Source organism: Triticum aestivum, chromosome 3A, assembly GCF_018294505.1.
Source record: "Triticum aestivum cultivar Chinese Spring chromosome 3A, IWGSC CS RefSeq v2.1, whole genome shotgun sequence".
NCBI lineage: Eukaryota > Viridiplantae > Streptophyta > Magnoliopsida > Poales > Poaceae > Triticum > Triticum aestivum.
In genome coordinates this window covers 354088177-354160265 of record NC_057800.1, presented here as the reverse complement: position 1 = coordinate 354160265, position 72089 = coordinate 354088177, and positions in this window count along the sequence as shown.

The window sequence follows — 72089 nt, the reverse complement described above, 5'->3', positions numbered from 1 at the left end:
TGTTCTTGCTCCAATGTTCATCCTTCTCCAAGCTAGGCCCTTTATTTGTAAGCAAAACAAATGTATCCAATTTAGGCGGCATCATATTCTCATGAACATTAGAATCATTACCAAGAAACGAAAGTACCTGGTAATTTAGTTGGCGTGCGCGAGCTCTAGTAATTGGTCCAGTATGTATAGCAGCAGGGCCTGTGGGTGTAACAATTGTATTAATGTCCTCATCAGCCCGGCTCCGATCCGTGGACGTAGGCGGTGAAGGTGACGATGGTGTTGCTCCTGGACTTGGTGGTGCGATGGCGGATGGCCGGTGGCCACGGGATCGACGGCGAGCTTGGCAACGGTGATTCGGCCATGGATGCAGGAGACGAAAGCGGCGCGAGGGAGAAAGGGAGGAGATGTTAGGGTTCGCCCGCGGGGTCGGGGGCTCGGCCTTGTAGGTCGTCGGGGAGCGTAGGATGCACGATGCGTGCACAACGGCGATCGTGGCGCCGCGGATGGATGGCACGCAGGCTCCCTGTCTCCTCTCTGTACTTACTATACATAGGTAGGAGAAAATCCAGTAGATGGGCTGGGCCGCACTGTTCATACGGGCCAAAGTGCACAACAACGACACTTAATTATCTTTTTCTGTCCAACCATTGGTCTCAGTTTTCTATTTATTTTAGGCACTTAAATGATATTAGTTCTACAAGATACTTCACCTATAATTCAAATACAACATTTCGGGTGCTACACACAAGGTTTCATTTTATTTGGGAAAGTTTATACATTTGTTTATTTTGAAAAATGCCATTTTATTTTTCCATTAGATCACTTATTAAATTCCGAAGAATTTATTTGAGAGTCCAATGAAGTTGGTTGCAATATGAAAAAGATCAGTGGAATTTATAGAATATTGTGAACATTTTAGTTTTTCCATTCAAAGAAATAATTATTTCACCTGCAATTCAAATTTGAATTTGACTTGGATTATGGACAAGTGGGCAATTTGCATAGTAACCATGATGACATGGCCACCATTAGGGGGAGATTACTATAGCATGATTCTCAGGGTGTTACACCCGATTCCCGACCACCTCCATGGTATACAGGTGCCTCTCCCAATGCTCCACTATGTAGAGGCTGGCTCTTGCATGAGAGCCCACTCCTCCACTTTTTCCTTGCCTCTTTCCTCCACATATGCAAAAATGCCATGTAAGCGGGCTTATAGCCCACTACTGTACTTGCTCGTACAGGTGGTAAGCCTGTCACATAGGCATAAAGTCTGATGTGGCAAGTTAATTAAGAAGAGATACTAGTTTGGTGACCCCAGGAAGAAACGGTTCTAAGCGCGTGTACCTAGGTGAAAAGACAATTTTAAGTCTATAGCTAATTAAAGGAAGCAAACTTAGCAGCAAAAAACTAAGCACCTATGCATTGGGGACTTGAGTTCCTAAGCCATTTAATGTCCTTAGCACCTTATTTAAGCACCATTTCATTGGAAAAGGTCACTCCTTGGCAAATGCAATAAATACTATGAAGAAAGAGATAAAGAGAAGTAAAAAAAATACTCTTATAGCCAACCTTATAGCTAACCTTGTTGTATGAGTGACTAAGTGATGACTGTTGGGGAACATAGTAATTTCAGAAAAATTCCTACGAACACGCAAGATCATGGTGATGCATAGCAACGAGAGGGGAGAGTGTCGTCCACGTACCCTCATAGACCATAAGCGGAAGCGTTGTGAGAACGCGGTCGATGTAGTCGTACGTCTTCACGATCCGACCGATCCAAGTACTGAACGCACGACACCTCTGAGTTTAGCACACGTTCAGCTCAGTGACATCCCACGAACTCCGATCCAGCAGAGCTTCGAGAGAGAGTTCCGTCAGCACGACGGCGTGATGACGGTGATGATGATGCTACCAACACAGGGTTTCGCCTAAGCACCACTACGATATGACCGAGGTGGATTATGGTGGAGGGGGGCACCGCACATGGATAAAAGATTAATTAATCAACTTGTGTGTCCATGGGGTGCCCCCTCCCCCGTATATAAAGGAGTGGAGGAGGGGGAGGGCCGGCCCTCTACTTTGGCGCGCCCTGGGGAGTCCTACTCTCACCGGGAGTAGGATTCCCCCCCCCCCTTCCATGTAGTAGGAGTAGGAGAGAACGAAAGGGAAAAGAGAAGAGAAGGAAGGAGGGGGCGCCGCCCCTCCCCCTAGTCCAATTAGGACTAGGCCTTGGAGGGGGGGAAGCCTCTCCTCTCTCTTTCTCCTAAAGCCCAATAAGGCTCATATACTCCCCGGCGAATTCCCATAACTCTCCAGTACTCCGATAAATACCCGAACCACTCAGAACCTTTCCGATGTCCGAATATAGCCTTCCAATATATCGATCTTTACGGCTCGATCATTTCGAGACTCCTCGTCATGTTCGTGATCTCATCCGGGACTCCGAACAACCTTCGGTACATCAAATAACATAAACTCATAATACCAATCGTCACCGAACGTTAAGCGTGCGGACCCTATGGGTTTGAGAACTATGTAGACATGACCGAGACATGTCTCTGATCAATAACCGATAGCGGAACCTGGATGCTCATATTGGCTCCTTCATATTCTACAAAGATCTTTATCGGTCAAACCGCATAACGGTATACGTTGTTCCCTTTATCATCGGTATGTTACTTGCCCGAGATTCGATCGTCGGTATCTCAATACCTAGTTCAATCTCGTTACTAGCAAGTGTCTTTACTCGTTCCGTAATGCATCATCCCGCAACTAACTCATTAGTCACATTGCTTGCAAGGCTTATAGTGATGTGCATTACCGAGAGGGCCCAAAGATACCTCTCCGACAATCGGAGTGACAAATCCTAATCTCGATCTATTCCAACTCAACAAGTACCATCGGAGACACCTGTAGAGCACCTTTATAATCACCTAGTTACGGTTGTGACGTTTGGTAGAACACAAAGTGTTCCTCCAGTATTCGGGAGTTGCATAATCTCATAGTCAAAGGAACATGTATAAGTCATGAAGAAAGCAGTAGCAGGAAACTAAACAATCATCGTGCTAAGCTAACGGAATGGGTCAAGTCAATCACTTCATTCTCTAATGATGTGATCCCGTTAATCAAATGACAACTCATGTCTATGGCTAGGAAACTTAACCATCTTTGATTCAACGAGCTAGTCAAGTAGAGGCATACTAGTGACACTCTGTTTGTCTATGTATTCACACATGTACTAAGTTTCCGGTTAATACAATTCTAGCATGAATAATAAACATTTATCATGATATAAGGAAATAAATAATAACTTTATTATTGCCTCTAGGGCATATTTCCGTCAATGACTATGTATGGCATGCCAACATCAGATAGCCTAACGCACCGTGTTAAATCTCCAAGGGCCGACCGCGCGAGCGAGGCGACGGTCGTGGTAGGCGCGACCATGATACGGGCTGCTGGCAGCCCTTGGATGTGAGATCAAACGGTCGCATGCTAAGTTGCTGAAATTTTATAGAATAACCCTCCAGGATAGGATATTCACCCATAGGTCTAGAATCACGCCATGCAACCGTGCGATCTCAGATCCAACGGCTTTCGGAAGCTCATATCATGGGAGAATGGAAAGCTTCATATCACCTGTAATTTTCTGGACGCTTGACATGACATCGAAAGCCATTTAATAGGGCGTCAAGTGGACATGACATCTAATTGGCCCCCATAGTACTATGCATGAATCCATTTGTCCACCAGGCAAGCCACTACCCTGCCGTTCGCATGCCCCACTCAGCATTTTTTTAATCGAAAAACCGCTAGCAGTTCGCTCCTACTCATCCCCGGACGTCCTTGAACATTACGGCAGTTCGCTCCTAGTTGTCCCGACCTTTCACATTACGGCAGTTCCACTAATCCTAACCCTCCTCCCAAATCCATGGCGTCCCAAAGCTCCATGATCGGCGTGAGTACAAGGTTAGAACCATCACCGGCGATGAGTTCGACGTCATCTACACCCGTTCTTCCGCGATGGTGAAAGGATGCCTTGCTCGCTTCAGACGCATGTTCGTAATCTCAAATGATGAGTGGGTCGCTGGGCTAGATGTTGAGTACACCACAACCCTGGGCAAAGAGAAGAATCTAAACGAGGAAGAGAAGATGAAGCCCGCCGTCATCCAGGTTTGTGTGCATAACTTGTGCTTGGTCTACCACATATGCCATGCCAACGTTGAGTGCGAGGAATTTAAGAAGTTCCTCGCGGGTGACCTAGTCAAATTCGTTATTGTAGACTTTACGACCGACATAAGATTCCTGGGTCGGATAGGCCTCGTTGTAGGAAGCCCTTCGACTTCCAGAAGAATGGGCTGGTGCCCTCCCGTGATCAGCCTTGAATGCTGACCCTTGCAGGAGCCATGGTTCATCCTTCGTATGGTAAACTGAAGAAACCTCCGCCCAAGTTTCATCGTGCATGGCAGCGGAATGTACTAGATATAGACCACATCCACTATGCTGCAATGGATGCTACCTTTGTTTCAACATCTATAATGGTTGGATGAAGAGCAAGAGCCAAGTGTGTGGTTCAAGCAAAGAAGTATCGGCCAAGAGGAAGAGGGACAAGGACAAAGTCGAGCACGTTGACAAGGAGTTGGAGTAAGGTGGCAGTGTCGTTTCTCATGGTGGTTCTAATGAAGTGTCTATCAGATTAGTTGCTTAGTTTAATTTCAGGCGTGCATAGTTTTATTTCAGGGGTGTGTTGTGCTGAGCCCCTAGCGGAACTATGTTATGTTCCTTCTCGTCACTTTAACTCTTCAATACGTACATACTAGTATTTCTTACACTTCATCTTTTAGTTGCTATAGTACTACCACTCGTTTCTTCACATTATATATGTACAATATATATGGCCAACATCATATAGCCAGCAATTTAGTTGTCAAAGAATTTCAAAGTGCTTAGTTTTGTCAAAGAATTTCAGGGTGCTTAGTTTTATTTGAGGAGTGTGTTGTGCTGGACACCATTATTGTGACTCAAATATCTTTTGCCATATTATAATGACATAAATACCGATGGACCAACATGCCAACTCTCCCTCTATCTCACTACAGTAAAATAAAGTGTGGGGCCTACTTGATCCCAACAGCATTCTTATTTTCCTGTAAAATCATTCGCTTAGTTACTCCTGAAAAGCGGGGCCACACTTATCATTGTGAGAATCAACTTATTTTTGTCATATAACATGGTCAACGGGTTTGACGTAAAAATAACAATGTCTAATGGCATTTTTGAGCAAACATCTAACTTAACGATGGCATTTTTGAGATATCTAATTGCATTTTTGAGCAGGCATCTCGCGGATCGATGGCATTTTTGAGTAGTTGTAACTTCTAATTGCAAAACTGAGTAGTGATACACAACTAGTGACATAAATAATAAGAACCCAAGAATTAAATAGGTATGCTAATTTCTTTAATAGAATTTAGCATCCCATTTAAGCATGTACTAGCTTTTTTAATAGTACTATATGCATAATTTGGCGACGAGCACTCTCTATATGTACCACCTTTTTTCTTTAATTTCATCTTGTTAGTTTTACTCCATGGCGCAAACCATCGATGATACTACTGTACAAAAGTATACATTTTTTAAAAGGCTAGAGGGTGGAGCAGTCTAGCTTGGTCGGTTTCACGAGGGGCGAGGGCCTTTGTGATTTGATGGCTCATTACTGCTGGAAGGCGGGCCCTTGTGATTTGACTGCTCGTATAAATGTGCCGACAACCTGCGGAGGAGCAAAGAACCGTGTGGTATACTCAAGTTTTCCACTGGAGTACGACAAAGGAGCACGAAACACGGCAACCCAGTGCCATATGGCGATAAAAATGATCTAATTTGCTAGTCATCTCATTGTTAGCATTGTTATATTCATGCCTCGCAGAGAACGTGACACATGCGACGAAACACCCAAAGTGAAAGAAGAAACACATGAGCGAAAGAAGAAGGAAGATTATCACCCCCCCAAAAAGAAGGAAGACACACACACAAGTCTGGGGTGCTGCTCTCTACTATATGAAGTGTTGCTGGCCATAGAGTCGTAACTGCTTCTTCATTGCCTCCATGACCTCCATCTCCTTGTGCGTCTCCTCCGCCATCTTCTTCATTCTATCCATGACGTGGGATTTATCGACGCGAGCCTCCATCATCTGTTCCATGGCTGCATTACGTACCTTGACAGCAACCGGGTGCTCGATGCGGACCTTCGCCAACTCCTCCTTCTGTTCCATGACGAGGGCATGCATCATCTTCATCGAGGAACTACTCTTCTCATGCATCTTCTTCCAGCCATCTTTCTCCTCCTTCAGCAGGTCAAGCTCGTGGCAGAGCTTCGCCTTGTCCTCCTAAAGTTGCAGGATTTTGCCGGTCGCTTTCTTCTCTGAGGCAATGCTCTTCTTCAACAGCATCACCTAGCCGGCGGTCAACTCCGCCTGCTAATTGAGCTCAACGGGCATGTCGTCAAGGTTCTCCTTCAGCAGCTCCACCAAGCCATGGATGAACTCCTTCTACTTATTGAGCTGATCGGGCATGCTATCGAGGGATAACGACTCCAGCGCCGCCAACTCGGCATGTTCGCCTCCGCGGCTAGGGCGCTCCTGGGAGCCATCACCTGCCCGTGAGAGATCTTTCGAGGTCTCTGTGAGGCAGCGAGCCCTCTCTTCTCTTTCCGCGGCCTTGGTTGCCGCTCCCTTGTTACGAGTAGTTCTCGACCTAGAGCTCTGCACACCGGCCATGGCAAGGACGGACGAATAAGAAGGACTTATGAGGAGTAGGGTAGAGTAATTTTTGGTTAGGTAGTTCCCCTTTTTATAACCTAAGTACTAGTACTAAAACCTGCATAGTGGGAACACGTTCAGGTTTGGTACATACTAGTAGGTGTGAGCAGGCTTGCACTTAATTGTAGAACTAGTACTTTGGAATGTGATGATAACAAGGAAAAGATTAATTGATGGTTTTGGTTTCGAGGCCCGAAACGGCTCCCAATGAGTTTAGTGGAACATAAATTTCAAGTACTCCCTCCATTTCAGTTTACAAGGCTTGCATGTGTATCTAGGTCATCAATTTAACTTATATAAAATAAATTGTTTAACATATAAGATATATCAAATTAATGACCTATGTACACGTGCAAGACTAGTAAACTGAGATAGAGGGAGTACTACACTGCTCAAATGCAGTCGCACAAGTCAGTGATGTAACTGGTTGTACATGTCAGACCAAGCCGATGCGTGTTCCTTTGATGAGACGCGGGTCTGACCGACCGTCTGTTGGTGCGACCGACCGTAAACTATTACGCGATGGAGACTTCTGGTTGTGGCTTCGGTTGATTGTCACGACCAAGCATTCAAAAACTAGTGATAAATCAATTACCATCTTTTTCCAAACGACCAAGTACTTTCACAGGAATACAATACATATAGGTGGAGTGATTGTCAAGGTTGCAAACCAACATGCCGTTGCAAGTTCACTGCAGCAGCAACCGACTAGGTCACTGCATTGATGGCGGGGAAGGAGGGCAGCTCACCTCTCCTACGATGCATGCCCAGTGGCGCCGCCGCAACTGGTCCCGGGATTTGGCTTCTCCTACTGCCCATTTGAACAGTTGCACCAGCTGGTCATGCCATTGCGCAGGCATGCGCATTTTTCCTCCGCAGTTGACTCCATGAATATGATCTCTGCCATTAGCCCTAGCTTGAAATCAACGCGACGTTGCTGGATGCTGACATCCCTCAGCATCTTTCCCCTGAGATCGACTTGCTTCCGCCTTGTGTTGTGCCAGGCGCAACTCCTTGGAACTTCTCTCCAATCGATGTGATTCTTCCTCGATCCGATTTGCCCTTGCTGCCCACCAACTGAAACACAGCCCTGGCATGTCCTTCGGCGCCACCGATCTATGATTCCAGAGCAATGGATCCCCTCTAAAACACATGTGGGTTTCACTCAAAGGTTGTAGTGCTACGGGCCGCAGAGAGAGGGCAGCCTGCGGGATCCTGGGATCTAAGGGATTATCCATGGTGGGATCCTCCATGGCGGGATCCAGTGGTCGAGGCGGGGAGGCAAGCTGATACGTCTCCAACGTATCTATAATTTTTTATTGTTCCATGCTATTATATTATCTTTCTTGGATGTTAATGGGCTTATTTATACACTTCTATATTATTTTTGGGACTAACCTACTAACCCAAGGCCCAGTGCAAATTGCTTTTTTTTACCTATTTTACTGTTTCGCAGAAAAGGAATATCAAATGGAATCCAAACGGAATGAAACCATCGGGAGAGTTATTTTTGGAGCAAACGTGATCCAGAGGACTTGGAGTGGACGTGAAGAAATCAACAAGGAGGCCACGAGGTAGGGAGGCGCGCCCCCACCCTCGTGGGCCCCTCGTGGCTCCGCCGACCTACTTCTTCCTCCTATATATGTCCATATACCCTGAAAACATCCAGGAGCACCACAAACCTCTATTTCCACTGCCGCAACCTTCTGTACCCAAGAGATCCCATCTTGGGGCCTTTTCCGAGCTCAGTCGGAGGGGGAATCGATCACGGAGGGCTTCTACATCAGCACCATAGCCTCTCCGATGATGTGTGAGTAGTTTACCACAGACCTTCGGGTCCATAGTTTTTAGCTAGATGGCTTCTTCTCTCTCTTTGGATCTCAATACAATGTTCTCCTTGATCTTCTTGGAGATCTATTTGATGTAACTCTTTTTGCGGTGTGTTTGTCGAGATCCAATAAATTGTGGGTTTAAGATCAAGTTTATCTATGAACAATATTTGATTCTTCTCTGAAATCTTTTATGTATGATTGGTTATCTTGGCAAGTCTCTTCGAATTATCAGTTTGGTTTGGCCTACTAGATTGATCTTTCTTGCAATGGGAGAAGTGCTTAGCTTTGGGTTCAATCTTGCGGTATCCTTTCCTAGTGACAGCAGGGGCAACAAGGCACGTATTGGATTGTTGCCATCGAGGATAAAAAGATGGGGTTTATATCATATTGCTTGAGTTTATCCCTCTACATCATGTCATCTTGCCTAATGCGTTACTCTGTTCTTCTGAACTTAATACTCTAGATGCATGCTGGATAGCGGTCGATGCATGGAGTAATATATAGTAGTAGATGCAGAATCGCTTTGGTCTACTTGTCGCGGACGTGATGCCTATATGCATGATCATGCCTAGATATTCTCATAATTATGCACTTTTCTATCAATTGCTCGACAGTAATTTGTTCACCCACCATAATACTTATGCTATCTTGAGAGAAGCCGAAACCTATGGCCCCCGGGTCTATCTTTTATCATATAAGTTTCCAATCTATTTTATTTTGCAATCTTTACTTTCAATCTATATCATAAAAATACCAAAAATATTTATCTTATTATTATTATTATTATCTCTATCAGATCTCACTCTCGTAAAGTGACCGTGAAGGGATTGATAACCCCTTTATCGTGTTGGTTGCGAGGTTCTTATTTGTTTGTGCAGGTATGAGGGACTTGCGTGTAGTCTCCTACTGGATTGATACCCTAGTTTCTCAAAAACTGAGGGAAATACTTACGCTACTTTGCTGCATCACCCTTTCCTCTTGAAGGGAAAACCAATGCAGTGCTCAAGAGGTAGCAAGAAGGATTTCTGGCACCATTGCCGGGGAGATATATGCACAAGTCAAGACATACCAAGTACCCATCACAAATTCTTATCCCTCGCATTTCATTATTTTCTATTTGCCTCTCGTTTTCCTCTCCCCAACTTCACCCTTGCTGTTTTATTCGCCCGTCTTCTTTTCGTCTTTTCGTTTGCCTTGATGTCTTACTTGGCTTGTTTGCTCGTTTGGTTGGAATAATTGTTTATTTATTGCTAAACAGAGAACCTAAGATCGATGTATCCTCATCCGCTTGCTAATCTTTTTAAGAGATCCAATTATGATGAACCAATTGCTAGTGAGCATTGTGCACTAGATTATCTTTATGAAGTTTTGCTTGAAATTCGTGAATCTGAAAATTGTGATGAAGTACTTTATGAAGTGATTCAAGATAGATATTTGAATAAAAAGCATGATTGCAATGATGATATTATAAATTCTATTAAGGTCAATTTGTGCTAACAATATGCAAAACCCTAAGCTTCAGGATGCTAGTTTTGCTATGTCCACTACTTGTTGCAATGATCATGATTGGGGTGATTCTTCTTATGATCTTGAAAATTTATTTAAGCCCGATGATGAATATGAGATTGATAATAGTGTTTTGCAATATTATTGAAAGTGGGTTTGGAAGAGTGTCAACTTTAGATCCCACATATTTGGAGAATGTTCAATCTTATATTTTTTTGATAAAAGTGGGTTTGGAGAGGTCATGACTTTAGTTAATGTTAATCCCACTATTTTGGAAGAGCGTCTACTTTGCATGCATGTGGATCATGTTGAAAATATTTTATGTGATATCTATTTTGTTGAATTTGCTTATGATCCCACATGTAATTATTATGAGAGAGGAAAATATGGTTGTAGAAATTTTCATCTTACTAAATTACCTCTCGTCATGTTGAGATTGCTATCGTCTCTTTCTTCTTCCTTGCATATGCTAATTTTTGCTTGCTATGATAATTTGACTGCTTATAAAATGCCTATGCATAGGAAGTATGTTAGACTTATATGTGTTTGTCACATACTTTATGATGCTCCTTTTGTGCTTCAATTCTTGTCTTTCATGTGAGCATCATTGAAATTATCAATGCCTAGCTAAAAGGCTTTAAAGAAAAAGCGCTTGTTGGGAGACAACCCAATATATTTCCTTTATGTTTTTGAATAAATAATTCATCTAGCCTCTGTTTAGATGTGGTTTTATGCTTTTAATTAGTGTTTGTGCCAAGTAGAACCTTTGGGATGACTTGGGGAAAGTCTTTGCAATCTTGCTGTAAAAAACAGAAACTTTAGCGCTCACAAGATTTGCTGCCATTTTTTTACTGGAGAGTGCGATTAGGTTGATTATTTTTGTAGATGATTAATAGATAAATTCCTCACGTCCAGAAATTTATTTCAGAATTTTTGGTGTTACAGAAGTATTTGAAACCTACAGATTACTACAGACTGCTCTGTTTTTGACAGATTCTGTTTTTGACATATTTTGCTTATTTTGATGCATCTATGGCTAGTATCGGAGGTTATGAACCATAGAGAAGTTGGAATAAAGTAGGTTTAACACCAATATAAATAAAGAATGAGTTCATTATAGTACATTAAGTGGTGGTTTGTTTTCTTATACTAACGGAGCTCATGAGATTTTCTGTTGAGTTTTGTGGTGTGAAGTTCTCAAGTTTTGGGTAAAGATTTGATGGATTATGGAATAAGGAGTGGCAAGAGCCTAAGCTTGGGGATGCCAAAGGCACCCCAAGGTAAAATTCAAGGACAACCAAAATCCTAAGCTTGGGGATGCCCCAGAAGGCATCCCCTCTTTCGTCTTCTTCCATCGGTAACTTTACTTGAGGCTATATTTTTATTCAGCACATGATATGTGTTTTGCTTGGAGCGTATTGTATGATTTGAGTCTTTGATTTTTAGTTTACCACAATCATCCTTGCTGTACACACCTTTTGGGAGACACACACATGAATTGGAATTTATTAGAATACTCTATGTGATGCACTTATATCTTTTGAGCTAGATAATTTTGTTCTAGTGATTCACTTATATCTTTTAGAGCACGGTGGTGGTTTTATTTTATAGAAATTATTGATCTCTCATGCTTCACTTATATTATTTTGAGAGTCCTTTAGAAAAGCATGGTAATTTGCTTTGTTTATAAAATTAGTCCTAATATGATAGGCATCCAAGATGGGCATAATAAAAACTATCATAAAAAGTGCATTGAATACTATGAGAAGTTTGATACTTGATGATATGAAGATGGTGATATTAGAGTCATGCTAGTTGAGTAGTTGTGAATTTGAGAAATACTTGTTCTAAAGTTTGTGATTCCCGTAGCATGCACGTATGGTGAACCGTTATGTGATGAAGTCGGAGCATGATTTATTTATTGATTGTCTTCCTTATGAGTGGTGGTTGGGGACGAGCGATGGTCTTTTCCTACCAATCTATCCCCCTAGGAGCATGCGCGTAGTACTTTGTTTCAATGACTAATAGATTTTTGCAATAAGTATGTGAGTTTTTTATGACTAATGTCGAGTCCATGGATTATACGCACTCTCACCCTTCCACCATTGCTAGCCTCTCTAGTACCGCGCAACTTTCGCCGTAACCCACCATAAAACTTCCTCAAAACAGCCACCATACCTACCTATTATGGCATTTCCATAGCCATTCTGAGATATATTGCCATGCAGCTTTCCACCGTTCCGTTATTATGACACGCTTCATCATAGTCATATTGCTTTGCATGATCATGTAGTTGACATCGCATTTGCGGCAAAGCCACCGTTCATAAATCTTTCATACATGTCACTCATGAATCATTGCACATCTCGGTACACCGCCGGAGGCATTCACATAGAGTCATATTTTGTTTTAAGAATTGACTTGTAATTTTTGAGTTGTAAGTAAATAAAGTGTGATGATCATCATTATTAGAGCATTGTCCCATGTGAGGAAAGGATAATAGAGACTATGATTCCCCCACAAGTCGGGATGAGACTCCGAACGAAAAAAAGAGAAAAAAAAGAGGCCATAAAAAAGACAAAAGTCCCAAATAAAAAAATAAAAAAATGAGAGAAAAAGAGAGAAGGGACAATGTTAATATCCTTTACCACACTTGTGCTTCAAAGTAGCACCATGATATTCATGATAGAGAGTATCCTATGTTATCATTTTCATATACTAGTGGGAATTTTACATTATAGAACTTGGCTTGTATATTCCAATGATGGGCTTCCTCAAAATGCCCTAGGTCTTCGTGAGCAAGCAAGTTGGATGCACACCCACTTAGTTTCTTTTGTTGAGCTTTCATACACTTATAGCTCTAGTGCATCCGTTGCATGGCAATCCCTACTCACTCACATTGATATCTATTGATGGTAATCTTCATATCCCGTTGATACGCCTAGTTGATGTGAGACTATCTTCTCCTTTTTGTCTTCTCCACAACCACCATTCTTTTCCACCTATAGTGTTATGTCCATGGCTCACGCTCATGTATTGCATGAAGATTGAAAAGGTTTGAGAACATAAAAAATATGAAACAATTGCTTGGCTTGTAATAGGGGTTGTGCATGATTTAAATACTTTGTGTGGTGAAGATAGAGCATAGCCAGACTATATGATTTTGTAGGGATAACTTTCTTTGGCCATGTTATTTTGAGAAGACATAATTGCTTTGTTAGTATGCTTGAAGTATTATTATTTTTATGTCAATATTAAACTTTTGTCTTGAATTTTTCACATCTGAACATTCATGCCGCAATAGAGAAAAATACATTGAGAATTATGCTAGGTAGCATTCCACATCAAAAATTCTGTTTTTGTCATTTACCTACTCGAGGACGAGCAGGAATTAAGCTTGGGGATGCTTGAATACGTCTCCAACGTATCTATAAATTTTGATTGTTCCATGCTATTATATTATCTATTTTGGATGTTAATGGGCTTATTTATACACTTTTATATTATTTTTGGGACTAACCTACTAACCCAAGGCCTAGTGCAAATTGTTGTTTTTTTGCCTATTTCAGTGTTTCGCAGAAAAATGGAATCCAAATGGAATGAAACCTTCGGGAGAGTTATTTTTGGAACAAACGTGATCCAGAGGACTTGGAGTGGATGCCAAGAAATCAATGAGGAGGCCACAAGGCAGGGAGGCGCGCCTGCCCCCCTGGGCGCGCCCCCACCCTCGTGGGCCCCTCGTGGCTCCACCGACCTACTTCTTCCTCCTATATATGTCCCTATACCTCGAAAACATCCAGGAGCACCATGAAACCCTATTTCCACCGCCGCAACCTTCTGTACCCAAGAGATCCCATCTTGGGGCCTTTTTCGGAGCTCCGCCGCAGGGGAAATCGATTACGGAGGGCTTCTACATCAAAACCATAGCCTCTCCGATGACGTGTGAGTAGTTTACCACAGACCTTCGGGTCCATAGTTATTAGCTAGATGGCTTCTTATCTCTCTTTGGATCTCAATACACTATTCTCCTCGATCTTCTTGGAGATCTATTTGATGTAACTCTTTTTGTGGTGTGTTTGTCAAGATCCGATGAATTGTGGGTTTATGATCAAGTTTATCTATGAACAATATTTGATACTTCTCTGAAATCTTTTATGTATGATTGGTTATGTTTGCAATCTCTTTGAATTATCAGTTTGGTTTGGCCTACTAGATTGATCTTTCGTGCAATGGGAGAATTACTTAGCTTTGGGTTCAATCTTGCGGTGTCCTTTCCTAGTGACAACAGGGGCAGCAAGGCACGTATTGTACTGTTGCCATCATATTGCTTGAGTTTATCTCTCTACATCATGTCATCTTGCCTAATGTGTTACTCTGTTCTTATGAACTTAATACTCTAGATGCATGCTGGATAGCGGTCGATGTGTGGAGTAATATATAGTAGTAGATGCAGAATCATTTCGGTCTACTTGTCGCGGACGTGATGCCTATATACATGATCATGCCTAGATATTCTCATAATTATGCACTTTTCTATCAATTGCTCGACAGTAATTTGTTCACCCACCGTAATACTTATGCTATCTTGAAAGAAGCCACTAGTCAAACCTATGGCCCCCGGGTCTATCTTTTATCATATAAGTTTCCCATCTATTTTATTTTGCAATCTTTACTTTCAATCTATATCATAAAAATACCAAAAATATTTATCTTATTATTATTATCTCTATCAGATCTCACTCTCGTAAGTGACCGTGAAGGGATTGTCAACCCCTTTATCGCGTTGGTTGCGAGGTTCTTATTTATTTGTGCAGGTACGAGGGACTTGTGTGTAGTCTCCTACTGGATTGATACCTTGGTTCTCAAAAACTAAGGGAAATACTTACACTACTTTGCTACATCACCCTTTCCTCTTGAGGTAGATGAGCCTAGGCGCTGGGAGAGCCCTACGAGGCTAAGATAAATATATTACTACTCCACTCCGTCCATATTTAAATACACAGGCCACCAACAGTAGCCCTGGCAAAACTTGATCATGATGCATGCGTCCTGGTTTATTGAACCCCTTTTTTTGTCCCACTTTTTATGACATGCATAAATATTATGTTACTTAAAAATATGGTCAAAAATTGGCACAAAATACGAAGGATACCAATGGAAGTAGCAACCCATGATTTAACTACTCGAATGCACGCAGTGGAGTAGTAATGTCTTTCTTCCTCCCTCATGTCCACTCGATTTGCATGCGCTGTATTAAGTGACCATCAATGAAGTGAAGGACTTTACACGCATCAAATTATCACATGGGGTGGATCTTCGTACAAAAATGCGTCCCTCATGTACCCGTGTGTGCTTGCGAGGGAATGAGTGCATGCGTGGCATGCGTGCACATCTTTGCTTCGTGCATGTACTGCCAGTGTGCCTCAGAGAGGACGAGTATGTTCTTCTGGAACCAGCAGCACGTCACTATGATCAATCCACACAAGGAGGTCGCGACAATGCCTCCACATGCGCCACATGGCTTCATGAACTGAAAGAGAGACACCATGTAGTGTGCCATTAGAATTCTAATTTACATGTTTTGCACATACTCGAAGTACTAGTAAGGTACACATGCATTGCACACATCAGATTTGGCAACCAAATTATGAATAAATACCACACTATAGCATGTAAGCTTTGAGTCATATATGCATGATGTAGACGTTTGTTTAATTCTTATAGTCCATCTCATTCAAAATCAATTAGTTTTTATAAAAAATCTAGGGCCTCTTTGATTCATAGGATTTCCAAAATGCGGAAATAGGAAAAACATGGGATTAAAGTGGAATGTCGTCTTGAATCCTACAGGATTGTGCGAGTGTTTGATTGTGCATAGAAAAAACGTAGCATTCTTTCAAAGAGGTTTGAGTGGATGGAATGTTTCCTATGAAATCTAGTGCAAATGAATCCTCTGGAAAAATTCCTATGATTTACAATCCTACGAATCAACCAACCAAGATAGGAAAATTTCCTAAGGATTAGAATCCTCCAAAATTCCTTTGAGAATCCTTTGAATCAAAGAAGCCCTTAATCTATTTTATGATTCATGGAATTGTACATTGTAAAGCATAAAGTAAAAACAAATAATGGCAATTCAACTAGAAAAAAAGTTTGGGCAGTTATGATACGGAAGATTCTAGAACAAAGGAGAAGCACTTGTGTTTTGAGGTTTGTGCATTATGCTTAAGTTCAACCATGGAGTCTGCTAGATTGTACATGCGACAAAATCTGGTGGGGGCTAGAAGGTGGTGCGAGTGGTAGTGTGTGTGCATGCATGCATGAGAGAAAGTTAGTGGTACAATTATAAAGAGAAGACGACTGTGTGGGTGTAAAAGACTAGGTGAGGTCATAATAAATGTAAAGTTGATTTTAAATATTTGAATAAGAGATCATGATGTTTGAAACCCATGCATGCGTGAATATAACTGAGATATGCACGGTGTGATTTGGAAACAAGCATGTTGTACTGTATACACATTGAACAAGGTCAGAATGATTTGAATTTGAGATACCGATGGCAGACATCATTTGGCCACATTGCATCCATGCATGGACACACTATTCTAATTGGAGATGATGGGTGGCCTTCGCATCACATATCTATGTCTATACCCCTATATATTATATTTTATATTTTTATATAGTGTGCGGATAACTTTAGCTTTGAAAGATGGTCGTTGGATCACTAGTAGAAAAAGGGTCAAATGTGAAGCACATTAGTGCCGGTTTGAATTTGAGCCGGCACTAATGTGTCCATTAGTGCCGGTTCCAACGACTAGGAGGGCGGACATCATGAGTACCGGTTCGTGATGAACCTTTAGCACCGATTCGTGCCATGAACCGGTACTAAAGTGAGTGGTGGGAGGATGTTGTCAGTCCAGGGCCCCTCCAGCACCTTTAGTACCGGGTCGTATCACGAACCGGTACTAAAGGTAGTCCTACATAGACCCTTCATCCACCCGAGCTCGCTCTGTTCTTCCCCTTTCCCCTCTCCTCTCTGTTCTTTTCCCTCTTCCTCTCAAGCTCATCACACATTTTGCCCAAAATTTGTCAAGATTTGAAGGCCCCCATCCATTCAAATGATCACAAAGGTTAGCAACTTTGTCCTTTCATCTCTCATCGCTAGATTAGCTCGTGCAATGCTTTATATAGTGATTGATTTTTGAGTTTAGTAATTTGGGAGGAATTATATATATGTGCTAGTATTTGATTTATATGCAATTTGAGGTCAAAAATAACACTTAGTTTGCATATGCAGGTGTGGTTTACTTAGTCCCTTCTAAATCTCCGTCGTAACCACCATCGATCGCCCACAACGTCCCGTCGCCGGCACCACCTTGTGGTGAGCCTCTTGTTCATGAATTTTTATATATAAAAAATTAATGTTTGTGTGATTTGGATATATAGTTACTCGTATAATTATCTTACCCATACGTTGTTTGTTATGCATAGTGCCATGGTTTTGATATCCGTCCCCGTCGGCCCTCGTCCGGGTTATGATTCGTATGTGGTATATTCTCTTTTAAAACTATTCATTGCATTTTGTGTTTATGACAAATTATGCCCATCAAGTTGACATAGATATTTGTATGTAGGAGGTAGTTGAACCGGAAATTCCAACCGACCCTATTGTCGAGAGGTTAAATTTAGTTGAAAGAGAAAACAAGGATTTGAAGGAAAAATTGAAAAGAATTGAGGGGGAGAAGATGGAATTGGAGTTGCATGTTACCGATGTCGTCGATGATCACAAGATTAAGATGGAGAAAATGCGCTTGAAGATTAGAAATATTAGAAAATATGTCACTCATAGTGACGCTTGGTATCATTATGCTGTTGGATCAATTGTTACCTTAGTTGCGATCTTGATCACATTTGTTGTTGCATTTAAATTATTTATCTAGAGAGTTATTTGTTTGTTGCATTTAAGTGTTGTATGAACTTTATGTATTGTATTAATTTGGTGTTTTCGGTGCTGTGTATTGAAGATGAGCCGGCAATGGATGTACGATGACCGATGCTCTCCCGAGTTCATTAATGGCGTGCGTACTTTTCTGCTTGCGGCTGAGGCAAACAAGCGGGCGGATGATTTTATGCCTTGTCCATGTGCTGGCTGTAAGAATGGTCACAATTACTCTACGTCAAGAACCATTCACGTCCACCTGTTTGAGTCCGGTTTCATGCCCCACTATAATGTTTGGACCAAGCATGGAGAAAGAGGGGTTATGATGGAAGACAATGAAGAAGAAGAGGACGACGACAGCTATCCTGACCATGGGTTCCCTGAATACGATGATACAACGATGAGGGAAGAAGCTGAGCCGGTAATGCGGGAAGAAGCTGAGCCGGCAATGCGGGAAGAAGCTGAAGAAGAGGCATCGGATGAGCCCGTTGATGATCTAGGTCAGGCCATTGCCGATGCAAAGAGAAACTGCGCAAGTGATTTGGAGAAGAAGTTGCAGCACATGTTAGAGGATCACAAAAAACTGTTGTACCCGAATTGCGTAGGTGACAAGAAAAAGCTGGGCACCACACTGGAATTGCTACAATGGAAGGCAGAGAATGGTGTATCTGACAAGGGATTTGGAAAGTTGTTGGTAATTATAAATAATATGCTTCCAAAGGACAATGAATTTCCCGAGAGTATGTACGAACCAAAGAAGGTTGTCTGCCCTCTAGGGTTAGAGGTGCAGAAGCTACATGCATGCCCTAATGATTGCATCCTCTACCGCGGTGAGTACGAGGATTTGAACGCTTGCCCGGTATGCGGTGCAATGCGCTATAAGATCAGCCACGATGACCCTGGTGATGTCGAGGGCGAGCGCCCTAGGAAGAAGATTCCTGCCAAGGTGATTTGGTATGCTCCTATAATACCACGGTTGAAACGTTTGTTCCAAAACAAAGAGGATGCCAAGGCGATGCGATGGCACAGAGAAGACCGTAAGAAAGACGGAAAGTTGAGAGTACCCGCTGATGGGTCGCAGTGGAGAAAAATCGAAAGAAAGTACGGGAAGGAGTTTGTAGATGACGCAAGGAACGTATGGTTTGGTCTAAGCGCAGATGGCATTAATCCTTTTGGGGAGCAGAGCAGCAACCATAGCACCTGGCCTGTGACTATGTTTGTATAACCTTCCTCCTTGGTTGTGCATGAAGCGGAAGTTCATTATGATGCCAGTGCTCATCCAAGGCCCTAAGCAACCCGGCAACAACATTGATGTGTACCTAAGGCCATTAGTTGAAGAACTCTTACAACTGTGGAATGGAACAGGTGTACGTGCGTGGGATGAGCACATGGGGGAAGAATTTGACCTAAAGGTGTTGCTGTTCGTGACCATCAATGATTGGCCTGCTCTCAGTAACCTTTCAGGATAGACAAACAAGGGATACCGCGCATGCACGCACTATTTGGACGATACCGACAGTATATATTTGGCTAATTGTAAGAAGAATGTGTACCTGGGACATCGTCGATTTCTTCCGAGCAGGCATCGTCGATTTCAATCGATGTGATGCACGTGACAAAGAATCTTTGTGTGACCCTGCTTGGCTTCTTGGGCGTGTATGGGAAGACAAAAGATACACCTGAGGCACGGGAGGACCAGCAACGTATGCACGGAAAAGACGGCATACATCAGGGTCATGCAAGCTACGCTCTTACCAAAGAAGAGAAGGAAATCTTCTTTGAATGCATGCTCAGTATTAAGGTACCGTCTGGCTTCTCGTCGAATATAAAGGGAATAATAAACATGGCAGAGAAAAAGTTCCAGAACCTAAAGTCTCATGACTGCCATGTGATTATGACGCAACTGCTTCTGGTTGCATTGAGGGGGATTCTACCGGAAAATGTTCGATTAGCCATTGTGAAGCTATGTGCATTCCTCAATGAAATCTCTCAGAAGGTAATCGATCCAGAAATCATACCAAGGTTAGAGAATGATTTTGTGCAATGTCTTGTCAGTTTCGAGTTGGTGTTCCCGCCATCCTTCTTAAACATCACGACACACGTTCTAGTTCACCTATGCGAAGAGATTAACGTTTTGGGTCCTGTATTTCTACACAATATGTTCCCCTTTGAGAGGTTCATGGGAGTCTTAAAGAAATATGTTCATAACCGTGATAGGCCAGAAGGAAGCATCTCCAAGGGCCATGAAAAAGAGGAGGTCATTGAGTTTTGTATTGACTTTATTCCTGACCTTAAGCTGATTGGTGTTCCTGAATCGCGGCATAAGGGCAGACTGGATGTAAAAGGCACCCTAGGAGGGGAACAAATAATATGTATGGACGGACATTCTCGCACTGAAGCACACTACACAGTTCTACAGAATTCCGCCTTGGTGGCTCCGTATATGGATGAACACAAGAATTTGCTACACTCCAAACACCCGGAGCGGTCTGATGACTGGATTATACGTGAACAAACCAGGAGTTTCACCAGCTGGTCGCAGACACATACCATGCATGAAGCCTCTATTGAAGATGACCTGTACTTGCTGTCCCAGTTACCATCTTCGAATATAATGACTTTCAAAGGGTACAAGATAAATGGTAATACATTTTACACGATCGCCCAAGATAAGATGAGCACCAACCAAAACAGTGGTGTCCGCTTTGATGCAGAAACCAAGACGGGAAAGGAAACATATTATGGTTATATACAGGACATATGGGAACTTGACTATCGACATGGTTTGAAGGTCCCTTTGTTTCGGTGCAAATGGGTCAATATGAAACGAGGCGGGGTAACGGAAGACCTGCAGTACGAAATGACAACAGTCAATCTCAACAATCTTGTGTATGTAGACGAACCATTCGTCCTAGCCAATGATGTGGAACAGGTTTTCTATGTGAAGGACATGTCTACCAAGCCGAGAAAAAGAAAAGATAAGGAAGCGAATGCATCGTACGATGAGCCAAAGCAGCACATAGTTCTTTCTGGGAAGAGAAACATCGTGGAAGTAGATGACAAGACAGACATGTCAGGAAATTATGAAAAGTTTGATGAAATTGCTCCATTCACAGTGAATATTGACCCGAGCATCCAGTTAAATGATGAAGATTTTCCATGGCTACGGCGCAAAGGGACACACGCGAAGAAAAGGTTTCACACCTAAAGATCTGGGATGTGATCGGCTTCACTATCATCACTTTCTTCTGTGTTTCACACCAAGGAGGGAATCTCTGTAATAGTTAGGGTAGCTAGTTATGTGTGTTTGGCATTTGAAACGCGAAGAAATTTTATGTGCAAGCAAATTCTTTCATGCATTTACTGATTTTTTAAGCTAAATGACCCTGAAATTGAAAAGCATTTCAAATGAACCCAGAAAAGGTTGAAAGTTGGCATGGTATCATAATTTCACCCACATAGCATGTGCAAAAAAGTAGAGATGGTTACCGCAAAAACTGGATGCACTTCGTGTACAAAATGGACAATCTCTTTCGAAGTATCAGGGTTTCGGACAAAAACTCATCCGTTACTAAGGCATTTCATTTTTAAATAACCTAAGCATTACCAAATTGAATATAATGATAAACACACTAATATTAAACATAAGAAAAAATAATCACTGAAAAATCTATTTTCAAAGTTAAGTTATTCACAAACTAGTGATTCACACAAATTTCAAATAATTCAAAATTTAAACTATTCAAATTTATAAACTACCGGTACTAACAGAAAGTTTGTAATTTTTTGTACCTCAAGCGAAAATATTCACAAAGAAACTCTAAATACAGCAAAAAACAACTCAAAAATAAATAAAACAAAAATAAATAAAGCAAAAAAAAGAAAAAAAGCCCACCTACTGCGCCACAGCGGCCTGCATATGACTAGAAACCCAACCTATTGTTGGGCTAGGATGCAGGCCGCAAAGGCCCAGTAGGCCCACAGGGCAGCACAGAACATTTAGGCCCAGTAGGCCTGCTTTGGAGAGGAGCTCGAGGGAGCTACCGCACTGGGGCTTATAAACCAGTGCGGACGCCCCTCGGCTAGCGAGGTGGGACTAAACATGACGCACCGCACCTGCGCCAGTGCACCCCCTTTAGTACCGGGTGGTGGCTCAAACCGGTACTAAAGGGGGGTCTTTAGTACCGGTTGGAGCCACCACCCGGTACTAAAGGGGTGCCGTTCCCGCCGCTTGGCCTGGCCAAAACAGACCTTTAGTACCGGTTGGTGGCTCCAACCGGTACTAAAGGTTGTTCTATATAAGAAAACAGTTCAAAAAATTTGTCAGTTTCTCATCTCTCCCTCTGCTTCTTTCTCCTCTGCCCCGTCGCCGCCGCCCCTCGTTGCCGCCCCGTCGCCGTCCCCATCCCCGTCCCCGTCGTCCCCGTCCCCGTCGCCGCGCCCCGCCCCGTCCTCCCGTCGTCCCCGTCCCCGTTGTCGTCGCCCTGTCCCCGTCATTGCCGCCCCGTCCCCGTCGCCGTCTCCATCTCCCTCCCCGTCCCTGTCGCCACCCCCGTCGTCGCGCCTCGCTGGTGAGCTCCTGCCCTGGCCGCCATGTACCACACACACACACATTGTTATAGAAATGTTAGCAAGTTTTCTGTTTTTTAGTTATAGAATTATTAGAAATGTTAGTTATATAGAAATGTTTTTTAGTTATAGAAATATTAGAAATGTTAGTTATATAGAAATATTAGAAATGTTAGTTATATAGAAATGTTAGTTATATTAGAAATGTTAGTTATATAGAAATGTTAGTTATATAGAAATGTTTTTTAGTTATAGAAATATTAGAAATGTTAGTTTTAGTTATAGAAATATTAGAAATGTTAGTTTTAGTTATAAAATTTAGAATTTGCATATATGAAATCACAATCCATCATTTAAAAAATTGTTACTTTACTTTTGCGGCATATAGTATTTGTTGTCGATGATGCCCGGCCCGCATCCTCGCCGTCGACCCGTTCGCGACGACGTCCTGCTTCAGAGGAGCCATGTCCGGGACTGGGCTCCGCCGGGCTGGCACTGGGAGGTGCTACCTTCAGGGGCATGACACTTGGTGAGGAACCCGGCCCCGGGTCCCGTCGTCGACCCTCATCTCCTTTGGTGGCGTTTGCATGGGCCACTTTCGGTGCGGAGGGAGCCGGCCCTGCCGGAGGTGGTACATCGCCGTGTCAGGGAGGAGGACGAGCATGTCCATCGCTACATGGCTGCTATGGACGTCAGGTTCTCCAATACCTGGCAGGTTCTTTGGGGAGATCACCCAAGCTATGATCCAGTGATGGTTCCTTCACTTTGGTTGTCCACCTCCTAGATTACTCTCTAGTATTCGATCTTTATTAGCTAGCTAGCTAGCTAGTGATGTATTCAATATATAATATTCGAGATGATTTATTCGAGATTATATATATTATTCGAGACGATGTATTCGAGATTATATCTATTATTTGAGACGACGTATTTGAGATTATATTTGATGATGCTTATTATGTACTATGATTGATTCAGTTTTTCCTTATTAATTGGTTGCATCCATGCATTTTAATTTGAATATATTTCTTTTGGAGTAGTTAAATAAAACCTATAGCGGACAATACCGGTATAGAGGGAGAAGAGGCCCTGTTCAATATCATACGCAATCCTCGCGGGCCAGATGATGATCAGAATGAAGAAGATTATGATGGCTCCGAATATCTAAACAACACCGGGGGGGTGATATGATATTCGATCGCGATGACCGAATTGATGAAGTCATGAACTATGAACATGACGAAGAAAATGTTGATCTTGAAACAACAAAGACCGGCGAGGTATATATATTTATATAAGCAGGCATCTGGTGATCATCACATGTTTTATATGACTTGAAGATATATTAATGAATCGATCTTTCTTATTTCAGCCATCCGAATTGAGCAAATCTTCAGGCAACAGGAAATGAGGCCTGAACAAAAAGTTGAAGGAGGGCGTAAAGTACAATATCAAGGCCATCAAACCTAATGGCGAACCATTAGCGCCTAAGAAGATTGCGGACAAGTTCATTCGTCAGTGCGGAGTTCTAGTGAAGGACCAACTCCCGATCTCCCTTCAAGAATGGAGAGAGCCAGCAAAGCCACATCCAGGAGTTACTTTTGTCGATGACAGACAGAAACTTCTGCTTTGGGAAACGCTCATGGAACATTTCACCCTACCAGATCATTTCACAGATGCAGATGTGGAGAAAGTCAAGGACGCTGCTCTTAGGAAGATGGTGGTTGCATTCAACAACCACAAGAATCATGAATGGGACAAGTACGTCAAGGGAGGAAGGAAGACTCCAATATTCGAGGGAACACTAGAGAAGCAAAGTGCTCATTGGGACAATTTCGTGAAATTCAAGGATTCAGAATTATCTAAGGAACGGTCGAGAATAAACAAGGCCAATGCTGCAAAAAGGATAAGTTCCATAAGCTGGGGCCAGGTGGCTATGCGGTGGGAATGCCTAAGTGGGATAAGTCTGAGAAAGAGATGGAGGATGCAGGTGTCACTGCAGAAACATTGAGCTGCCCCCCCCCCCCCGAGGTGCAAGACTTGGTTCTATGCGCATGGGGGGAGTTGGACCCGAAGACAGGCAAAGTTTCGAAGAAGGCATGTCTGGACGGAGCCGAAGATAAGCTACTTGTTGCAATAGAAGAGGCTCGATCAGGGGTGTTACAGCCCAACAGAGAGAACGATGAGCTTACGTGTGCCCTGGGAAATCCTGAACACCCGGGAAGAACATGAGGCAAGGGCTCTATTCCGTGGTATGAGGGGTTTTCGGACTGGAACACCGACTACTGAACCCGTGCGAGAAAGAAGATTGCGGAGGATAAGAAGAGGAAGATGGAGGAGGAGCAGAGGAAGCTGGACTATGAACGCCTTCAAGGCCTAGAATCAGCGCACGCGGACTTGGCAGTGAATTTCCAGCGGCAGCAGGAGCAGATCGACTCACTTAGCCAGCAAAGGGGGTCTCAGCAACTGCAGCAGCTAGCGGATGATCCAGCATTGGATAGCACCGTCTCATCCATGCTGAGAAGCAGCGTGGGTTCCGCCCCGGGCGACGCATTGCTGGATAGCTACCAAGTGGACGACATCTTGGAGAACACTAATTGCGAGCTACACTTCAAAATGAAGAACATATCCATGAAGGTGGCGGACGCCGTTGCTTTTACAAATCCCCCTGAGGCAACCTTCCATTGCAACCCGATTCCAGCGGGCTATGCTCGTGTCTTGGTTGATGAGGTGGTGGACCAATATTCGGGGCTAGAGCTTGACATTCCAGGAGGTGACGAGGAGCACACACTGGGAGAGGCCAACCATCGTATCATCCTATGGAGAAAGGATTGCATCATCTTTCGAAGGCCACCAACACCGCGTCATCCGACTCCTCGTCGAAGTCCGCCATCGAGTCAGCAGACTCCCACTCCTCCAAGTCCACCAACGCGTCAGGCCACTCCTCCTCCAAGTCCGGCACAGCTTCAGGCCACTCCTCCTCCTCCAAGTCCGGCAAAGCGTCAGGGCACTCCTCCTCCAAGCCCGGCACAGCTTCAGGCCACTCCTCCTCCTCCAACTCAGCCACATCAGCCGTCTTCGCCGCCTCAGCAATCACGGAAGAGAGCCACCTCAGCTATGGTGCGTAGCGGTACAAGTCAAGGTAGTACTGGAGGTACAGGCGGAGGCAAGAGATTTCAATATGGTCCAAGCAGCCTCGCGCCTCTTCTGTAGAGGCCTTACGACAAGTCCGAGGAGGAAAATGCAGCCATATCGAAGACCGAGGTGGAAGCCCATTTTGCACCAAAACCGCCACCGCCGCCAAGGGAGTAAGTGTCTGAGGAAAAGATTGACCACTTCATTCGTATGGCTAGAGCACCAGCTCCCAAGCCTGTTGACACAAATTATCAGCGCCACATCAGGAAGTTAAATCGAGCACGTCTATAGAAAGAGGCGAGCTCGAGCTCGAGCAAATCAGCTGGCAAAACATGCGGTAAAACCGTTCCCCAGCTGGGAGAACAGGTGGCGCAATCAATCCCCCCGCTTGTTGTGCCAACAACACATGAGAGTAGGCGCGCCCAATATTGTTGTGGGCAAACCGTTTACGTTCCCGAGCTGGGCGATGAGGTAATAACCGAGGAGCATATTGAGCAGGCTGAAATGCTCAAGATCACTGTTGGACAACTCCTCGATATCGAGCCCATGTCTCCGACTAGAGAGGAGGAAATAAAACGGAAATATGTCTGGGGCCAACCTTTGGCCGAGCCAGACGAGGTCAAGAAGCTCCCAACCAGAATGTTTGAATTGCATCAATGGTACATGAACATTACCAAGATTTCCAATCGAGAGTCCCTCATGGTGAATGTCATGAAGGATCATTACTACCATGAGAAAGCCGTGTCCGTTGAGTATTTAGAACTATTTTAGTTATACAGTCAAGACACACTCGACAAATCTATCGTCGGTTGCTATTGTCTGTAAGTGATTTCTTTCTGTAATTTAAGTCTCAATCTAGCTGTAGTGATCATTTTGATCAATCATTACCTATAATTATCCTCACTATATTCTTTTCTGTGGTATTATGCAGGATGAAGATTTATGAAATGAAAAAAGGTGGACGCTATGGCATTGGGTTCGTTGACCCAAATACCATTAGTGAATACACATGCAAATTAGATCCATATTACGAAAAAAGTGTAGAGGAAAGCATGCTAGAGTTCTTCAAGCGCCTCAAATACAATGAAGATATACTACTTCCTTACAACTTCGAGTGAGTCACACTGTCTTGTACTACAAATTCTGTTTTTGCCTAGTAGCTAGCTACATATTTTTGCTTACATGTGCCCGCTTAATTAAGACATGCAAACGTGTGTGCATGCAGATTTCACTGGATCTTGTTAATCATTAAAGTTGATGAAGGAACAGTTGAAGTACCAGACTCACTACTTAAGAAACCAACTGACTACACCATCGTGAAGGGGATAGTCAACAGGTAATTTCAATCATTATTAACTATATCTCGGCCTATTTAATTAGTTCGTCATTTCCTGATAACAACTATTTAATAACCCATTTATTCATTTTCTTTGTCGGCGGGCAGGGCTTGGGCAAAGTTCATTAGCATCACTCCAGGCCAATGGAAACGAAATCTGAAATGGTATCGACCCATGGTAAGTAATTAAGTAGTACTAGCTAGCTGCGATCTCTTTAATTATCATGCTTGATTAATTATTATCTGATCAAATTCCATTCTCGTAAAGGCCCTGAAGCAGGCGCCGAGGAATAATTTGTGTGCATACTACGTTTGCGAGAACATTCGCATGATGGCGTCCGAAAGGAGCGGATCTCAAAGACAGGAGTGGGTACGTTTGTCAGAACACTATTCACAATTTTTACACCATTATTGATATCTAGTCACACAACTAATACACATGCATATTGATCTCCTTCTTAACAGTTCAAAGAGGTGCGGGAGAAGCTCCTACCAGAGGACCGCATAGAAGCAATTCAGGAGGAAATAGCGGGATTTTTGCTCGACCAGGTCATAGATCCCAAAGGAGAATACTTTTACCCGCTACTGCCCCCATGAACCACTTCCAATTGTTATCACCAATTAGGCTAATCCACTGGCTCCGAAGGCACCAATTAGGAGAAATTGTATATAGCTAGCTAATTGTATATATATATACACGTGTGTATATATGTGTGAATTAATTAATGGTGGTTGTGAGACATTCGATGATATATATATATATATATATATAAATATATATATATCGGTTCTACTAGAAATTCTATTTATATATATGCATAATGTGTACAATATGTAGTATCGTAAAATACCAGCAAACGAAAAAGAATTAAATGGAAAACACAAAGTTAAATGAAAAAGAAACCATAAACCCAAAACCCCCCAACCTTTTAATACCAGTTGGTGTCACCAACCGGTACTAAAGGGCTCCCTACCCCCGGAGCTGGCTCGTGCCACGTGGTTGCCCTTTAGCACCGGTTCATGCTGAACCGGTACTAAATGGGGGGACCTTTAGTGCCCACATTTTAGTGCCGGTTACCTAACCGACACTAAAGGGCCTTACGAACCGGTGCTATTGCTCGGTTCTGCACTAGTGGATGAGGCCAATCCGATGGTGCAGAGATGGCAAATTCGAGCACTATTGGCCGTTGGATATCATCTAGATTCCACCAGATTTTGGCACATGTACAATCTAGAGGACTCCATGGTTGAACTTAAGCATAATGCACAAACCTCAAAACACAAGCACTTCTGCTTTGTTCTAGAATCTTCCGTATCAGAATTTCCCAAATGTTTTTCTACATGATTTACCATTATTTGTTTTTACTTTATGCTTTACAACACACAATTACATGAATCTTAAAATAGATTAGCTTTCTTATAAAAACTAGATGATTTTGAATGAAATGAACTATAAGAATTAAACGAACATCTACATCATGCATATAATACTCAAAGCTTACATGCTATAATGTGGTATTTATTCATAATTTGGTTGCCAAATCTCATGCGTGCAATGCACGTGTACCTTACTAGTCTAAATGGTGTTTGTGTGTGTGTGTGTGTTGTGCGTGTTAAACACATTGTACATAGTATCATACATGGTTTAGATTCCGAACATCTAGCTAGAGCATACATGTACTATGATTTGAATTCAACATAAAATGGATACATATATTTGACTTTGAGATCGTATGTACATATAGGAATTTACTTCTCCTATATTCATGTCATGTGTTGTGAAGATAATATTTAGATGGTGGTATAACTAACTCGAGTACAATCTCATTCAAACAGGGAAAATGTACTCAAATTTAGTCTATATGCTAGACAACACACATTGTTTTTTTATTGTTGAGGGAAGTGCAAATTGTTTTGGTACTGTACATGTTATGTTTGTTGTCCCAATTTTTTAGTTTTGTTGTTGTTGTATTTGAATGCATTTCTAGTAATATAGTAAAACGGGACATGGCTCTCTCTAGTAATGAGGTGCGAATTGTATTTTTTGGTACATGTTAAGCTTGTTCTCCCGAAATTTCAAGTCGCGCCTTGTTATGCAGAAATTTCAAGCTAGCATCTCTATCTATCGTGCCGCGAAACTCCCGCCTCTTTAACCCACACCTTGTTACCCCAAAATATTTAAGATATATCTTTGTCTCGTTGTGCTCCGAAAACTCCCTCCATCTCAACTCGCACCTTGCTATCCCAAAATTACAACGCGCGCGAAAACTCCCACCTCCTGTGGAATGCTGACAAGCGAAATGCCCGTGATACCCCTGAACTAAAAGAACTACCTAGCTCAAATCGGTGGGGGCACTTTCGTACCCCACATTTTGGACAAGCGCGTCCCTAAGCCATGGTTCCCCACTCCCATCCCATCCGCCCACCCATTCGTATACCAAGGCCGCGAAAACCCGCGAAGCCCCACACCCTCTTCCGTCCGCCACCCAGCCGGAGCCTCTTCCTCGATGACGTCATCCACAGCAACACCTCGACGTCCCTCATCCATCGTACTGAATGAGGATCCGTCATCGATCTTGTCGTCCCGCCGGTTTATCCACCCCATCCTCCACCTCCAAGGAGCTGCCCCGATGTTCCCCTTGTCTTTTGCGCCACTTCCTTTCCCATACCACCGTCTTCACCTGCACCACCGGAAGAGCATCATCATCACCGTTTCCTCGGATGAAGCTGAGGCCTAATCGGCACCACCAAAGAGGTTGTACACTAATCGCTGCATTTTCCTCTTGTTTCAATCTCACGGTGTTGCCGGCGCTCAGTCCTGAGCCGACATGGCGCGGCTCCAGCGATGGCGGCGTCGTCGTCCACTTCCTCCACAACATCGCTCCCCCGACGGCGACATCGACATCAGTAGGAGCTGCTGCTACTTTAGCTCTCACTCGCGCTGCTGCTTTGCTCTTGCTCTCGATCCCCTGCCTGGTCTGCTCTTGCTCTTGCTCTTGCTGCTGCTCTCGCTCTTGCTCTTGCTTGCCATGCTGCTCCGATTTAGCTACACTTCAGTCGACTAAATCGACTTTTGGGTCAGTCGATTTTCAGGGTTTTAGGGGGTAGGGGGGGCTCGCCGGAGTTAAGGAAGAACTAGCCGCAGTAGGGAGGGGGGCTCACCGGAGAGGTACCCCACTATCTATCTTCGGGTCCAGGGTGGGGGCGGTGGTCACCGACGGTGGTGTGGGGATCACCGGAGAAAAAGCTCAGCGGGGAGGGGGGCTAGAGGGATGGTTGGGGTGGCGGTGGACCGGCGGTGGGGAGTGGTTTCAGGGAGGCGCACCACCAGCTGTGGGCGGCGGTTTGGCCGGTGGTGGCTGGCAGCTCAGGGGGTGGAGGTTGAAGATGAACTGCAGGCCCTTGATTTTGTATCCAATGGCTGGAAAATCGACTGACCAGAGATGAAAAAGTTAGTCGACTGACGTGTAGCATCAACCTGATGCTGCTACACGACCAGCTGCCCCGGCTCTCGCACGCATTGCTGCTCCAGGCACTGCTACTGCTGCTACTGCTTTTCTACTATTAGTGCATTCAGTTTCGACAGTAAAATTTAGTTTCGACAGCAAAATTCAGTTTCAACAGTTAAGTTCAGTTTCAACAGTTAAGTTTATAGATGAGCGGCTGATGTATTTGACATCTAGCACTTTGTGGTGATGTATTTTACGTCATCTATTGGAGATGCTATTAGAATTCCACTCAGGTTAACATTGTCACTCTTGTCCTACTTCAGCCTCGGCGTCGTACAACTCACCGGAGCTGCTCCAGCGACGAAACCCTCCATCACAGTAGAGCAGTACCCCGGGCTCCATCTCTAAACGCCTAAGATCTTCCCCTCCTCCAACAGCCAAGTCAGTCGGAGCATCTTCACCGACCAACCCAATCACGCTGATATCGACATGGCTTTGCCAAAGAGGTTTTACACTTGTTGCATCTCTTTTTTACTCTACATGTTATATATATTGTCCACTGAGCACACATAGTAACATGAAATATGATTATTTTATCCTACTATATGACAAGCAGTGAGGTACCAGGAAACTTAGCTATCTGTGATGGACTCTCTTGAAAGCCATCATTATTTTATCTCTGCGCGTTTGAGTTGTGCATTTGTCGATGGCCCTGGGAGTTGAGCTAGTAGGGCAGTGGCCTGGGTCCAAAGTAGTAGAAGTAGCACACAAACATTTTTTGAGTGTAGGATTTTCCTTGCTCAAGCATGCCTACTAGAATCGCCAGTGCTTGCAAGGAAAAGTGAAGGAAAAACATAGGAATGGGAAAGTTTCCTATGGTACTACTATTCAAAGGAATGGAGCAAAGGAAAAATGTAGGATTTGTTCCTTTAGTGCCTCCTTGAAAGAAAAACTGTAGGAATTTAAATATCCAGTTGTCCTCCTTTTCAAATTCCTATTCATGAAGCACAAGACTAAGAGATAGTTACTTTTGTTCCTGAGGACATGGGAGAAGTCTTGCTATTAGTAGTCATGTGAATTTGGTATTCGTTCGATATTTTGATGAGATGTATGTTGTCTCTCCTCTAGTGGTGTTATGTGAAAGTCGACTACATGACACTTCACCATTATTTGGGCCTAGAGGAAGGCATTGGGAAGTAATAAGTAGATGATGGGTTTCTAGAGTGATGGAAGCTTAAACCCTAGTTTATGTGTTGCTTCGTAAGGGGCTGATTTGGATCCACATGTTTCATGCTATGGTCAGGTTTACCTTAATACTTTTGTTGTAGTTGCGGATGCTTGCAATAGAGGTTAATCATAAGTGGGATGCTTGTCCAAGTAAGGACAGTACCCAAGCACTGGTCCACCCACATACCAAATTATCAAAGTACCGAACGCGAATCATATGAACGTGATGAAACCTAGCTTGACGATATTCCCATGTGTCCTCGGGAGCGCTTTACATCATATAAGAGTTTGTCCAGGCTTGTCCTTTGCTACAAAAAGGATTGGGCCACCTTGCTGCACTTTATTTACTTTTGTTACTTGTTACTTGTTACAAATTATCCTATCACAAAACTATCTGTTACCTATTATTTCAGTGCTAGCAGAGAATACCTTGCTGAAAACCACTTATCATTTCCTTCTCCTCCTCGTTGGGTTCGACACTCTTACTTATCGAAAGGACTACAATAGACCCCCTATACTTGTGGGTCATCATGAAACCAAGTTATCGAACCAGTAGGAGGACCAATGAGCACTATGTAAACGGTATCTGCACACAAATAACAAATAATTGCAACCCATCGCATAAGAGGGGTTTTCAATCCCTCATGGGTAAAAGATAGATTGATTTGTATGATTTTGGATAAATAGATCTCACAATAAAACAAAACTAAATAAATAAAGAAAAAGTGCAGCAAGGTATTTTTTGATTTTTAGAATAATAAATCTATAAAAAAATAAAATAAAAATAGATCTCAAAGCAAATATAATAAATAATAGACCCCGGGGCCGTAGATTTCACTAGTGGCTTCTCTCGAGAAAAATAGAATATGGCGGGTAAAGAAATTACTGTTGGGCAATTGATAGAACTTCAAATAATTATGACGATATCCAGACTATGATCATTATATAGGCATCACCTCCAAGATTAGTAGACTGACTCCTGCCTACATCTACTACTATTAGTCCACACATCGACTGCTATCCATCATGCATCTAGTGTATTAAGTTCATAGAGAAACGGAGTAATGAAATAGGAGCGATGACATGATGTAGACAATATCTATTCATGTAGGAATAGACCCCATCTTGTTATCCTTAATAGCAACGATCAATACATGTCTTGCTGCCTGAGGGAGTCCTGGATTAGGGGGTCTCCGGACAGCCGAACGATATCCTTTGGACGGACTGTTGGACTATGAAGATACAAGATTGAAGACTTCATCCCGTGTCCGGATGGGACTCTACTTGGCATGGAAGGCAAGCTAGGCAATACGGATATGTATATCTCCTCCTTTGTAACCGACCTTGTGTAACCCTAGCCCCCTCCGGTGTCTATATAAACCAGAGGGTTTTAGTCCGTAGGACAACATACAATCAGACCATAGGCTAGCTTCTAGGGTTTAGCCTCTCCGATCTCGTGGTAGATCAACTCTTGTACTACTCATATTATCAAGAATAATCAAGTAGGGCGTAGGGTTTTACCTCCATCAAGAGGGCCCGAACCTGGGTAAAACATCGTGTCCCCTACCTCTTGTTACCATCCGCCTTAGACGAACAGTTCGGGACCCCCTACCCGAGATCCGCCGGTTTTGACACCGACATTGGTGCTTTCATTGAGAGTTCCTCTGTGCCGTCACCATAAGGAAGGATGCCTCATATCGTTGTTAAGAAAAACATCACCGCCGGGGGAGCCCTGGCTGTCGGCCAAACTCTCCAGCTAGGCAGTTTCATCATGACCGCCCGTTCGGCTGCTGCCCCGACGATGACTTCTCGGGTCATCGAAAACAACCTCCACGTCGGCTCGGAATTCGCCGAGCAGATGGATCCAATGGAGCTCTCTTCCCTAAATGAGCTCTTGGATCGCATCACCGCCTTGGGAGTCGCTACGGGATATGATCGGATTGGGCTTAAACCCGATCAAAGGGAGATTAACTCTCCACCGGTCACCCACCATGTTGCGGTGGTGGAGGAAAAATGCGGCGATTCCTCTTCTATCTTGAGGACTAACTATGTCCGGATTCTTGAGCTCTCCGAGCCAGATACCCGTTTACGGGAGGACACCACCCAGGCCCTGAACCTAGAGTCAGGCAGCGGTCCAGACTTATCGGGCAACATACCGGAACCCGAAATTCCACTATTGGAAACACCTCGGCCCCTGGGTCTCAGATTGGGCAGGGGTTCAGACTCAATTCCACCCACCCACCCAGACATAAACGATCTTTCCCACATCAGGCAAGAGCCCCATGAAACAGTACATCATTATTGGGCCAGATTCCTCCTTGTGATGAACAAGGTTAAGGACTATCGCGAGGAAGACGCAGTCTCATTTTTCTGCAATAATTGCACAGACAAGGGAATCCTTAACACCTTAAGTCGTCGTGACATATCACGCTTCGCTTACTTGGCGTCCATAGCATGAAAGTACTGTGTGATGGAAAGCGCCTGGAAAACCGAAACCAAATTTTGGGATAATCCGGCTAAGAATATACACCCAGTCCGAAATAAAAGGGTGCACTATCATAAGACACCCGAATTTGTTACAAAGAAACAAAAACCCTCTATAGGGCATGGAACCGTATTGGAGGGATGGCTTAACGGACCCTGCAAAATTTATAGCACAGCGGATACCATACCAACGCACAGCCTTAGAGCATGTTGGATACTCCAGCAGGTGGCCAAAAGGGGTAAGGATCTTCTTATCCCAAATGCCACAGAGCACCATCCCATGGATAACAATACGGTATTAACAGTTTTTGAAACCTTCGCATCAAATAATAGGCGCAAGTGAACACTCCACAGCCTCGCCGAAATCTGCCACGTAGCAGCAATGAATCCATGGAGTGACACGGCTATTACCTTCAATTCCAGTGACGAACCTAAATTCTGAACGGCCCGAGCACTGGTCCTCAGTCCAATTGTGGACAACTTTCGACTCACCAAAGTACTCATGGACGGCGGCAGTGGATTAAACCTCATCTATGAGGAAACTCTTCAAAAAATGGAAATAGACTGGAACCGCATTGAGCAAAGCAGCACAACCTTTAGAGGAATCATCCCCAGTAGGAAAGCACGCTGTGCTGGGAAAATCACACTAGATGTGGTATTCGGCACGCCGGAGAACTATAGGTCCAAAGAAATTACATTCCAAGTGGCCCCGTTCAGTAGTGGATACCACGCCTTTTAGGACGGGAGGCGTTCACGATCTTCCAAGCCATACCCCATTATGGGTGCTCAAAATTCCCGGGCCCAACGGAATCATCACTCCCACTAGTGATCCGGACACAGCACTCTACGCCGAAAACAAAATAGCCGCATTGGCCCTCGAGGCATTATCCAAAGCCCTCTCGGCCGAGGAATTAATTGCGCTACGCTCCACGGTGGACAGGGACGATGTAATACTTGACAAGAGATCCAAGTCCACCTATTTTAAACCAGCGGACGAAATAGTCAAATTCCAAGTCCACCCAACGGACCCTACAAAAACAGCCTCCATCGGGGCACAGTTAAACCCCGCCGTGGATGCCGCACTATGAGAGTTCCTGCGCGAGAATTGGGACATATTCGCCTGGCACCCCTCAGACATGCCAGGAATCCCACGCAGGCTAGTCGAGCACAGTCTCAATATCCTAAAGGGATTCAAGCCGGTCAAGCAGGCTCTTCGGCGTTTCTCTGAACCTATGAGACAGGCTATGGGAGAGGAACTAGCCAAGTTATTGGAGGCCGGATTCATTAGAGAAATAAAACACCCGGACTGGCTAGCAATCCCGGTGATGGTACCAAAGAAGGACAAATCCTGGTGCCTATGTGTCGATTTCAAGGACCTCAAAAAGGCTTGCCCAAAGGATCCCTTCCCCCTCCCCCGCATCGATCAAATTATCGATGCTACCGCAGGACACGAGTCATTGTGTTTCCTCAACGCATACTCCGGCTACCACCAAATCAAGATGGCGGAGTCCGACCAAGCCACAACGGCATTTATCACACCATACGGCCCTTTCTGTTTCAACACAATGCCTTTTGGGCTCAAAAACGCCGGCGCAACATATCAGCGCATGCTCCAGACATGTCTGGAGAAACAGATTGACAAAACAGTAGAGGCATACGTAGATGATGTGGTTGTTAAAACCAAACACGTAGACTCTCTAATAGAGGACTTGAGGATCACATTCGACAACCTCCGAACATACGACAGCTCAATCCGGAAAATGCGTTTTCGGCATACCAGCCGGAAAGCTCCTGGGCTTCATTGTCTCCAGTAGAGGAATTGAAGCTAATCCGGCCAAATCCGAGCTCTGTCACAGTTGGCTACCCCAACGGACCTCAAACAAATCCAGAAACTAACTGGATGTGTGGCGGCTCTAAGCCGCTTTATCTCCCACTTAGGAGAAAAGGCATTACCCCTTTATCACCTCCTTCGGCGCATCGAACACTTCGAGTGGACAGACGTTGCCACAGCCAGATTGGAAGAAATAAAAGCCATACTAGCAACCAACCCAATCCTGGCCGCGCCAAACATCAGCGAACCAGTGTTGTTGTACATTGCGGCAACTCATCAAGTTGTAAGCGCAGTGCTCGTCGTCGAACGAGAAGCTGACGGACATAAATTCCCTCTTCAAAAGCCGGTATACTATGTATCCACTGTCCTCACTCCATGCAAATCACGGTACCCATATTATCAAAAGATAGCCTATGCACTATTCATGGCATCCCGAAAGCTGCGACACTACTTTCAAGAGTGTTCAATTACAGTAGCCTCGGAAGTGCCACTTAATGATATTATAAACAACCGCGACGCCACGGGCCGGATTACCAAATGGGCCATTGAGCTCCTCCCGTTCGACATAACATACAAACCTCGGTGAGCCATTAAATCGCAAGTATTGGCCGACTTTGTCGTGGAATGGACGGAAGCCGAACACCCTAAAGAGTACGGTGCATACTCCAATTGGATCATGCACTTTGACGGCTCCAAAATGCTGGCTGGTCTGGGGGCTGTCGTCATCTTGACGTCCCCAATAGGAGATACCATTCAGTCCGTACTGCAGATACTATATACAGACTCCAACAACGCAGCCGAATACAAAGCCCTATTGCATGGTCTTCGGATGGCAGTCTCCATGGGCATTGAACGTCTGGAGGTGCGTGGGGATTCGAACCTCGCAATATCCCAAATAAATGGAGACTTTGATGCCATGGATCCGAAGACGGCAGCCTATGGAAACGCCGTCCTAAAGATGTCAGCTCAGTTCGAGGGGCTCGAATTTCACCATGTGGCTCGGGAAAATAATCAGGCGGCGGATATCCTCGCCCGCATCGACGCAAAACGCGACGCGGTCCCCCCAACATCTTTTTGGAGAGGTTGTTTAAACCATCAGTGGTATGGGAAGGGGACACTGGTAACAACAGTCCGTACCCAGCCAAAACGCTCGATACCGAACACTGACATAATCGGAGGCTCTACCACCGAAATAACACCTTCAGCCCACGTAATAATGGTCGTCATCACCCCGTGGACAGAACCATTCCTAGCCTACCTAACTAGGCAGGAACTCCCCGAGGACCAAAATGAGGCACGCTGCATAGTGCGGCGATCTACAGCCTACAGGGTCCACGAGGGAGAGTTGTATAAGAAAAGCACTACCAGAGTCCTTCAAAGGTGCATCTCTGAAGAGGAAGGGCGGAAGCTTTTGGCAGAAATTCACGCCAGACTTGGCGGCCACCACACCGCAGCCCGGGCCCTTGTAAGCAAGGCCTTCCGCACAGGTTTTTATTGGCCGACGGCCCGGACAGACGCACATGACTTGGTACGACGCTGCGCCGGTTGCCAGCTATTTGCAAACCAAAGCCATATGCCACCCACCGCCCTCCAAACAATCCCCATTACCTGGCCTTTCGTGGTCTGGGGGCTTGACATGGTTGGACCCCTTAAAGGGGGAACCCATAAGAAAAAAAACTTATTGGTCATGGTAGATAAATTCACCAAATGGATAGAAGCCAAACCTGTTAAAACAGCTGAATCCAGACCGGTGATAGACTTCATATCCGGGGTTGTACACCGTTATGGCGTCCCCCACAGCATCATCACGGACAACGGCACGAACTTCACGGTCGACGAGGTAAAACTCTGGTGCAGTAACATGGGCATCAAGCTTGATTATGCTTCTGTCTATCACCCACAAACCAACGGCCAAGTTGAGCAAGCAAATGGTCTTATCATGAGCGGCATTAAACCCAGATTAGTGCGATCCTTAAAGGAGTCTAACACACACTGGGTAGAGGAGCTCGACTCCGTACTTTGGGGGCTGCGGACCACGCCGAATCGCACTATCGAATATACACCCTTCTTTATGGTGTACGGCACAGAGGTAGTTTTGCCCTGCGACATAATTCATGACTCACCTTGAGTGCGCATGTACGAAGAAAGAGAAGCCGAGCTCGATCGGCAGGACAGTCTGGACACCCTTGAGGAGGAGCGCGACGTGGCAAAAGCCCGTTGTTAGGACCCCGACTCAATGCCACATCGATCTAGCATGTAACACCTCATATCACTTTGCGGCCTCACGCACGGTATTCTCACGGGTGTCGCCTTAACCTTTGCCCAGGACCGTTTGCGCCTTTTGGCACACGTATATGATAGTGTCGCTAGCATCCATATGATAAGGAGCCCGGGCTGACATGGCTAGTCGTAAACCCAAAGTGGCACAGACTTACAGGGACAGGCATCCATGACCCAGCATCGAACGTGTTGGTCATCAGCGAGTGAATCCAGGCTGTAGCACTGGGCTAGCAGGACTCCGGTGAACCGGGCTGTAGCGGGCTAACAAGACTCCGGTATTCATCGCGTGACATTTCCCCGAAGGGACAGACACAGGAACAAAGAAGGACACATGCCGGCCAGCCTAAGTGTTCTAGAGCAGTAGCAAGCTACCATGGCTCAGTGGAAACACTAGGAGACATTTCCCGGTAAGAGAGGCTACTAAGGATAAACAACTAGATAGTCAGATCCCACACATACCAAGCATTTCAATAACATACACACAATATGCTCGATATGTGAAAATACAACATGGCATCACAACAGGACTCTACGACTCAAGTATTTATTCGATAGGCTCCGAGGAGCGAGATATTACAAACAGGGGTCTCATGACCCAACATTCAGAGCATACAAATCAAGGTACAGGCGGAAGCTATCATGTCTGAGTACAGACATCTATAAATGAAAAAGGCTGAGTAGCCTGACTATCTACCAGATCCTGCCGAAGGCACAAGATCGTAGCTGAGGTAACAAGCTAAACATCAAAGTCCATGCGGAACTACTAGCAAGACTGAAGTCTCTCTGCAAAAACATAAAATAGGCAAACGTGAGTACAAATGTACCCAGCAAGACTTACATCAGAACTATCTACATATGCATCATTATCAACAAAGGGGATGGTGGGGTTTAACTGCAGCAAGCCAGCTTTGACTCGGTGGCTATCCTGAACTACGACTGCAAGCAACTCTTTTGAGGAGGCGCACACGAGTCCACATATTCACCAACCAATACACCACTATGGAACCGCCCCCGTCTCCCTACGAGAACGCCATCCATAGCACTCACGCTTATCTTGCGTATTTTAGAGTATCCACTTTCACTTGTCTATGAACTGATATAGGCAACCCAAAAGTCCTTTTCCGCGGACACGGCTATTCGAATAGATGATGTTAACCCTGCAGGGGTGTACTTCTTCATACATGTTTCCACCACTTAGCGTCTGCACACGACATGTGCTCGGCAGACTTCAAGCGAAAGCCGACGTGGATGTAGACCACGACCTACCTAAACACTCAAGTCTCTAGTCCAGGTTTATCGCCTATTCGGGTTCCATCCATGAGGACATCCGGCCGGAGTTTCGCTCACAGCCCCAAACGATGTGTGCAGGGTTCCCGAGACACCAAACGGGCGCCCGGTACACCGTGCCACGTGCCTACCGCATCACAGCCCACCCCTCCGGTCAGCGCTGTGCACAGCCTCCAGCATACTACAAACACCATAAACTACTTGCAACTCCTGGACAGAGGACTTGGGTGAATAAGAAGTCGAGCGGGGTCATATTTCAGGGCCCAATGTATGGTAGTAGCTGAATCATGGATCACAAACACAGAACTCAGTTCCTAAGGACGGCTTCAATGAGACAACCCACCATGTACTCCTACATGGCCTCTCACCGCTACCTTTACCAAAACGTGTTCACACACTTAGCTCACACACAGTAGGACATGTTCACACACCTCTGATTCATCCTTCATGAATTAGACCTGACTCAACTCTAAGCAGTAGCAGGCATGACAAACAAACATGAATGAGTAGGCACAACATGGCTCAAACAACTCCTACTCATACTAGTGGGTTTCATCTATTTACTGTGGCAATGACAGGTCATGCAGAGGATAAAGGGGTTCAACTACCGCAGCAAGTAACAGTTGAATCGTTGTTGTCCTAACGCAGTAAAAGAGAGCAGGAGCGAGAGAGTAGGATTGTATCGGAATGAACAAGGGGGTTTTGCTTGCCTGGCACTTCTGAAGATAACATTGAGTCTTCATCAGTGTCAACGATCACATCGTCGGTACAACGTCTACCGAGGGGGAACAACACCAGCAAACACAGAAGAAACACGATCAATGCAATGCACAATATGTTGCATGCTATGACATGGCAATATGAATGTGTTTTAGGCTAATGCACCTAGCTATGATTTAAATGAAGTTGGTTTGAATACATGATTCAAATTCCAACTCCATATATGGTTATTTAAATGCCCTTTATTTGTTTTGTCCAAAACAGAGGACAAATATTATTCAAACATGCATGAAAATGGTACAGATGGATTCCTTGAATTTTTCTGATAATTTTTCATATATAAATTATTTCATTCTGACTTGCGGTTGATTTTCTATGATTTATTGAAGTTTGGGGTATTTTCTGAAATTTATAAATCATTTCCTGATTTATTTTAATTCCAGAAATACTTACTGCGTCAGCATTGCGTCACTATGACGTCAGCAGGTCAACAGACGCTGCTACTGGTCAAACCCGACCAGTGGGGTCCACTGGTCAGTGACTGGGGCTGGTTAGTGCCGCTGACGTGTGGGCCCAGTCAACGGCCACGTCAGCACGGTCAAAACTGACGCGTGGGGCCACTGTAACTAGATTAAACTAAACAGAAAAATAAACTAAGATTAATTAAAGCGTGGGGCCCAGTGCCAGTGACACGGTGCGGTGTTTAGTGGCTAATTAAGCCAGCCACGTCAGCAAGTGACGCCGGCGACCACGGCGACGGCGAGACCTCGCCGGAGTTGCTCGGGATGGCGCTACAGCCCGCGGCTGGTCGCGCTGAGGGCACCAAGAGGGAGCCCGTGCTCCCGTGCATCTAGGGGCGCACGCAGCTGGGCACAGGGAGGCCGGGGTCGACGGCGGCGACCACTTAGGCGGCGGCCGGAGCTACGGCAACGACGGGTTAGGCGATGCAGGGCGCCAGGGGAGGCGTTGGTGAGTGCTATGTGCTCCTGGGACTGTGGTGAGCACGACGGTGGGCTCGAGAATGAGCTGCGGTGGCTGTGGTCACGGCCACGCCATGGCCGGTGGCGAGAAGCTCTCGGGTGCGGTGGAAACGGCGGCTACGGAGAGAGATAGAGCACGGGGAGAGAGGGGTTCGGCAGAGGAGCTCACGGCGAGGTCGACGAGCAGCTCAGTGGGCTCGGGGAGGTGGCGGAGACGGCGAATCGACAAGCGGCATCCAGCGGCCGTGCGTGAAGAAGACGGCTCGATGACGGTGATGCAGGGCGTCCGAGGTCGCTTGACTCGATGGAGAGGATGAGGGCGAGGTAGCCGAGCTACTGGGCACACTGAGGGGTCGAGGGGGAGGCTCTGGGTGCGGCAACGGCGAGCGGCGGCGATGAGCTCTGCTCGGGCTGCGCGAGAGAGAGAGCAGAGGAGGGGGAAGGGGTCGAGAGAGAGCAGAGAGCGAGGGGAGAGACAGAGGGGGCTACGGGCGTATCCGGACGCGTCGGGGCGCCTCGGTGGCAAGCAGGAGGTGGCCAGGGCGGCGTCGGCGCTCGCCACCGAGCTGCTTCGGTGCGAGGGGAGGAAGACGACAGGAAAAGGGTGGGCTAGGCCGCGCTGGGCCGGTCCTGTTGGGCTACCAGGTGGGCTTCACAGGTAAGTCGCCAGGTATGTGCTCTGTTTTAATTCCTGTTTATGTTTTCTATTTTTTTTAAATTTGTTTTTCCACTGTTTTGAATTTAAAACTAATTCAAACAATGCCAAAAACTCCTCTGAATATTTTTGTTTTGCTAGATGGACTTTTCCAAAAGCTCATAAAATATTTCAGGGGTATTTGAAATTATATTCTAATTATATGAATATAATTCAAATTCAAATAGCTAATGATTTAAATTCAAAGTCCAAGATTAAGTCCTTAAAAATGTTCAATATTTTGGTTGGGACCAGAACCCTTTGCCAAAATTATCAAACATTTAAGAAGATCATTTAGGAACAATGAATGAGATTTTAGGGTTTTTGCCCTTCTTTTATTTAGGGTTTTGAGGCTTCCAAATTTCCCCAGTTCAAATTCAAAAATTTAAACATGATGCAAACACTAGGCAGCACCAGAAGCTAGGGATGTGACAACTCGCCCCCACTAAACAAGAATCTCGTCCCGAGATTCAAGCGTAGGGTATGATGAAGGGGGAACGCAAACTAGCACAATCTTCATGATCCAGGTTGCACTTCAACTGAACGTTGATTCGTTCACCATCATTGTCTCGAAGTCTTGCTCTGAGAACTCCAACTATCATGACAACGAGAGGAAGGAAAGACCTTAAAAGAATCGTTCTTCTCAAAGGTCGAACAACTCAGGATTAACTCACGGAATGAGACATGGCAGCATCTCTTGAGCTGAGAGACGAAGCACACATCTAGAGGGATGGAGTGAAACGGATGACGAAGGTTTACTAGGTAGGCAACAATTCCACACCTAAAAGGGTGGTGAACGGTTGTCAACGTAGCGAGGAGTTAAGTTGACATGACACCATAATGATGCACCTTAGGGAAGGTGACTCGTAGATATATCCCCTTAAGTGGCAAAAAGAATTACCTTTGATTCAGAGATCATTGAAACTCTTTAAACCAGCCTAAGGCAATTCTTGAGTGATCGTTTGGAGGGGGTCGGTAGAATGGCATACTCGGACTTGGATGATGTGGACTACCTTGTTGAAGACAACGTAATGGATGAATTTGCTTACCACCAGAAATGGAAGAGACCCATGGTAGAATGGCACAGTGGTGGTGCAAGCTGGGAACAAAATGCAAATGCTGGGAATGATTCTGGTAACTGGGGAAGAACCCAACAATAGAGAGTGAATTCACTGTTTGAAAAGGTCATAGCATTGCCGAGGGAACTGAGAGCATCCCAGTTAGTGTCGATGATAACACCTAGCGCTTGTGCGTGCTCTCAAGAACTTGAGCATTTCCATAATCATCAGGGTTTTACCAACATCCATGTCAAGGGTGCTGACAACACAACATACTACCATGATGACCAGCGATGGACGATGCAGATGCAAAGGAGGATAACACTTTCTCATATTTCACCTTGGCGAGGCCAAGGGGACGAAATCTGGATGATCGACCGAGAGACATTTAGCACTCCGCTTCTAATGTTCTCCTTGATGTACTAGCGTATCCCATTCTTTGAAATGGTCTGGTATCTAGAACATCAGGTAAAGGTCGTACTTCGAAAACACTAAAATCATAAGGCATAGCTAGGGGGTAAATCCTACGAGGTCCTTATGGGGAGGTGGACAACTTCCTCAAACAAGATACTATAATAATAGGTCTACCGGATGGTGTGTTGGCCACGACATCCACCTTGCCGGTTATCGAGAGACCAATATTATAGTTCTTGGGAAATGTTCCAACCATCACATCTGCCTGAGATTCAGATCTGGTTGGTGTCAGGATATCCCAGACTCATCAAGTCTAGAAAGAAAAACGAAAGTTTGCAACACAAATCGACGAGATGACGTTGCAAGATTCTCGGGAAATGAATTACGATAGCAAGCTCCAAAACATGAGCTGGTTCTGCTACACATGTGTGAACATGCTGCCTCAGACAGACATGATCACATGGTAGTCTTACAATAAAACACTACCGAGTTCTGGTAGGGAACCATCATTGAGGATATAGGAATCTTGTGCATGAACTAGTATTTGCACAGCAACTCCTTTTCCTTGAACAAATCAATCAGTGGCTTGGTGTGCTAGGGATACATAGGGAATGAAGATGATCAGTCTATCAGACCATAGAATACTTCGCACATGCATGACTGACCTGGGATGATTCCAGAGGAGCAAAAACAGACTTTCTCGAATTCACGACGGCAACTTACATCAAATGCACGTGAATCAAAGGAATTCACTTCTTTCATCCAAACATATACTTCATGAACGGGGCATGAAGAAAATGCTTACACAAGTTTCCAACACTAGCTTAATGTTCAACAAAATCATGGAGGAGATAAGGATGTTGTCAATGGGCTCAACAACAATTCATCCGGGTTTCCTTTTAAAAGGAATTCCATAGTTAAGTGAACACGGTGATAGCATTGGTCAGACCAAAGAATATAATGGTGTATGCTCGAGGAAAAACCACGAGTAAGACAACATTACGGATATCGTTGGTTCTGGTTTGATTTGACGATAGCCCATACTCGAATCAAAGGTTTGGGTAAGATAATAGATCCAACAATTGATCACGAGGATCAACCAATAAACATATCATCTATCTTCAACACACACACACACACACACAGGATATCCCTTAAGATGAACTAAATCGGGCAAGCTTCCATCTTCCAACTCTCCAAGTTGTTGTTCAGCTTAGCCAACTAGCTCAGGGGTACCCAACACAGATTCTTGGAGAAAGGGTAGTTTACAGGATAAACCAACTTGATCACGAGCTCAACATAACAGTCAGGTGACAACCTGGTGATACTTTCGAGAAGATATTCGGAAAAATCACGAACCACCGATATGTTACTAAGATCGAGAACAATCTTGCTTTTCAGGGCAAGACGATATGATCAAATGAGCGAGGACTTGACAAAATCCTAACTCATCAATCGAAATGTGCACCAGGAAGATGGACAAGGTAGCACGATCAATCTTAGAATGATGATTCAAGAACCAACACGTTAAGAATGAGGTTATTGTCCATTTAACTACCAAGCAACAGAGTTGCTAGCAGTATTGATTTCACACACCACGATTCACTTGTCGGCATTCCGGTTACAATAACACAGGAACCAAGGAATGAACAATGATGGCAAGAAGTATCACTGTACCAAGAGTTCATAGGATGGTGTGCAATTCCTACAATAATCCCGATATAAAAGATGGTAATACTCCAAGGTAGAATAGAGCAAAAGCTGGATTGGCATTTTGATCTGCGGAGTACAATTGTTTTGACCCAATCCTAGATATGGATGAGGTACTGGAGTTTGTTTCTCCTAGTCATTCCGGAATAGAATGGCTTGGCGGACCACAAGAGTAATAGGTATCAATGAACGATTGCACGCATACTCTTGACTATCAATTGATAAACGAGGGTTAGAAGACAACTAAAGAGGGACAACTCAAAGAAACATACGATTTTCTGAGTTGTGGATGCATGGTTTAGCATGTCGAACGAAGTTCAACATATTTCTTCCGGATAAGCCATGCAGAGAGGTAGGACTGGCAGAGTCACGATTTATGAATGGAGAACTCCTCAAGAGTACTCTAATTGTGATCCATTGATCCAATAAACATCTGCCATAAGCGGTTCATAGTATTTGGAAGAAGGAGATACCACGGACCTCGAGGACTATCGCAAGTTACTAATATCCTAAAGGAACTAGCAAACACTATCAACATGAAGTAAGTAGAGTGAATCTCGGGTTCAAGAACCCAGGAATAGAATACCTACTACTAAGTGGCATCACGAGATGCTCTCGAGAATGATGGCCAGAATCATCACACTGGGATCACAAACATGGCTAGACTACTAGATGATCCCCTAAGACACCTAGGGTCATAATAAAACTCCAACATATATGTCAAGGCAATAGAGTACCTCAACTCACTGGTTAGTGTGCTTATTCTGACCAAAAGGACATCGGAACAAGAGGAAGGATTTGTAAATGCATCAGACTATTTAGAAACCTGGGGTGACTCGGACAGCATAACGGCTGTAAATGCTCAAAAGATTTGAGACATGCTACAAAATGGTGGCATAACCACTTGATCATCATAATATCAAGGTTCTAAGATCAACTATGAACATACCGAAGATAGTAGGAACTTAACTCAAGCTCAGAACCATCAATCCTATAGGACTACGGATTAATAACACGTGATCCTGATAGAAAGAAAAGAAAGCCTAGTTCCTTAACCCCGTAGAAAAGATAAGATGACTCAGATCAGAAGGGCATGAGGTAAAGGAGTAAAAAGAGCCTTACGTTCCATCCCACAATCAATTCCCTTACATAACTAAAGAATTTCTAGACTCAACTTCGACCAGTTTGGCTTGGTAATCCTACAGGCAGTCAAGCTCTGATACCAATGCTGTCAGGACCCCGACTCAATGCCACATCGATCTAGCATGTAACACCTCATATCACTTTGCGGCCTCACGCACGGTATTCCCACGGGTGTCGCCTTACCTTTGCCCGGGACCGTTTGCTCCTTTTGGCACACGTATATGATAGTGTCGCTAGCATCCATATGATAAGGAGCCCGGGCTGACATGGCTAGTCGTAAACCCAAAGTGGCACAGACTTACAGGGAGAGGCATCCATGACCCAGCATCGAACGTGTCGGTCATCAGCGAGTGAATCCAGGTTGTAGTACTGGGCTAGCAGGACTCCGGTGAACCGGGCTGTAGCGGGCTAACAGGACTCCGGTATTCATCGCGTGACATTTCCCCGAAGGGACAGACACAGGAACGAAGAAGGACACATGCCGGCCAGCCTAAGTGTTCCGGAGCAGTAGCAAGCTACCATGGCTTAGTGGAAACACTAGGAGACATTTCCCGGTAAGAGAGGCTACTAAGGATAAACAACTAGATAGTCAGATCCCACACATACCAAGCATTTCAATAACATACACACAATATGCTCGATATGTGCAAATACAACATGGCATCACAACAGGACTCTATGACTCAAGTATTTATTCGATAGGCTCCGAGGAGCGAGATATTACAAACAGGGGTCTCATGACCCAACATTCAGAGCATACAAATCAAGGTACAGGCGGAAGCTATCATGTCTGAGTACAGACATCTATAAATGAAAAAGGCTGAGTAGCCTGACTATCTACCAGATCCTGCCGAAGGCACAAGATCGTAGCTGAGGTAACAAGCTAAACATCGAAGTCCATGCGGAACTACTAGCGAGACCGAAGTCTCTCTGCAAAAACATAAAATAGGCAAACGTGAGTACAAATGTACCAAGCAAGACTTACATCAGAACTATCTACATGTGCATCATTATCAACAAAGGGGATGGTGGGGTTTAACTACAGCAAGCCAGCTTTGACTCGGTGGCTATCCTGAACTACGACTGCAAGCAACTCTTTTGAGGAGGCGCACACGAGTCCACATATTCACCAACCAATACACCACTATGGAACCGCTCCCGTCTCCCTACGAGAACGCCATCCATAGCACTCACGCTTATCTTGCGTATTTTAGAGTATCCACTTTCACTTGTCTATGAACTGATATAGGCAACCCAGAAGTCCTTTTCCGCGGACACGGCTATTCGAATAGATGATGTTAACCCTGCAGGGGTGTACTTCTTCATACATGTTTCCACCACTTAGCATCTGCACACGACATGTGCTCGGCAGACTTCAAGCGAAAGCCGACGTGGGTGTAGACCACGACCTACCTAAACACTCAAGTCTCTAGTCCAGGTTTATCGCCTATTCGGGTTCCATCCATGAGGAGATCCAGCCGGAGTTTCACTCACAGCCCCAAACGATGTGTGCAGGGTTCCCGAGACACCAAACGGGCGCCCGGTACACCGTGCCATGTGCCTACCGCATCACAGCCCACCCCTCCGGTCAGCGCTGTGCACAGCCTCCAGCATACTACAAACACCAGAAACTACTTGCAACTCCTGGACAGAGGACTTGGGTGAATAAGAAATCGAGCGGGGTCATATTTCAGGGCCCAATGTATGGTAGTAGCTGAATCATGGATCACAAACGCAGAACTCAGTTCCTAAGGACGGCTTCAATGAGACAACCCACCATGTACTCCTACATGGACTCTCACCGCTACCTTTACCAAAACGTGTTCACACACTTAGCTCACACACAGTAGGACATGTTCACACACCTCTGATTCATCCCCGATGAATCAGACCTGACTCAACTCTAAGCAGTAGCAGGCATGACAAACAAACATGAATGAGTAGGCACAACATGGCTCAAACAACTCCTACTCATACTAGTGGGTTTCATCTATTTACTGTGGCAATGATAGGTCATGCAGAGGATAAAGGGGTTCAGCTACCGCAGCAAGTAACAGTTGAATCGTTGTTGTCCTAACGCAGTAAAAGAGAGCAGGAGCGAGAGAGTAGGATTGTATCGGAATGAACAAGGGGGTTTTGCTTGCCTGGCACTTCTGAAGATAACATTGAGTCTTCATCAGTGTCAACGATCACATCGTCGGTACAACGTCTACCGAGGGGGAACAACACCAGCAAACACAGAAGAAACACGATCAATGCAATGCATAATATGATGCATGCTATGACATGGCAATATGAATGTGTTTTGGGCTAATGCACCTAGCTATGATTTAAATGAAGTTGGTTTGAATACATGATTCAAATTCCAACTCCATATATGGTTATTTAAATGCCCTTTATTTGTTTTGTCCAAAACAGAGGACAAACATTGTTCAAACATGCATGAAAATGGTACAGATGGATTCCTTGAATTTTTCTGATAATTTTTCATATATAAATTATTTCATTCTGACTTGCGGTTGATTTTCTATGATTTATTGAAGTTTGGGGTATTTTCTGAAATTTATAAATCATTTCCTGATTTATTTTAGTTCCAGAAATACTTACTGCGTCAGCATTGCGTCACTATGACGTCAGCAGGTCAACAGACGCTGCTACTGGTCAAACCCGACCAGTGGGGTCCACTGGTCAGTGACTGGGGCTGGTTAGTGCCGCTGACGTGTGGGCCCAGTCAACGGCCACGTCAGCACGGTCAAAACTGACGCGTGGGGCCACTGTAATTAGATTAAACTAAACAGAAAAATAAACTAAGATTAATTAAAGCGTGGGGCCCAGTGCCAGTGACACAGTGCGGTGTTTAGTGGCTAATTAAGCCAGCCACGTCAGCAAGTGACGCCGGCGACCACGGCGACGGCGAGACCTCGCCGGAGTTGCTCGGGACGGTGCTACAACCCGCGGCTGGTCGCGCTGAGGGCACCAAGAGGGAGCCCGTGCTCCCGTGCATCTAGGGGCGCACGCAGCTGGGCACAGGGAGGCCGGGGTCGACGGCGGCGACCACTTAGGCGGTGGCTGGAACTACGGCAACGACGGGTTAGGCGATGCGGGGCGCCAGGGGAGGCGTTGGTGAGTGCTATGTGCTCCTGGGACTGTGGTGAGCACGACGGTGGGCTCGAGAACGAGCTGCGGTGGCTGTGGTCACGGCCACGCCATGGCCAGCGGCGAGAAGCTCTCGGGTGCGGTGGAAACGGCGGCTACGGAGGGAGATAGAGCACGGGGAGAGAGGGGTTCGGCAGAGGAGCTCACGGCGAGGTCGACGAGCAGCTCAGTGGGCTCGAGGAGGTGGCGGAGACGGCGAATCGACGAGCGGCATCCGGCGGCCGTGCGTGAAGAAGACGGCTCGATGACGGCGATGCAGGGCGTCCGAGGTCGCTTGACTCGGCGGAGAGGATGAGGGCGAGGTAGCCGAGCTACTGGGCACACCGAGGGGTCGAGGGGGAGGCTCTGGGTGCGGCAACAGCGAGCGGCGGCGATGAGCTCTGCTCGGGCTGCGCGAGAGAGAGAGCAGAGGAGGGGGAAGGGGTCGAGAGAGAGCAGAGAGCGAGGGGAGAGACAGAGGGGGCTACGGGCGTATCCAGACGCGTCGGGGCGCCTCGGTGGCAAGCAGGAGGTGGCCAGGGCGGCGTCGGCGCTCGCCACCGAGCTGCTTCGGTGCGAGGGGAGGAAGACGACAGGAAAAGGGTGGGCTGGGCCGCGCTGGGCCGGTCCTGTTGGGCTACCAGGTGGGCTTCACAGGTAAGTCGCCAGGTATGTGCTCTGTTTTAATTCCTGTTTATGTTTTCTATTTTTTTTAAATTTGTTTTGCCACTGTTTTGAATTTAAAAATAATTCAAACAATGCCAAAAACTCCTTTGAATATTTTTGTTTTGCTAGATGGACTTTTCTAAAAGCTCATAAAATATTTCAGGGGTATTTGAAATTATATTCTAATTATATGAATATAATTCAAATTCAAATAGCTAATGATTTAAATTCAAAGTCCAAGATTAAGTCCTTAAAAATGTTCAATATTTTGGTTGGGACCAGAACCCTTTGCCAAAATTATCAAACATTTAAGAAGATCATTTAGGAACAATGAATGAGATTTTAGGGTTTTTGCCCTTCTTTTATTTAGGGTTTTGAGGCTTCCAAATTTCCCCAGTTCAAATTCAAAAATTTAAACATGATGCAAACACTAGGCAGCACCAGAAGCTAGGGATGTGACACCCGTTCCGCATTTTATCAACAACAGGCTCGCAGATACCAAAGCAGAGAAGTACGGGCCAAAACTTATAACATTGTCGAGTTAGTTCTATGCCTGCCGGAGAAGAAAAAGTCCAAGCTCGAGCCCAAATGGGAAGGTCCCTTCATTATTGACCAAGTTCTGACTGGTGGAACGTACTCTCTGCGGGATGCATCGAATAATAGACTTGAGCCGAACCCATGGAACACCGCCAGACTCCAAAGATTCTATGCCTAGTGTCGGACTCTATGTTCGTCTCCTTCCTCTGTCCATTTTTTGCATATACATTATCTGTCTTTTTTCTCTTTCTTTCTTTTCCTCTTTCTCTAGGCCTTCAAGGGCCACATTGTGCCTCGCTTGCACATTACAGATGCGCTAACCGCGCTCATTATACCCGGGGGCTTCTTACACAGAAGCTTAATTATCTATCCGGGCTTTAGGCCCCGCACATGTGTTATTCTTCCGCATGTACCTTTTCTTCGCCACTATATGCATCGATATGACTTAAGTTTTGGCCAAGTTGGGTTGCCTGGCTCTTGTATTTATGCCCTATGTTCCCATTAATTCGGCTAGGGCATAGGGGGAGCACATCTGTGATTGTTACTGCCGGGTCAGCTGGATGTGTACCTCAGACTGGGTGAAGCTGAAAGCTAGCGTTGTTAAGGGAATATTCAGTCGGCGAACAAAATATGATTTTTTTATTTTCAATATATACCCCCAGATGTTTTTTCCGGCGTTTCCTCTCACAGTCCGGACATGCACTTTAGGGCATGCGTACCCAGGGAAAGGAACCCTTAACGGAACTATTCTCCCTGGAAGATGTTTCTTATTACCGATGTAATATAACATAACTAGTTGGGCACTTGTCTGTTCAAGCACTAATGACCCCTACGCCTGTTCTCCATGCATACCCCGGTTCTTATATAACTGAGCGGGTATTCGGATACACTCCGGACTATCGGGTCCCGAGGTTGAAGCGAAAAGGTTCGCCATGACAAATGATCTACAATCCGGCTAGAAGGCATTATACATGTCACTTTAATTACATAGTCATGTAGACTGACTAAATTCCTCTTTTATACCATCCAACAGGCGGTCTAGCCTACAATCCTGTTGGGAATATTTTGCGGCTAATTCTACTTGCCCATAGACTAAGCTAACGGGGATCTCTTTCCCGTCGGGCCCCACAGGTCCAACCTCGGCCATGTGATTTGGGTTAGCCTTGGTATACCGCGTCTTCACCATGGCCCAAGCTTCCCTGGCACCTTGACGGTGGGCAGATATCTTCCATAATCGGAAGTGCCGCCGCGCCGCCGCGCTCCCTTGAGCTTCTCCACAAGCTCTCTAACGCCTTCTGGCAGGGAGACGGATGGCCACAAGGCCTGGGAAATGCCTCGCATCACCTGCCGAACTTGTTCGTGTAGTTGTGAGAGCTCGGATAGAAGATCACCCGCAGACCCGAGCATCTCCTCCGCGGGACGACCCATCAGCATACCTGCATACATAACTCTGTTAGCCGACTTCTCCGCCGTCCCCTTTATTAAGGGTTTGTTCAAGCACTTACTAAATATGCCGCATTGAAGCCGCTTATTCTCCTTCTCGGAGTCCGCAAGCTGGGCTCGAACATCTTTCAGTTCCACGCTCAGCTTGGTATTGGCGTCTTGGAGATTGTTTATCTCCCGCCTGACCTCAGTCAGCACGCGTTCGCCAGCCTTTAGCTGTCGTACGGTGTGCTGCTCCTCCGGATTCATCTGGAAACATCTATTGTTAGACCTGCAGCCATGCCGCATGCTATACGGTACCTGTTATTCTTTAAAAGAAACGTTACCAACTGGGGACTTTTTCAGTTCCTTCAATGCGGCAACAGCGGCCCGAAGTTTGATCTTGCATTCCTCCAGCTCCTGTGACAGTCGACTATTCTTCTCTGTAAGAACCTGCATAATATGATGATCCTTAAATCAGTTCTGCTAACTATTTCAAGTCTCAGGGGCTACTAATACATATAATTATCAGATTTACTTACCCGTACATCCTTTACATACTAGTCCATGGCTCTGGCTAGACCATCTTGAGCAGCACGGAGGTACGCCTCTCTAGAATTGAAGGCATCAAATGCCTCTGGTGAAATGCAAGCATCGCAGAGTACGGCCCGACGGCGCCTATGATTCATGGCGCTCTCCACTTCTGAATTTGTAGCGGATAGCATATCCGCATCCTCTGTAGGGAGAGTATCCGGCGTCTGCCCCATGTCGGCTTCCGCCTCTATATCTGATCCTGGAGCCTGACTGGTGGAAGCGTGATCGGCAGCCTCACCGGACATATTCCGGCGAGCGTTTTTTCTGTTAAAGAAACATGGACGTCATTACATTTCAAGAAAGACGACAACCACAGAGCGGGGTTTCTGTCATACCTCTGTGCCGGCGTCTCCGTCCTGACTGCCTTCCTTTTTGGCCTGCCCGGCCTCGGTGCCTCTTATGGGCGAGTTGCTGCGGGTTCGGCATGGCGTCCTGAATGCCTTCCCTGTAAAAACACCATATGTATATGGTAGGTGAAGTGTCTAAATGGGGATCCTAGTTTTTGGAGTTGGGATTTTTGGTTTTTCTTACGTGCGATGCAGGAAGCAGTCCGGGATAGTCGGCCGTAATGGCCACCATGGCGTTATCACAACTTAATTGATAGAACTGCCGGTTTATCAGCTCCATGAATATGTCCGGATCTTCTTCGAGTATGGAACCGAGGGCCCGGTCAGGGTCCTCTGGTTGAGGAGATGGGCTCCTGACCTCCCTTATGGCTTTTCGCAGTTCCTGCCGCAAAATGGCAAGGTGAGTACCTATGACTGAGAATGCGGGAAGAAGGGGAGTAAGGAGATATAACTCACCTAGCTTGGAGGGTTGTACATGGAGAATCCATCCTGTGGCTTGAGGCGGATGAACTCCTCTTCCTCTCCCTTGAACAATTCACACATAATTTTTGCTAAGGCAGCAGCGTTGTCCGGGACCTTACACCCGCAACGGGTGGCGTCATCTTCCCCATTAAAACACCATAAAGGGTGCCCTCGATATTGAAGCGGTTGCACTCCCCGCATTATGCATATTGACATAACCTCGATTACTGTCAATCCTGATTGAGCCAGTGCTTTAAGCCGGTTCATCGGGTAGAGGACTTCTCCGTTGTCTTCCTCCTGGGGGCTCCGCGGGCGCCAACTTCGGCGTTTCTTCAGAGGAGCATTGCTGAACTCAGGAAGACCCCACCAAACAGGGTCCGGAAGGGGGACGTCCTCCATATAAAACCATTCTGAAGGCCAGTCTTTGGACGTCTTCTTCGGAGTACCGGACAGGTATCCGATTTCGGCGATACGCCATATCTCGGCTCCGCCCACTTGATAAAGTGACCCCTTCTGTGTGCGAGGGACGAGGCAAAATAACCTTTTCCACAGCTCGAAATGAGCCTCGCAACCCAGGAATAACTAGCAGAGGGCAACATAGCCGGCGATGTGTAAAATGGAAGCATGGGTGAAATTATGTAGTTGGAGGCCGTAAAACTCCAGGAGCCCGCAGAGGAACGGATGAATCGGAAATCCAAGTCCCCTCAATAAGTAAGGGACAAGGCATACCCGCTCCCCCGTAGAAGGGCCGGGGAAGCTCTCCGCTTGCTCCCCGCCATTGTAAGTGGCGAGCCCGGCTCGGACGGCACCATATACGCCAGAGGGAGAAATCCCTTAGTCTTCAGTTCGACTAACGACTGTGTGGGACTGAACACCTCTCCCAATCACCGGGCTTAGGGCTACGGGGGCGGGAGGAGGAGCTGCAGAGGTCAGCCATGCTGGAGTGGATCTTTCCGAAGCACGCTCCGATGGATTCTCGCTGGGGGAGGATGGTATGGATTGGATCTAAGGATCCCCATCCCTTTAATAGACAATTTATTTATCTGGCTAGGGGGGCGAATGTAAAAATGCCCTAGCACCTCGCATTCATTCGACGCGTGGAAGATAGCCCTTATTGGGCGCAGAAGCCAAGAGGTTCAACATTTATGGGACCGGACACTGCTTTGCAAACGTTCAAAATATGGAGAAGAACCCGCCTTGCAATGCCGAAGACAACACTGCGCACCGGACTCATCGTCATTGAAGCCTAGTTCGGGGGCTACTGAGGGAGTCCTAGATTAGGGGGTCTCCGGATAGCCGGACTATATCCTTTGGGCGGACTGTTGGACTATGAAGATACAAGATTGAAGACTTCGTCCCGTGTCTGGATGGGACTCAACTTGGCATGGAAGGCGAGCTAGGCAATACATATATGTATATCTCCTCCTTTGTAACCGACCTTGTGTAACCCTAGGCCCCTCCGGTGTCTATATAAACCGGAGGGTTTTAGTCCGTAGGACAACATACAATCAGACCATAGGCTAGCTTCTAGGGTTTAGCCTCTCCAATCTCGTGGTAGATCAACTCTTGTACTACTCATATTATCAAGAATAATCAAGGAGGACGTAGGGTTTTACCTCCATCAAGAGGGCCCGAACCTGGGTAAAACATCATGTCCCCTGCCTCCTGTTACCATCCGCCTTAGACGCACAGTTCAGGACCCCCTACCCGAGATCCGCCGGTTTTGACACCGACACTGCCCCTTCTATCATTTGGAAAGAACAAAGAACACCACACGACCGAACCCATCACAAAGAACCTCTTCCCATGGCAAGAAAAATCGATCTAGTTGGCCTAACTAAACCAAAGATTAGAAGAAGAACTACGAGGCTATAAGTAATCATGCATATAGGAGATCAAAACTCAAATAAATTTCATGGATAAAATAGATCTGATCATAAACTCAAAGTTCATCGGATTCGAAAAAACAAACCGCAAAAAGAGTTACATCAAATAGTTCTCCAAGAGACCATTGTATTGAGAATCAAAAGAGAGAGAGAGGAAGCCATCTAGCTATTAACTAAGGACCCATAGGTCTACAATGAAATACTCACACATCATCTGAGAGGCACCAATGAGGATGATGAACCCCTCCGTGATGGTGTCTAGATTAGATCTGGTGGTTCTGGAACTTGTGGCGGCTGGAATTATGTTTCATTGACTCTCCTAGGGTTTTTGGATTTTTGGGGTATTTATAGAGCAAAGAGGCGGTGCGGGAGGTGGTCGACGTGGGCACAACCCATGAGGGCGCGCCTAGGTGGGTTGTTCTCCCCTCGGAGCCCTGCTCTGGTACTTCTTTTGCCCAACAGATGTCTTCTGGTCCAGAAAAAATCTCCAAAAGTTTTGTTGCATTTGGACTCGGTTCGGTATTGATTTTATGTGAAATGAAAAACAAGGAAAAAACAACAAGTGGCATTGGGCACTATGTCAATAGGTTAGTCCCAAAAAATGATATAAAGTTGCTATAAAATGATTATAAATATCAAGAATGATAATATAACAGCATGGAACAATAAAAAATTATAGATATGTTGGAGACGTATCAGGCCCGAATGAATTTTTTCCTGTCATGGCTATGACACTTCTATGGCGATAATTGTGACAAAAACACGTATCATCATAGATGTGGTGGGCTCCTACATCTATGACAAAAAATCATGACAGAAAGTGGGCTTTACGTCCTCGGTGGGCTAGGGAGGCACCTTCATGACATTGTTTGGCCCGTCCATGACATACAAATTCATGGTAGAAGTGAGGGAGAGAAATTTTTGCGCAGTTCACGGTTACGGCGGGTGGTCGGGGCTGCGCGATGCTGTGTGGTTTGCGCGTTTCTCACTTTTACATGTGCGAGGTGCGAGCCGTGTCGCTATAACTGAATCCGAGCAAGATGTATTTGCTTACTGAACCCGAGCAATCGCACTGCTATGTACTGAAGCCAATCAATCGATCCCTTCGCTCCTAACTTAACCCGACGACTCCTTCGCTGCTAACTGAACCCAATCAATCGCTTATGCTGCTTACTGAAGCCGATTGAACCCCCGTGCGATACGTAGCTAGCCGGTTAGGTTGCTTCTGGATGAACGTTGTCCGTTGCTGCTACGCGCATGATACGTAGAACGAGTCAAGACGTGGTGAGTCCAGCCAGTTGGTTGGATGTGGATGAACAGTTCCGGTGGGGGTTGAATGAACAGGACCCCGACAGTGTGTAAGCAGTTGCCACTGTATGAACAGGACCCCGTGGTAGTACGCGGTTGCCGCTGGATGAAGAGGACCCCAAGGAGGCCGCGACACACAACAACCGGTTGTGGGTGGATGAACAGGACCCCATGCAAGATGGTTGAACAGTAGACAGTGGAGGCTGGATGAACAGTAGCCCGTGGATGAATAGTGTCTGGTGGAGGCTAGATGAACAGTAGCCCGTGGATGAATAGTGCCTGGTGGAGGCTGTAGGAAGTCGACGATTGATGAACAGTCAAGGTGGAGGTTGGAGGAAGTCGACGATAGATGAACACTAGTACTTGGAGGCTAGAGAGTTAGTCAGCGGTGGATGAAAAGTAGCCTATGGAGTTCTATTTTGCGGTACACCACACCCCTCTCGATCAACAGGACCCTGTTTTGACCGTAGGAGGTTGGAGAGAAGTCCATTTGCAGTACGCCACACCCCTCCCGATGAACATGACCCCGTTTCGACCATAGGCGGTTGGACAGAAGGTTGTTTCCTCCATTTTGTGGTATGCCACACCCCTCCCAATGATCAGGACCCCGTTTCAATCTAGGAGGTCGAAGAGAACTCCATTTTCTCTGTTTTGTGGTACGCCAGACCCTGAGTTGATGAACACGGCCCTGCTTTGGCTATTCCTTCCAAGCCAGTTGAATCCTGATGATCACGACGCATTCCGACCCTATCGGTTGGCTCCCGATGAACACGACTTTTTTTCCTCCGTTCCGACCTAGCCGGTTGGCTACAGACGAACATGACGCCATTGCTGTACGCATTCGAGACCCTGCCTGTATGTACGTATGTGGCCATATTTACTCTCTTGCAATGTGGCTGTGTACACGATTTAGATAGGACTACCTGAACTGCTACGTCGGGGCTCTACTGTGACACGCGACACTGCTTTCTCGGCCAATGTTCATCCTTGGAAAGAGACCGATCCACCAGTATGTACGCACATGTTTGCGACCAGACACATAACACTACGTACACTTTGACTTGGTGAGTCCCAACTGTCAGGGGAGTTATGGGGGCACTTTGTTCTGTCCGAAGATATAGTTGGTGGGTCCCATCTGTCAGGGGATGAATCATTTTTCACGCGTAATAAGGACGCACTTCCTTGCAAGAGAAGATTTAGCCGGTGGGTCCCACCTATCAGGGGGAGGAAACATTATTTTTTCCGCGTAAAAAGGATGCAGTTGCATGCGTGCGTCCATGGACGTGGTGCGTCCCCACTATTAGCCTCTCCACGTATAGTCATCTTCCAACGACTCTTGCTTGTTGACCATGTTGACCGTGCCACGCTGAGTGCACCAAGGTGGTGGACGACGGCAAGGCTCGGAGATGGTAACAATCTAGAGATGGGGAAGACGCGACAGCGGAGTCGCAGACAGAGAGGAGTGTGAGACTTGACTGGTTGGGGTGCGGGCTGGGTCTACACTCGGCGGAGAATAACAACAGGTGCGGAGGAGTGGAGGGATGGTCCGGCCGTCCGTGGGGTAGTGTTTCACTCTGAGGTGCAAGAAGTAGCATTGTTGGATGCTAGAGGGTAGATCAGGCGGTCTCGCCAGCGCTGGAGGAAGAAGACGATAGATTGAAGAAGAATGTCGCCCGTTGGATGTAAATCCAACGCCTTACTTAGGCTTCTACCTATTGGCCCACATGTCAGCTAGTCCATTTGGTGGGCTGGGTGAAACAATAATGTAACACCTATGCAACTCATTTGTATGTTACGTTAGAATTTACAGCCCATTTGCAAAAAATTGAAATACACGGATTTGATGGGCTGGGTTATCATGTTGGGCCGGACGGAGAAATGTTATAAAAACGTAAACACGTGGTTGCACGTCTATTGCTGCATTGGTCAGTAAAATCTTAGCAATCTTATGTTCACTAGGAATTAACTTGCAAGCTTATTGTTAAACAATTATTATTATTATTATTTTGTAAGAACTTATTATTTACGAAATAAAATATTATTTAATTTGATGAGTTAATAAGATGTGGGGTATTATTATCTTTTAGGCTAGAGGCGGGGAAGTTGAGTTAGTTCTAGGGAAAACTAGTGGGAAAAAATCGGAGATATGATTAATAAAAAGGAAAAATAACGTAAGTGGTAAGGTCTATACAAAGATTGGACGAAGGACAAGTCAAATGGGAACCTTAGGTTGTTTAAAAAATATATGTAATAAAATTATATATATATAATATTATAGAAGGGAAAACATAGGAAAGGAAAAACCGCATTGAAAAAAATGATACACCTGCTGGATCCCCATGATCATGTTGTGGGCCGTGGATGTCCTAAGAAAGAAACCTGCGCTGGGCAGCCACGACCCAGTTGATACCTACTGGACCTTAAAAAAGGAAACATCGCATGCCAGTGAACTAGTTACATACATAGGCAAATAGCCACTAAAAAAATAAAAGGCAAACAGATTAATGGGTTCCTAGACGAAATATTTCAGATAAAATAGATAATTACGACACATAGGATAATGCATGAAACACACAGATTATAAAGGTGCTTAAACAGACAAAGTGCACCATCTAGATCTTCCTGGCATGCTTGATCATGACGCTGCGGCTGTCCGTGTGCTCCTCGGTTACGAGAAGCAGACACGCACTCATGTCCAAGATCCGCGTGTATATGTCGTAGCATACGTATGCGTCCTTGGCCGCGTTGGTGATGTAGGCTAAAATCAGAGGTACCTCCCACCTGTTTAGGCCTATTGTATCCACGTCTTCTTTCATGTTGGCGTAGCAGGGGTCGATGATGGCGGCAACGAGGTCAACCACCGAGTTCTTCTCCTGCTCGTTGCCGATGATCTTTTATTGCTTCTGGATGTTAATGAGATTTTTGCACCAGATGGCCGAATCGTAAAGCACAATGGCGTTCTTCCTTCTCTCCACCATAGCGAAGGTGCAGTCGGCGGTGCCGATGAAATGTGGGAGTGCTCCAGAACCTCTGATGGCCCTACAGTTATGGTAGAGGAGAACCTTGTCCCCCACACATACCTGGGCGACGGCAATCCACTGGTCCTTGCCAGGAGATGGATTTATGGTCACAAGGTCAAGTCCTGCGACCTTGTGCTTCTCCTCCTGTAGGTACTACTTGAACTTGGTGAGGCAGAGCTTCACCGAGTCCGAATCGTTGGTGTACATCACATTCAACTTTAGCACCAAGTCTTTGAATGGAGGAGTCAAAGGTGAACTCCTTGCTAAAGTCCATATCCAGCAGGCTCACCCCTCGAATCGCCATTGGAGTCTCTTGTCACGTAGAGTTTATGTGGCGGTTCTCATTTTGTGGGGATTGGGGGCAGTGGGAAGATGAAGATGATGGGGAGATATGGAGAGTGGAGGGCTCCTTATTTACACTAGGGATGTGTGTGTAGTGGGGTACTAGGGGGTGGCAGCAGCAGCTCATTTTTCCAATCTTGGGGAACTACAATCGCCAGTGAACGTAGCGGGTATGCAGCGGAAGCAGCTAGTTTTTCAACTCTTGGGAACTGCAGTCGCGAGTAAACATAGTTGGTATAGGCGGCAACACTTATACTACCCATCCTCCCTCGCCCTCTATACGCCCGAAATAACATGCCTCCTCGACGCATTCAAAGGCATCCATTAAACCAGCGTGGAAGCCGAGAAACCTATTCTTCCCACACGTCCGTTCATGAGCGGGTAACTTGACATAAATTTTATTCGTTTTATCTTAAAACAAGCAAATCATTGGTTCTTTCTATCAGCGCAACAGGATCAACATGCAAAACAATTAGAAATATTATTCTCAAGGCGCACATGATCAGCTCATTTGCCACACTTTCACAATTACAATACTACCAAGTTTGAACAACTTGTTATGGTTGCTATCCTCTGCATCATCATGCACTGTTTCCCAGCTTGCAAGATTCACAACCAACACATAAGATTCAAATAATAAGTACAACAAAGATGCCTACACATCTGAATGATTCACATATCAGAGCCAATAGTTACTGTACAACTAAAACATTGTGAGAATGTGAACAAATAAATAAAAATCGATCAATTCTTCGTGTAAGCAATTTGATTCAAAGATTCTCTGAAACATTGAAACAATTCCTATTTACGGCCATGCAGGTCAAACATTGGCAGATAAAATGTTCTGCATCACTGGTGGCACTACCACTTCCAACTTCCGCGTCATAGATTTTGAAGTAGTGTGGAGCCTCATCCTTAGTATTTAACAAATACACATAGCACAATCTAGTGGAATCATCAATCAAGGTCATGAAATATTTCTTTCAACCTTTAGTCAAGGCACCATTCATCTCACACATATCTAAATGTATGAGTTGATGAGATCTAATGGTGCCAAGTGTCTCTCCTTCACAGACTTGTGAGGCTAACGAGGTTGCTTAGCTTGCACATGTGCTTGGCCCTTAGAGCCTTTGGCTAAAGTGAAACTCGGGTTTAAATACTTGTTGGCTAGCCATGTCATACAACCCAAGACCATCCCAACATCTGTAGTTGAGTACTCATATTAGCACAGATAAAGAAAGAGCATGATTACTATAATAGCGGCACTAGTTGAAGCAACTTTATTTTCAAAGTGAGAAAATATTGCGATAGAATAGCTTTATTAAAAAATACAACGTTAGCACAGTATGACAAAGCACGATCATGTGGATAAAGGACAATACTGACCTATGTGAGATGACTTTGGGAGGTCAAGTTATTCTCCAGGTCCCCTTATCTTGCCATGGAGGCGATAAATTGACATTTATTAACAACCTTAGTGTGGCAGTAGAAGGAGGAGTGTCGACTCATCCCAATCTATTTTTTGTGCAGTTCAACAAAAATTATGTCGCCCGCCATGCCCCAAGGGAGAGAAGGGCCCGTGAATCCTCAACAGTAGGCCTGATGGACTCAGCTAGTCCAGTGCACATGCTATGTGATCGATGCAGTGCACATGGACTTGATTTTGCTGGGTACGCCTTCTGCAAGTTATCTACATTGGAAATGAAATGGTAGCTAATACAGTAGCTCTAGTACTATTAGTTCATTTTATCAGTGGCAATAGGAGTGCCAAAACATTGCCTCAAATTATTAGTGGCATTAAATGGAGATGCAAAAACACTATCAGTCTTGCTTTCTCATGGCAGTGCCAAAACAATAGCACTAGATCATTAGCTAGATGTAGAGTTAAAAACAACAAAAAAGGAACATACACGGTCATAGGAACCATAACTGAGAGAGGGGCCCTATGCCACCACGATGGTAGGCCTAATGTACTCAGCCAATCTAGGACTCAATTCTCCTGGATACACCTTATGCAAGTGGAGAACGTGCAGCTCCACTTAGATGATTCAATTCATGCCACCTTTTTGTGCAGTTCACCTAAAATGAAGCAATGTTTGGATTAGATAGCTAACAAGAAGTAGTTGGTCTCATGAGCTGGCAGCTTCTTCTTTATTAGTTGCACTAAAATTGAGCAACATTATGGTTAGCTGTCATGCTCATGCAATGTGCAACTATAATTTGCTTATACATTTGTGGAGTTCCACCAAAATCAAGTGCCATTGTGGTGACGGTGGCAGCTAATCTTCCAAAGGCAAATAAACTGTTGCACGAGATTACCCATGGAGTTAGCCAAAGAGGTTAGGAACTCCAGTCACCCTTTGCGCAGTTCCACTAAAATCATGAGAAGTTGCCCATGTGACATTTTAGTAGAACTACACAAGACACTCTTTAAAATAAGTGTTTTGTTCAGTTCACTAAAAGGTCACAATAGCAACAAGGTCAAATGGATATCCCTATCTGCACAAAAAATATAGAAAGAAAACAATTACTGGTAAATAACTAGATATGAAACATACACGAAATGAAAAGAAGCATCTTCATTATCTTCATGGCAATCACGCAAGGACAATATAAATTTTAAAACTGTAGCATTGCTTCATATTGCTGGAAGCATTATGATCAACAAAGACTTTAGTTAAATATGGCATTACTTTAAAGGTGGCATTCCTTGTTTTACCAGATACATTAGATTAACAACAGCTAAAGAGTTGGTACAAGGGCATGGGACAATGGGGACAGTGGGGACACCAGGACATTCACCAGCATAAAGAAGCAACTTATCATAATGGGAAAATAGCAGAAGAGTACCATTTGTAAAATAGTTTAATTGCATCATATTATCGGAGGCATTAGATTAGCAATAACATTGGTTAGACATGTCCTTATTGTAATAGTGCGATTGCTTCATTTTACATGCGCCCTTACATTAACAACATAAAAAAGTTGGTATAAGGGCACGCGACAGTGGATGCATCAGCACCATGTACCTACAGGGAGGCATAAAGTGGTGATGCCAACATCCAATCAAGATCTGGGATGATCCCAAATTTTGTTCTCTTTACCCACCTTTTACTCTATGAGGGCAGCAAATCTAATCCTATACATACTCTGTTGACTTGTCCCCTAGCCGCCACTTTCATTCCTTTTTAACCAATAATAGATCTATTCCTTATCCTGTTTGTACTATGTTTTCCCTTTATTTCCCTCTTCAACCAAGAGACTAGTTGGGTATCTAGTCTCTACTACTTTCCCCCTTTTATTTCCTCTTTGAATCAAGTCCTCTATTCATGCTGTGACTTTCCCCCCTTTCTTCCTTGTTTGAACCAAGTCCTAGATTCGACTACATGAAGTATCTTTACCACTAATAATACTAAAAATTTAGCTGACTTTGGAAGAGATGATGGAAGTAGAAAAAGATCTGCATGCAACCACGTGGGGAGCTAGGGCAGTAGAGCAAGGCCGTTTTCGAAGGAAGTTATACCTGAGGGTCGTCTAGATGTGGCTAGGAGGGCAGTGGGAGGGCGGATCTGGCCACAATATGGCAAGGAGGAAGATGGGGTCAGAGGACCTCCTGAGTTGGCACTATGTCAGAGAGAATGGCATGGGCAACCGATCGGGATGCACCGACAGTTGTGGGTTTCTTCCCACGCTGCCGATGACTGCATGAAGGATAGACCTACTCCCATACACCCTAGCCGATGGGATCCGGCCAGATCTATGACCAGTAGTGGGCAGAGAGAGGATGTGGCCACCACTGTCTTGTTTAGACATGGAGAGGGTAAGAGAGTGAAGAGAGCAACCCTAGTAAAGCAAGTGCTCAGGCTCCTGCCTATATATAGAGTGGAGTGATTTTTATTTTTCTCTCAACAATAGTAGTTTCAATGTGTGGACGTGACATTAAATAAAATAAACTCTTTATTTAACGTGACTAACTGCACGCCACACTTTTTACCGTACTTTATAGGTTTCATAACTAACCTACATGTATAAACATATGCTCGGTTTACATTCCCAATCTCTAGCTAGAGCTTGAACTATATTTGTTTACATGTACCACCTTTTTATTTTGTGTTTTTGCATATGCTCGGTTTACATTCCCAATCTCTAGCTAGAGCTTGAGCAATTCATCGATACAAAACGAGAAAAGTACTCCCTTCGTCCCAAAATAACTGTCTCAACTTTGTACTAAGCTTGAGACACTTATTTTGGGATGGGGGAGTATAAAATAAACTTTAAACTTGTACTCTAGGACTGAATTGAACCCTAAACTTCAAATCCTCAAAATTGGCACGCCCTCCTTACTTATCCTGGTTGATCCTGGCCAGTTTTAGCTGAAGGCTCATTTGGTTTTTTGGGATTGTTACATGGCAAGGGGAAATATAGTGTGCTGGCTGTACTCGCCATTGCCTTGTAAATGATGAACTCTGGCAGCGAGCTAAGCTCGATGTTGCAGGCTTGTGTGAAGATGGTCATGACAGACGACATCCGGTTCTTATCGGTGCTGGACACTCTTGTACTATTGTTCGTCAGCACCTTTGCGCAAGTTGCTGAATGCCGAGGTAGACGATGAGTGCATGGAACAGGGTGGTGGGCACTCGGGCATTGGCCGGGAGCACCTGTAGCGCCGTGCATCCTGCTAGAACACAGTGATCGCGCTCTCGTCATAGTGCATGCTGAGCTCCACCTCAATTAAGTATGAATTGAAGGTTTTATTTAGACTTTTTCCGTACAAAATTGTAGGAGTGTTTAAAAGTCAAGGGTGGGGCTTTTCCCAGGCGATACGTGTCGTGGGTTTGTCATGGCAGATGTCCTTGTGAAAGGACTTAGTCATGGAGCCATCGCTATGGGTTAGCTTAAGGGGTTAAACCGGACAAGGGACACGTGGAATTTTATACTAGTTCGGCCCCTTCGAGGAAGGTAAAAGCCTACGTCTAGTTGTGATTGGTATTGCTAGGGTTTCGAAGGCCAGGGAGCGAATCCGCTTTGTCTGGCTCTCGTGTTGTTGCTTTCTGTCCCTAAACCGATGTCGGGTTGTCCCTTTATATACATAGGTTGACGCCTGCCGGTTTACAGAGTCCCGAGCCGGATCATAAACGTATCCAGTTCGGTCTCTATCCTTCCTATCTTACAATACAAGTTACATGACTAACCCGGTTTACATTTACAGGCTTTAACCCGCCTTTGGGCCTTGGGCATCCATGAAGCGCCATCATCCTTGCATCTTTATGGGCTTCTAATCTTCAAGGAGTCAACCTGGCTACATAAGGCCGGTTTACCTCCAGTAGTAATATCCCCAACATTAGGCCCCAGATTCGTTTGAACTGTCAATCTTCCACACTTAAAAAAAATCTTCTCCTATCTTCACTCTTGATCTTGTAAACCGCCGTGACGTCATACTTCAAAATTATGATAAACCGCCCTGATGTCATCCATCCATTGATGTTGGAGATTACCTTCATTTAATATATATTCAGTCATCGAGGCAACACCTTTATTAACTTATCCATTTTTTGGGCTCCTCGATTCCCGTGCTTGCCGTTTTATCACTTCGCCTTATAAATAGGACCGAGGGGTCATTTTCACCTTTTCCCCCCGTGCCTCTTCGCGTCGTCTTCCTCGCGCCGCTCAGCCTCTGGAGCTCCTCCGCCACCGTCGACCATCGACCGTCGCCTCTGCTTCGACCTTGGCCGCTGCATCACCCTGAACGCACCAGAATACTGCGGCGCCTTTCCGCTTCCTCACCAGCTCCGGTAAGTTCTCCACTTTTTCCGCCACAGATCTGTTCTAGGGTTTCGACATTCTTCACAGTTCTTCGGAAGTTCATCAGTGTTGTTCTTCGCTTTCTTCCCTTAGTACGTAGATGGATACTTCATGGTTGACGCATCTCTTGCCGTAGCTAATCTAGCATGGTCACCATAAATCCTTATGTGCAAAAAAACTGATCTAGTCTGTCATAAATTGCTTTAGTTCTGCACCCCTTCAAGATCCAATTATTTTTGTTTTTCTGTCTTACCTTAGATCCGAAAGTTTTATCTGTTATTGTGAGATCCATTTCTCCTCGCACCAATATAGGCGGTTTGACCTTGTATAACAGTCTATGCCATTAGCCCTCTGATAAACCGGAGGAGCATTTTACCTTCATAATTATGCTCTGATTTAACAGTGTCTGAGCCATCATGTGCTAGTATACCCTTGTTCTCTTATTGCATTAGTCTCCGGGTTGTACCATTTCACATATCAGTATGTTTGTTGCTCCCTTGTCTCTTGTATATAATCATACGTAACTTATAAACCGACCTTTCATTTTCAGTTTGTTTGCTTTGCAATGGCCAAACAATTCACTGCCTGCAACTGGGCTTGTTCCCGGGTTACTGAAGCTCAGTTGAATGAGATGGTTGGCATCGGCTCTCTGCCTAAGAAAACTGAGATCAAATGGCGAGTACCAGGAACAGAAAATCCTCCAACCCCTATGTAACACCCTCGATGCGACTATATCTCCCACGTGTCGAGGCACGACTTAGAGGCATAATCGCATTGAAGGCATATGTCGCAAGTTAGGCAATCTTCACAACAACCCATGTAATATAATAATGAAAGGGGATATAACATAGTTGGCTTACACTCGCCACGTCAATAAATTACATAAATAACATTACATCATCCAAACACTCATGGCCCGACTACGGCACCAAAATAAAAGAGAACCCAACATGCGACACGGTCCCAATCACCCCCAAATGGGCACCACTACTGATCATCGGGAAAGGAAACATAGTAACGTTGAGAGTCCTCGTCGAACTCCCACTTGAGCTCATACGCGTCTCCTGGAGCGGAATCATCAGGCCCTGCATCTGGTGTAATAGTAATCTGTGAGGCACAGGGACTCAGCAATCTCGCACCCTCGCGATCAAGACTATTTAAGCTTATAGGTAAGGCAAAGTAAAATATGAGTGGAGCTGCAGCAGGCGACTAGCAAAATGGTGGCTAACTTATTCGCAAAAGAGAGCGAGAAGAGGAGGCAAAGCGCGAGTGAGAATCTAGAGAACAACCTGCGCAAACATTACTCCAACACCGTGTCCACTTCCCGGACTCCGCCGAGAAGAGGCCATCACGGTAACACACTCAGTTGATTCATTTTAATTAAGTTAAGGTTCAAGTTATCTACAACCGGACATTAACAAATTCCCATCTGCCCATAACCGCGGGCACGGCTTTCGAAAGTTCAAATCCCTGCAGGGGAGTCCCAACTTAGCCCATGACAAGCTCTCACGGTCAACGAAGGAATAGACCTCCTCCCAAGACGTTCCGATCAGACTCGGTATCTCGGTAATTCAAGACACTTCGACAGGTTAAAACAAGACCAGCAACACCGCCCGAATGTGCCGACAAATCCCGATAGGAGCTGCACATATCTCTTTCTCAGGGCACACTCAGATTGTCTAAACTTCCGGTAGGCCAGCCCAGAGTTGCCCCTGGTAGCCACCGGCGGCTGACAGTTTGGACCAACACTCAGAGGAGCACTGGCCCGGGGGGGGTTAAAATAATGATGACCCTTGAGTCTGCAGAACCCAAGGGAAAGAAAAGGCTAGGTGGCAAAAGGTAAAACCAAGGTTGGGCATTGCTGGAAAAGCTTTAATCAAGGCGAACTATCAAGGGGTTCCCATTATAACCCAACCGCGTAAGGAAGCAAAATCCGGGAACATAACACCGATATGACGGAAACTAGGGCGGCAAGAGTGGAACAAAACACTAGGCGAGAGGCCGAGCCTTCCATCCTTTACCAAGTATATAGATGCATTAAGATAACAAGATAATATAATGATATACCAACAAGTAAATAAAAGATGTTCCAACAAGGAACGGCCTCCAATCTTCACCTGCAACTAGCAACGCTATAAGAGGGGCTGAGCAAAGCGGTAACATAGCCAATCAACGGTTTGCTAGGACAATGGTGGGTTAGAGGTTTGACATGGCAATTTGGGAGGCTTGAAAGCAAATGGTAGGCATCGTAGCATTGGCATAGAAAAAGAGCGAGCAAAGTAGCATAGCAAAGATAGTAGTGATTTCGAGGGTATGATCATCTTGCCTGCACAGTTTCAAAGTTGACTGAATCCTCGAAAGCAATCTCAACGGGCTCCTCGTTAGCGAACTCGTCTCCCGGCTCTACCCAAACAAGACAAACAAGCAACAAGGATACAATCAACCACGTGCAAGGATCAAGCAATATGATGCAATGATAATATGCTATGCGGGATGCGATGCGGGATGCAAAAAGCAAGATATGACAGGAAATGCATGAACCTGGCCTCAACTTGGAAATCCAAGTGTGCCACTGGAAAGATGAGATGAAATCGCTTGAAAACGATATAAAGAACGCCGGAATCGGAGTTACGGTTTGGAAATGGCAAGCGATACAAAAATGACTCCGGTCTGCGATTTACAGCAAGTAGCCATCTAAATGCAATGAGATGAACATGCTACAACACCCAAACATGAAAACAAAATACATGGCAGGGATGCACACAAGATGCTTAACAAAAGTCTAGCACTGAGCTACGGCCAATTCATCCATTAACAGGTTCAAACAAGCATGGCAAAAATTCATATGACAAACAGATTTCAGACTTAGTGAAATTAACACTTGTCTGGAATTTCAGATCAGGTAGCCCTCTTCGGAGCAACAAAACTACATGCTACAGGGTCTGAACATGGCAAAGTAAAGCATGGAATGGAGCTACTCAAAGATCTTAACAAAAGTCTCTTAGTGACCTTGAGCCAAAAGGGATCAAAAAATACAATTGCAAGCATGTGAACATGGCAAAAACATAATCAGTTCTCAGACTTGGTAAAAACTGACACATGCTGAAATATAAATCAAGTGGGCATGTTTACGAGCTCGATGCACTCACTACGATGCAAGTCATGACAATACAAGCATACAAGCTAGACATGGCAAGAACAATAGCATAGCATGCACGGATCAACTTCAGCATCATCGGCAAAATTGCAAACAAGTTGACAATCTGCCCAGATTCACAAAGTAGAAAAAGTAGAGCTCGATTGACTCAATCTAGGGTGCTCCATAATTGCAAACAAAGACATGGATGGATAGAGCACTACAATATTAACAAAACATCCTTACAGTTTATCCTCAGAAGAGGCACGGATCACTAGGAAACAACATGAACATATGGTATCATGAGATAAACAACTCCAGGACTTAGTGAAATTACTAAGTCCCTGAAAACAGAATTAGCAAGTGCACCACTTTGCAAACTTGCACAAGACACCACACACATCACAAAAATACATGGGTTGCACCTCTTGAAAGATGACAAAACCCTTAACAGAACATATGTAGAACTCACGGGCATAACACGCACACATTAATCATGGCAAAAATGACAAAAAGCTAAATGGAGTAGCAAATCTGACAATTAACTCAAGTAGCCCTCTTCTAACAGCATTTCGGGCATCAAGATGTGCTCAAATGAAAATGATGCAATGGAATGAAATGATGTACTCTCTGAGATGAACATTTTGATATGCTATATGCATGAATCGGAGCTACGGATGCAAAGTTACGGAGCTATGAACAGGGGCACTTGGACTGAAATTATCAGGGACTTAGAAAAAAAACAACCCCGAGATCTAGGGTTCCGGTGGCACGCGGCCCGAGGCCGGATCCGAGCTCGCCGGCGTCGATGGCCGGTGCGGCGGCCAGAGCGGGAGGAAGAGGCGAGGCGGCGGAGAGGAGGCGAGGCGGCGGCCGGACGGCGGCGGCGGCGGCGGCGGCTTGCGCGGCGGCGCGTCGCGAGGTGGGGAGGAGCGGCGACCGGGCGGCAGCGGCGGCGTTCGCCGGCGGCGGGGCGGAGCAGCCGGCGGCGCGGCACCGGAGTGGCGGGCGACGGCAGCGCGACGAAGGAAGAGCGGGGCGGCGAGGGGAAGGCGGCGGCCGGGCTCGGGGGCCGGATCTGGGCCCGAGCGGGCCGGCGCGGTGGACGGCGGCGGGAGGCCACGTGGCGGGCGCCTATTGGCCCGGGGCGGCGGCGGCGGAGTGCCTGGACATGTTCGTCGGCAGGATTTTTGTCCGGCGTGGCGCGGGGACGATTCTAGGGTTTCGGGGAGGAAGGAGATCCGAAAATCGGGGGGGGGGGGGGTTTAAATAGGCATAGAGGGAGCTAGGAGAGTCCAAATGAGGTGCGGTTTTCGGCCACGCGATCGTGATCGAACGCTCTAGATGATGGAGCAGGGTTAGGTGGGTTTTTGGGCCAAATTGGAGGGGTGTTGGGCTGCAACGCACACAAGGTCTTTTCGGTCCCTCGGTTAACCGTTGGAGTATCAAACGAAGTCCAAATGGTACGAAACTTGACAGGCGGTCTACCGGTAGTAAACCAAGGCCGCTTGGCAAGTCTCGGTCCAATCCAGAAATGTTTAATCCCCACACACGAAAGAAAGCTAGAAATGGCCACCGGAGGAGAACGAAGCACCGGAATGCAAAACGGACAACGGGGAAAATGCTCGAATGCATGAGACGAACATGTATGCAAATGCAATGCACATGATGACATGATATGAGATGCATGACAACGATAACAACACACCAAGACAAAGACCCGAACCCGAGAAAATAAATTAACTTAACGCCGGAAACGGCAAGAGTTGGAGTACAAATTGGGAAAGTTACATCCGGGGTGTTACAACACTCCACCACTACGAAAAGATCTCGTCCCGAGATCTAGGACTGAAAGAACGCCGGGTACTCAGAACGGAGGTGATCCTCGCGTTCCCAGGTAGCTTCACGGTCGGAATGGTGTGACCACTTGACTTTGAGAAATTTGATTGACTTGTTGCGAGTCTTGCGTTCAGTCTCTTCAAGAATAGCAAATGGGTGCTCACGATAAGAGAGATCTTCTTGGAGCTCAATGTCCTCGAAGTTGACGGTGCACAGGAGTCTTGAAGCACTTTCGAAGATGAGAGACATGGAACACGTCATGAACATTTGCAAAGTTTGAAGGAAGCTCGAGTTGATAGGCGAGGTCGCCTCTCTTGCTGACAATCTTGAAAGGTCCCACGTATCTCGGGGCAAGCTTCCCTTTGATACCGAAGCGACGAGTACCTTTCATAGGAGAGACACGGAGGTAAACATGATCTCCGATCTCGAAAGCCAAATCACGGTGCTTACTATCATAGAAGCTCTTCTGACGGGATTGGGCTGCTTTGAGGTTATCACGAATGACTTTGCACATTTCTTCTGCCTCTGTGATTAAGTCATTACCCAAAAGCTGACGTTCACCGGTTTCAGACCAGTTGAGAGGGGTACGGCACTTCCTGCCATACAGAATTTCAAAAGGGGCCTTGCCCGAACTTGCTTGAAAACTGTTGTTGTAGGAGAATTCAGCATAAGGAAGACAATCCTCCCACTTCATGCCGAAGGAGATCACACAAGCCCTGAGCATATCTTCAAGAATCTGGTTGACACGCTCGACTTGACCGCTAGTTTGAGGATGGAAAGCTGTGTTGAAGCGGATGTTGGTGCCCATGGCCTTCTGAAAAGAATCCCAAAACTTCGAGGTAAAGATGCTGCCACGGTCTGAAGAGATCACTTGTGGAATACCGTGCAGAGAGACAATACGAGAGGTATAGAGTTCCGCCAATTGAGCTGCAATGATCGACTCTTTGATATGCAGAAAATGAGCCACTTTGGTGAGTTTGTCGATGACAACGAATATAGCATCATTGCCACGCTTGGACTTTGGAAACCCAGTCACGAAGTCCATTTCAATGAGGTCAAATTTCCATTCTGGAATGGCAAGAGGTTGGAGGAGACCTGCTGGCCTTTGGTGTTCTGCCTTCACTCTTCTGCAGACATCACATTCATTCACGAATTGAGCGATCTCGTGCTTCATTCGAGTCCAC